General features: G+C 39.4%; 7 protein-coding genes, 1 long non-coding RNA gene and 1 pseudogene across 13 annotated transcripts; 8 read left to right on the forward strand and 1 right to left on the reverse strand.

Moving 5' to 3' along the window:
• The first annotated feature begins 4,452 nt into the window (after positions 1–4,452).
• Positions 4,453–8,429, forward strand: LOC103441435 (uncharacterized). Of its 2 annotated transcripts, none has more exons than XM_008380114.4 (2): positions 4,453–7,041; positions 8,173–8,429. In XM_008380114.4, the coding sequence occupies exon 1, from the start codon at positions 4,603–4,605 to the stop codon at positions 7,033–7,035; it is 2,433 nt and encodes an 810-aa protein (XP_008378336.1). In that variant the 5' UTR covers positions 4,453–4,602; the 3' UTR covers positions 7,036–7,041; positions 8,173–8,429. The 2 variants fall into 2 exon arrangements, with proteins under 2 accessions (XP_008378336.1, XP_028963963.1); XM_029108130.2 differs by lacking the exon at positions 8,173–8,429 and adding an exon at positions 7,809–8,141 and having other exon boundaries at positions 4,463–7,041.
• Positions 8,430–9,172: 743 nt separating this feature from the next.
• Positions 9,173–15,511, reverse strand: LOC103441436 (probable protein S-acyltransferase 19). The gene is made up of 9 exons (XM_008380116.4): positions 14,904–15,511; positions 14,245–14,358; positions 12,709–13,107; positions 12,375–12,443; positions 12,188–12,259; positions 11,974–12,102; positions 11,787–11,867; positions 11,491–11,691; positions 9,173–10,678 (listed from the first exon to the last, which is right to left on the reverse strand). Exons 1-9 carry the CDS (start codon positions 14,946–14,948, stop codon positions 9,491–9,493), a joined length of 2,298 nt encoding a protein of 765 aa, XP_008378338.1. The 5' UTR covers positions 14,949–15,511; the 3' UTR covers positions 9,173–9,490.
• Positions 15,512–18,530: 3,019 nt separating this feature from the next.
• Positions 18,531–24,257, forward strand: LOC103441437 (protein FAR-RED ELONGATED HYPOCOTYL 3). Of its 4 annotated transcripts, none has more exons than XM_008380119.4 (10): positions 18,531–19,004; positions 20,251–20,400; positions 20,523–22,739; positions 22,819–22,875; positions 23,125–23,193; positions 23,268–23,336; positions 23,427–23,495; positions 23,586–23,636; positions 23,725–23,821; positions 23,895–24,257. In XM_008380119.4, exons 2-9 carry the CDS (start codon positions 20,398–20,400, stop codon positions 23,779–23,781), a joined length of 2,592 nt encoding a protein of 863 aa, XP_008378341.1. In that variant the 5' UTR covers positions 18,531–19,004; positions 20,251–20,397; the 3' UTR covers positions 23,782–23,821; positions 23,895–24,257. The 4 variants fall into 4 exon arrangements, with proteins under 4 accessions (XP_008378341.1, XP_008378342.1, XP_017189419.1 ...); XM_008380120.4 differs by having other exon boundaries at positions 23,725–23,798; XM_017333930.3 differs by having other exon boundaries at positions 23,592–23,636.
• Positions 24,258–25,805: 1,548 nt separating this feature from the next.
• On the forward strand, positions 25,806–30,959 carry LOC103441438 (protein FAR-RED IMPAIRED RESPONSE 1). Of its 2 annotated transcripts, none has more exons than XM_008380121.4 (8): positions 25,806–26,249; positions 27,251–29,479; positions 29,578–29,634; positions 29,716–29,784; positions 29,876–29,944; positions 30,070–30,138; positions 30,240–30,287; positions 30,391–30,959. In XM_008380121.4, the coding sequence occupies exons 2-8, from the start codon at positions 27,329–27,331 to the stop codon at positions 30,445–30,447; spliced, it is 2,520 nt and encodes an 839-aa protein (XP_008378343.1). In that variant the 5' UTR covers positions 25,806–26,249; positions 27,251–27,328; the 3' UTR covers positions 30,448–30,959. The 2 variants fall into 2 exon arrangements, with proteins under 2 accessions (XP_008378343.1, XP_008378344.1); XM_008380122.4 differs by having other exon boundaries at positions 30,246–30,287.
• Positions 30,960–31,324: 365 nt separating this feature from the next.
• Positions 31,325–32,649, forward strand: LOC139188249 (uncharacterized). Its single transcript, XM_070805474.1, has 2 exons — positions 31,325–31,519; positions 31,754–32,649. Exon 2 carries the CDS (start codon positions 31,803–31,805, stop codon positions 32,271–32,273), a length of 471 nt encoding a protein of 156 aa, XP_070661575.1. The 5' UTR covers positions 31,325–31,519; positions 31,754–31,802; the 3' UTR covers positions 32,274–32,649.
• LOC139188248 (protein FAR1-RELATED SEQUENCE 2-like) lies at positions 32,335–35,521 on the forward strand (annotated as a pseudogene).
• A 10,030-nt stretch (positions 35,522–45,551) lies between these two features.
• On the forward strand, positions 45,552–46,374 carry LOC139188165 (uncharacterized). Its single transcript, XR_011571387.1, has 2 exons — positions 45,552–45,715; positions 46,137–46,374. It is a non-coding gene; the product is annotated as an uncharacterized lncRNA (long non-coding RNA).
• A 940-nt stretch (positions 46,375–47,314) lies between these two features.
• On the forward strand, positions 47,315–48,061 carry LOC103423036 (VQ motif-containing protein 22-like). The gene has a single exon (XM_008361106.2). The coding sequence runs from the start codon at positions 47,315–47,317 to the stop codon at positions 48,059–48,061; it is 747 nt and encodes a 248-aa protein (XP_008359328.1).
• An 18,499-nt stretch (positions 48,062–66,560) lies between these two features.
• LOC103441432 (probable pectinesterase 8) lies at positions 66,561–68,973 on the forward strand. Its single transcript, XM_008380111.4, has 5 exons — positions 66,561–66,990; positions 67,271–67,442; positions 67,545–67,751; positions 68,079–68,338; positions 68,681–68,973. The coding sequence occupies exons 1-5, from the start codon at positions 66,590–66,592 to the stop codon at positions 68,838–68,840; spliced, it is 1,200 nt and encodes a 399-aa protein (XP_008378333.3). The 5' UTR covers positions 66,561–66,589; the 3' UTR covers positions 68,841–68,973.
• Positions 68,974–69,979: the final 1,006 nt, after the last annotated feature.

A 69,979-nucleotide genomic window follows, 5' to 3' on the forward strand; every position in this document is an offset into this window, starting at 1 on the left:
TGAGTAGAAGAGACCCATATCTGTTGTCCCATGAAGGTATCGTAGAACATCTTTGACTCAATTCCAATGACGAATTGTTAGAGCAAAGCTATACCCGGCTAACAAGTTAACTGAAAAAGCTATATCTGGTCTAGTAAATTGTGCTAAATATAATAAAGCACCTATTGCGCTCAAATGTGGTACTTCTGAACTAAGGACCAGTTCATCATCTTCTTTTGGACGAAATTGATCTTTCTTAATGTCCAAAGAACGAACGACTATTGGGGTGCTAGCCTTATTGGATTGAATTGGCTTTGTGTGACCTCCACAACAACCCAGATGGCCCTGAGTTTGAGACTAGTACAGACAGACAAATAAGAAAAAGGAAGGAGGGATTATGGAATGGTGTTTCAAGCAACGTGTGAAAAAGAATTGGAAAGGTGGAATTTTGGTGTATGATGTTGAGACAAAAGGAGAAAAGGACAAAGGTTTCTGATGATGCATTGCACCATCTAAATAAAAATAAATAAATAAAAAAAGGGGCAATGGGGCCATTTTGGAATGGTGTGTAGCATCATGTGAAAAAAGGAATAAAAGCAAAGTTCTTGAATGGTGCACAGCACCATGTGAAAAAATGAATAAGAAAATAATAAAATAAAAAAAGGTAAAGGTTTTTGGATGGTTGGTGTTACACCATCTGAAAAGAAAGAAGAATTTTGCTTATTCATTTTTTTAGATGCTGTAACACCATCCATCCAAAAACCTTTACCTTTTTTTATTTTTTTATTTTCTTATTCATTTTTTCACATGGTGTTGTGCACCATTCAAGAATTTTGCTTTTATTCCTTTTTTCACATGATGCTACACACCATTCCAAAATAGCCCCATTTCCCTTTTTTTTTTAATTATTATTTAGATGGTGCAATGCATCATCAGAAACCTTTGTCCTTTTCTCCTTTTGTCTCAACATCATACACAAAAATTCCACATTTCCAATCCTTTTTCACACGGTGCTTGAAACACCATTCCATAATCTCTCCTTCCTTTTTCTTATTTGTCTGTCTGTACTAGTCTCAAACCCAGGGCCATCTGGGTTGTTGTGGAGGTCACACAAAGCCAATTCAATCCAATAAGGCTACCAGAAACTAACGTTGTTCTTGCATGGCCCAGAGAACATGGCGTCGCAAAGCAAGAACTTCCCTATAGGGACATAGATGACAGCGGAGTTGATGGAGGTATAAGAGAATGAGCCCTATGTGGAGTCAGTCCTGCCATCACCATCTCAGACAACCGAGTATTCATGGGAGTTCTCGAGATCTATCAAAAACGACGCGGTCTGGGTTTCCAAGTCTGATGAGATTTTTCTGGATCTTTGGAAACCAATTGTCAAGTACCAGTTTTCTCATCTCGTGACGACTTCAGGTCGTTGTAAATTTCAATTCTCACTGGAATTTGGTGGGGCGCTTCAGACGTAGTGGGAGAGATGAAAATGGACATACCTTTTATTCTGTGAGATTTTGGCTAGCAGAGGTGGGAGGTAGGTAATGCTTCACCGGATTTATGGCGTTATGCCTTCCACTGACATGAGAGCTTCTCGTGCTGATAAGGTGTTGTAAAATCGACAGTGTGTGTAGTGGAATAAAAGAAACAAACACAAAATTTACGAGGTTCCTCTACAGTCAGTGTGACTGGAGTACGTTCTCGGGGCAGCAGTGGTGCTTTTATTATAATTTTGAATAATAGGAGTACAAAGATAACTCTCTCTATTATCTCCTCTCCTTTTCTCTCTTCCTCTTCCTTCTTCTCTCTCTACCGTGAGTCACTTACCTATGTTTGGTGTGTGTTGCATTTATATAGAAAACATGAGTTGTAGGGAGTAAGCTTTGGCAGACAACGAAAGACAACATTTATTCCCACTTGTAGCTTAGTGGATTAGTGGCCAGCGTGGACATCCACCATATTTACAACATAAACAATATAATTAAACAAAAATTATATATGAGAGCATTAAACAACATTATCATGTGGATAATCTAAAATATAACCAAAGTTTAAAATCTTATCGAAACTGTTGAAATTTTCGTTGAAATATCAAAAAAAGTAAGAATCGATATGGAAAATGGGGTGAAATACAAACTTCATCATATATGAGCAAAATATAGGAAAATCAATGAAGATCGATGATATTTACCGATTCACTACAGAAATTTTTTCGAAACCAACTACATATTTCGAACTTTTGAATTTTTTTTGAGAAATTTTTCTTTAAATGCGACTAAATCTGAATGAGTTGATATACCAACCGTTGCAAGTTTCCATAATTTCCATCGAAGTAAATCCATATCAATATCAACATCGATATTTTCATAAATTTGTTGAGGTGGGAGATTCGAATGTGAAATCCTATCCAATACTAAGTGGCCATATTTTTTAATAATCGAACAATGTCATATCATAAACTCTCGTAAATCCTTTTCAAAACATAAAAACACTTGTAAATCATCCTTAATTTTGTCAAAGCCAATGGAACTTGCTGAAAATTATTTATCACACGTTGTATATTGGTACTTTAAAATTTTCATTTAACACTCCTCGTATTTTTCTTTCTAAATATAGAAAGTTTAGAGTGCTAAATGAAAATTTTGAAGTGCTAATAACAATTATCTTTCTATAAATCATTATATTTTGGGTTAAGCAAAGAAGATGGCAAAAGAATGGGAGGAATCTGCATTTGCCTTGGAATAGAATTGTAATTGTTGAAATGAATGCAACAAAATATTGTAAAATTAAATGAAACGCAAATGTTCTAATTATGTTGAGAATAAATTTGAGCACTGGTTCTAACACAATGGTCGAATTGCAGTCCTGGTCTACCAAAAATGATCAAATTGCAGTGTTGGTTTAAAAATAAAAAAATATTTGAAGTATTTGAATTAACTATTAGAATTTGTTTTCTTCAACACATACTGCATCACAAGTTCAAATCCTCCCTTCTCTAGTGTAACTTAGTGCGTAGAATATCGTTTTTTTTAATGAAAACTAAATGTATCCCAGATCAAACGGACAAAAATTATCAAGGATTTTGCTTACTCATATATTTTAAAAAATGTCTCATTTGAAAGTATTATAAAATGATTGAAAGCTCTTGATGAAAAATATTTTTAATTATCTTTATTAATTAATAAAACATTCATTGTCAGCCAAAATTCTATGAAATTAACAGTTTTGTAACATCCCACATTGTCCAGGGGAGTGATCCTTAGATGTATATTCTCATCCCTACCTAGCACGAGGCCTTTTGGGAGCTCACTGACTTCGGGTTCTGTAGGAACTCCGAAATTAAGCGAGGAGGATGCCAGAGCACTCCCAAGATGGGTGACCCATTGGAAAGTTGCTTGTGAGTTCCCAGAAACAAAATCGTGAGGGCGTGGTCGGGGCCCAAAGCGGACAATATTGTGCTACGGTAGTGGAGCTGGCTCGGGAAGTGATCCGCCCTGGGCCGGGATGTGACAATTGGTATCAGAGCCTAACCCTGGCCGTGATGTGCCGTCGAGGACGTCGGGCCCTAAGGGGGGTGGATTGTAAAATCCCACATCGCCCAAGAGAGTGATCCTTAAATGTATATTCTCATCCCTACCTAGCGCGAGGCTTTTTTTGGGCTCACTGGCTTCGGGTTCCGTAGGAACTTCGAAGTTAAGCGAGAAGGAGGCCAGAGCACTCCCAGGATGGGTGACCCACTGGGAAGTTGCTCGTGAGTTCCCAGAAACAAAACCGTAACGGCGTGGTCGGGGCCCAAAGCGGACAATATCGTGCTACAGTGGTGGAGCGGGGCCGGGAAGTGATCCGCCCCAGGCGGGGATTTGACAAGTTTAACCATCTAATTAAAACAAAACATGAATAAGAAATATGGGGTAGAAATGTAATTTCACATAACCAAATTTTGCTTTTTTTTTTCAAAACCTCATCTACATGTAATTCTAACATATCTCTAATTAAAATAAAATAAAATAAAAATTTCCTACTCGCACATTCTCTATTACTCTCTTCCTCTCTCCTTCTATTTCAAAAACAAAAATAAAAAAATTTCTCACACACTTTATGTGTGCCCATATGCTAGTAAAAAATAATTGAAGTGCATTTTGAAATAAGCTTGATTATGGTATACAACACTTCAAGTGTATTTTTAAAATTTAATTACATTTTTAATACGAACTATTTTCTAAAATATATATATTTTTAAATTCAGTTATTTTTAAATTACTTCCAAACACGAAAAAATGTTTACTCGTTTTGTTTTGGAAGGACAAAAGTCGTCCGAAAAATGGAAGGGTAAAAGAGTCACCTCGTCTGCCTTCCGAGAAATTTTTCAATATAATCAGTACACAGGATAATATAACACATATCATTATACAAATAATAAAATATATATTATAAAATATTAATAACTTAAAAAATAAAATTTTCCTTCATTTCGTATTAAAATAATTGGAGTACTTCCGTCGCAATTAAAAATTTCTCCTGCCTTTCGTCCGAGTCCCACTCCCACTTCACCATCTCTCTGTCGTCGTCTTCTTCTTCTTCTTCTTCTTCTTCTTCCACCCTCCACTGAACCAGAGCATCACCATGGCCACTGCTCCCGCTGAAAATCCCGATATAACCATGACCCAAATCGAAGAAGAAGAACCCCCTCAACAAGAAAGCCCTTATTCCGAACCACCACATTCCCAATCCACAACCCTATCCCTAGACCTCCCTCAAGACCAAGATATCCAACAAAACCCACCTCTCCAATCGCAGCCAAGCCCTAAAGGCAAATCCGATGAATTTCCCGCCCGATCTCCTCATGGCACCACCACCATTACCTTCTACCGCCGCGGGAAGAAGCGAAAGAAGTTGGGTTCGAAGCGGAAAGCCGCCGCTTCGGGGAACAGCAAGGCCCAGCAGAAGCTTCAGACCCAGAGAGAGGTCCTAAATCCAATTCCCTTCGTGCCCGCCAAAAATCTCGACTTTGAGAAGCACGAGAAGCTGTTGAAGCGGCTCAACCTGTGGGACTTTGTCCACGTCGAGTTTGATCGGAATCTTCGGGTTGATCTTCTCGCTGAGTTAATTTCCAGTTTCAACCCTACCCAGCGGGGCAGCTACGTCAATGGGTCAAAGGTTAAGGTCAACCGGGCCGACTTGGCCCGGGCCTTGAAGCTTCCTTCAAAACCGGTGAAGAAGGGTGGTGCTGTGGCAGCAGCGGATGGTGCTGAGGAGCCTCCTGCAGAGGCTGCTTCGGAGGAGTCCATAGCTTTTATCGAAGAATTGGTATCGAATTGGGTGCTTTTGCACGAGGATACATGGATGATGCCGAGCGAGGTGCTGAATTGGACTAAGGCAATCAAAGAGGGGCAGTTTGTGAAGGTGGATTGGGCCGGTTTGATTTGGTTCATGGTGGAGAAGGAGTTGGCTCAGGCCCCTAAATTGGTGGATTGTTACTATGCGTCGCATTTGCAGTGTTTGATAAAATCACAGCACGCGAGGTTCCTTATGGTGAAGGAACAAGAGACTCCTCAGTTTGATATTAATGCTGTTGATGTTGATGCGGTTGATGTCGATGCAAAAATGGAAGAAGAGGAGGAGGAAGAGGATGGTAGCGGGGGTGTAAAAATGGGTGGGGAGGATGATTTACATGGACGCGGCGGATTGGAAGAGCACAACATTGAATTATGCCTTGGCCAAGACAATGTGGATACAGATGACTTTAGGCAAGAGCAAGACAATGTGGATAGTATGGATGTTAGGCAAGAGCAAGGCATTGTGGATAGAGCTGATATTAGGCAGGACAATGTGGATAGAACTGATGTTGGGCAAGAAAACCTCGAGAAATCTGGTGTCGAGAAGGAGCAAGTTGGGGTTGAGGTTGTAATGGATTTTGAAGAATGTAAGGTGGAAGAGCCTGGCCAATGGTTTTTGGGTGGGCAGGGCAGTGCAAGTGAACCTGTTTTGCAGCGGTGTAATCTTGGTGGAGTTAATTTGGGTTGTGGGGAGAAGGGGAAAAAAGATATGGAGTTTTTTGAAGGAATAGATGAAGAAGGAAACGAAGAGGAAGTAGAAGAAGAAGAGGAGGAGGAGGAGGAGGAGGAGGAGCAGGAGGAGGGAGGTTTTCACCTTTCACTTAAGGATAGGCCTTTAGAGGGTTTGGCGTCGGGTAGTCTTATTCATCCAATGGAAGTAGCACATAACCCTCTTAGTTTAGATATGTCAATGGGTGATCAGTTTGCTGGGGAGTTTCTTTCTTCAAGGGACGATAGTCGAATGCATCCTGGTAGTTCCTCATTTTTTGGAAGTGGTGGTCTTGAGAGAGAGCTTGTCCATGAAAATGATAACTCTTCTCATCATCCTCTCAATGGTAATAAGCGGTTGAGGATGGGTGGCCCTTGGGATGGTAAGGTGTCAGGTGGTGACTTTGATTCGTGCGTGGAGCAAGTGCAGCACTGGATGGAAAAGGCTAAGATGGTGTATGCGCAGAAAGAACAAGTTTGCGAGCAATCGATGGTTGGCCAGCAGATGTTACTGGATGAGTTACAGCAAAGGGAGGAGGTGATTGGTCACTTGCAGAAGGCCAAGGCTGAAGAGCAGCATAAGAGAAAAATGGAGATGTATCGGCTTGAGCGTGAACTCCATGTAATGGGGAATCTCTTGGATGGCTACAGGAAGGCTTTAAAGGAAACACAAAAAGCATTTGCTGAATATAGAGCACGTTGTCCACAATCTGATGAGCCACTCTACAGGGATGTTCCTGGGTCTGGTGGTCTTGTTTTGAGCACCATGGAACTGGCAAAGCAACGCCTAAAGAAAGAAGAAGAGGAAAGGATGACTCGTCTGGTACTTGAAAAACAGATTAAGGACTTTGAAGCTGGGTGGATTAGCAAATTTGAACCACACCCGAAGAGTGTTGAATTACTGAGTAACAGGTTGCAAGATGTAGAGTTGGAAGTGAAACTTCTTATTGAACAGATTGCAAAACGGAGGATTGCAGAAATACCAGAATCTGCTCCAAATGAAAATGAATGATGCTTGGTGAGTCATCTGATTGGGCTTCCAGTACGCATGTTGTCTTAGTAAGTTATTTGATGCAACTAGGAGTCATGTTTTGATGCAGTCTCACTCCGTATAATCTGATTAATAAAGTATATAGCTTAACGTACTTCTGAGATCTTAGTATTCAAAATTTATTTGATTATCATGGTGACTGTATTGGGAATTAATTTTTCATAAATGATTTTCCGTAGTTCCCTGGCATCTGTATCTCTCTATGACACTATAACCTTATTGTACTTCGATTTATAAATTAAAGTAAAAAGAGTAGATTGAAACATGGCACACCTCTAACTTTCCATTCCTTCTACATCAACACAATCCCTGATGGAGATAAACACCAATACTTTTCATGCTGGATACGGAACTGTTTTAAGATCATATCAATCGGTGAAGGTTCAGGGGTGGGACAAGATGTTGTGGAGTGGAGAATTTCTTTACATGGAGAGAGATATGATGTCCACAACTCCTCTTGAGTAGCTTTTTATCTGGATATTTTCTATTCGGAAACTTTGTCTGTAGACTGTAGCTAACTTGATAAAAGAGAGGATGATTTAAGTGAAGTTGTGATCTATGTGCAAAAGGTTGCAGTATTGATTGTCATCGTTTGGTGCATGGTCCGCTGGCATGGGGTTGGTTGTGGCTTTTTCTTCCTGTGCTTGGAGATTGAAAATAAATTTTAGTTCAAGACAGATAAGGTTCATTGACGAATGTTTTTCAGTTCTTACATTCTCCTATTGCTTTGGCAGGCGTCGACAGTTAGAAGAAAACAAAGCTTGGGTCAATATGAATGTTTAGTATTTTAATAATCCAAGTGGAAATTATAGCTCTAGTAGTGGCGGTAGCCCTGGCCCTTGAACATTGATGCTGTTGATCATCTCGATAGAAAAGGTGGCATAATGTATCGTAATGTTTTATTGCCCAGAAAATTAGTGGTAGTTGTTCTGACTTACTGTCTAAACTAGAAACTGCCCTGAGTGATGATAAATGCTTAGCTGATGTCAATGTAAAATCATGACTTTACTTTCACGTTCGAATTCTGTAACAAGATTTTGAGGAAGCTATACCTGCTTAGTTTTTAATGACTTCATCACATGATGGATTTTTATTCAGGTTACAGTTCTGCAAACGTATGCTAGAAAGCCTGGTGCATCGTTTGACGGGATTTCGAGGCAATATACAAGGAAGATCAGTGTTTTTCGCAGTGTTTGTTGCTGACATTAGCCTCTTCCTTGACTGGTAGTCAGTCGGCTTTATATTGTAGGTCATGTACCAGCTCGTACTGGATCGGTAGTAAGTATATTTGAAGCTTTTGCACATCAGGATATGATTCTCAATGCCAATGAATGATAAACAAGCTGCTTAAGTTATCTTCGTTTCCGCATCATTTGTGTAAGATTAGAAGCATTTGTATTGGTCTTTTTATATCTATCCAGGACCCCATTTTGGCAGGGCCCTGGTCCTTGTAAAGGCCTTCCACCTGAGTTATGAGCCATTGAAATCGATCTATCTTGCCTGCCGGAAACCATAATATACACGATGATCATACTTGTGTCTTGCGAGTAGGATTCGCTTTTACTCTGTTTATCCATTGCGTTTATAATCCAGCATTGAACCGGCTTGATCTGCTGGACCGATGCCTTGTAAACTGTTAACGCAATATAATTTGTGGATAAACCGCGGGCTGATCCCTTCATGTTTTGTGTATAAAATTCCCTCAAAATATCGCAGAACACGGATAAAACCTTCCGATTATGTTAAATGGATAAAATTCCCTCAAAATATCCGAGAACATGAAGAACATCCTGACTGCAGTCGCTGCACTACGTCAGCCTTTCTCTGCATGCGCATACCAGTCCCATGCAAGCGTGCGTATCAGTGAGAGGCTGATGCATCTCACTGATACAGCGACTGCTCGCAGAAGTTCTCAAGCGCATGGCGCGTTTCATCAGAGGGGCTCTAGACCACACAGCATCGGTAAATTGAAGTCACAACCCGAGCGATGGTGAATGTCGGGAATTGTGTTGAGCAAATCAGTAAGACATGCAGAATATAGGGAGGTGGGGGGTCGGGATAAATCCTGAAAATATACATCTACATGCTCCATCTCAAATAGTGGGAAAGATACGATAATAAATTAAAATTCAGAGCATAAATGGAGCTCTGTAACATAAAATCTTTGCCTACAATGTCAAGAAAGTGCAAGAAACATTTCTACGATCGCCTCATTTACAAACCTCAGGTAGAGCCGGTGTGTTGAACCAGAATTTCATTGAAGAAACTGCTTGAACCCCATGCGAGAACTCTGTTAGCGACAATCTCAAGCAGCCAGGTTGCAAGGAACAAGGTTGGCTCGACTTTCATGCTCCTCCACTACACAATCCTGGCAAGGAGGAAGAGATTAACATGCACTTGTTTCAGTCGCTTAACACTATTTTGAACCAGGCCAAAAAGAAGAGTTGTTCTCAAAACCCCCCGGAATAAACACAGGAAGCTGGTTTGAGGTAGAATCACGTCTGAATCTGGATTCCCTAGGCAAGTTCAGCCCTGCCCTCTCTTGGCCCTCTCTTGAACCCAAATCCCTTTCATTTCTCAAATTATCCCTCACTGGTACACTCAAAAGCGGGCCACCAAAGAATATAGAATCCCCTGTGTACATCAGTTTCTCTGCTACTTGTGCTGGAGGCTTTGCTACAGAAGATGAAGGCACCTGTGGCGGAATAACTGGTCTTCTACTATGGCTTGCTTCTGCATTAGGATTTGAAAATCCTGTTTGTATGGATGACCGGTTTCGAGCTTCAGAAGCCGACACAGGAACTGAGACGTATCGCCCTGCTTCTTGGTCCCAAACAACAGATGTCCTTCGGACATCCCTGAAAAGAGAAGTAGGTGGAGCTGAAAGCAGCATTGAATCAGTAGTACTTCCCCTCTGCATAATTGGAGCTGAAAGTTGTAACGGATCAGCTGTACTTCCCCTCTGCATGATCCTTTCATCAAATCCCGTAGTACTTCCCCTCTGCATAATTGGAGCTGAAAGTTGTAACGGATCAGCTGTACTTCCCCTCTGCATGATCCTTTCATCAAATCCCATGCTGACATTAGGCAATGTTGCCTTGGCAGTTAATGGACGGTCAGGAACTAAGCTGGGGACTGAAGTGGCAGAGCTAAAACGTCCCACACCCAGAGCCTGTGGCAGAGGGCTAAGTGTGACTGCTTCTTGAACATGGGTCGGACTACTGAAGCTACTTACGCTTTGAGTCCCAGTTTCATACTCATCTCGGCTACCTTGACTTGGAGCATAGGAATTTCTTGACAACCTCAGATCATTCTTCATCTCTTTATTTGCCCCCGTATCAGTGCTTAAACTACTCCGCACACTCATATTGCCACTTGAACTGAGTTCAAGATCAGGTTTATCCAGTGGTCGTAGAACGGAGGATGATGCCCTGGCCTTGGCTGCTGCTCTCATGGCCTCAGTGGAATCCAATTTTGCAAGCTTCCAAGCACTAATGCGGACAGGCCTTTTAGGACCTTTTTGCTCTCTTTCTGTAGTTCCAGCTGCGTCTGGATCAATAGTTGATGGGACCATTCCAGGCTCCAAATGTGGTACAACTTCCTCCTAATGTAGCAAAGCTTGTGTCAAGTATAAAATATATATATAAAGTTTTTCTTCTTACATAGTGAACTTGAAAAATAAAAAATAAAAGTATCAAACTGAAGACTGGAAACGTAGTAGTGGGTCAATGCTGTAAACCCATTCTTATAAGCCACTAAAGGAGGACTGACAAATTATGGAGAAAGGAAGAAGATTTGAAAGGCTAGACAACGTCACAACGGTAAGACATTTTAGAAAAAGAGTTGTTCCTTACAAGATAAATGAAAATTGTTAATGGTACTATTTAAGTCATCATCTGGATCCAGATTATAAATCCTCATACTTGAAATTGGACATGAAAATTAACTTGTTTTATGTAAGTTCAAAAAGGGCCCTTGTTAGATCGCCACTACATTGATATAGAGAAATAGTAGGAAACAAAGGAGAAAAGACCAAAGTTTCGGAATTACAAAAATCTATGTGAAGAACCTTATAAAAAATGTCGACAAAAAACACAGCATGCTCAAACCTCAAACTATAATGACCTAGGCAAGTTATGAAAGACATTGCAGATTTAATTTACATCCCAAATTTTCTTGGCAAAGGTGAGAATAAAGGGGTTGCTGAAATAAAAGAACTTCAAAATGAGAAAGAGAGAATTTTAACCAATCGACAAAGCTCCAGCCCAATTCTATCTTAAGACTGGGGAGATGAGTAACTATGTTTTAGAAAATTAATCCAATGAGCAAGGATATTAGAAGTTTTTAAGTGGGCACACCAATATAAAACTGTTCCAATAAATGTAAACCAAGATAATAAAGTGAATACTAAAGTACCTGATAATCCACAAATACTCTGGGAGGGGTACACCATGCACCCTTGTATTGCAGACCTAAAGAACTTCCTCCACTCAAGCCAGTTGTAGCCGATCCTGTTGGGGAGTGCATGTAATTTTGGAAAGCCTCATCAACAGATGCTCCTCCAGGTGCCTCACTCATCGCTCGCATCGCCACAACATACTCATAGGTTGTAATACCCTAATTCAAATTCAAAACATAAGATTAATTCACTTAAGCCCCACTATGGCTAACTTTCGCATCATGAAAAATGAATTCAACGGAAAGGCACTGACCTTCCTAATAAGTATCATGTGGAAGAAGAACAGTTCGCAAAGTGGAACACATGCCAGCATAGAAACTGCAGTGCATAAAGCCTACAGAAATGAGAACCAACGTCAACAGAGGATTTCTTTACAATTGATACCAGAAAAATATTAGGAAGCTAACTTTAGTTTAAAGCATTTAAAATATAATACGTACCACAACCGTTGCAAATGGGGGACGTGTGAAACCATTTCCAAGTCTATCAATAATTTCTGCCTCCATGTTTGTCTTATTAACAAAGCAGCGCACCAGGACAGCAATACCAACTCCAGCTTCAATAACAAGCTGAACCGAAATGGGGGGAGACAGAGAGCATCTTAGTATCAAAGATTAAAAATGTATATAATAATTATCGGACTGCAATACCTACCCAAAGAAGACTGGTGGCCATCAAACATATAAAAGTCATGTAATTTTTGTGTCCGACGCAATTGTTAAGCCACTGCAGCCATGTATATATTGAGGTTACTTTAAGAGAGGATTTTAAAAAATGCCAACCAAAAACAAGTTGCAGAAGATCTGCCCATATGGAGCACTTGAAGCAACAAGAAAAATACCCGACAGTGGTGATCAAACCCATCCACGCATTTATCACAACTTCTACAGTGTTTGCTGAACTTGCGGACCTGCAACATGAAAAATATTCATGGGTAATAAAAAATAATATTTAAACAAGTCAACTGGCAATAATCTATTGAGGGGGAGTATGAGATCATAACTTTAAACCCTTCTGTAGCTTTTTCTTTGGAAACGAAGCAGATTCACAACTTCCCATACAATAATTTAGGAGTATGTAGCTTGATAAAGAAACACATGAGAAACTAAAAAGACTAGAACTGATGAATCTTTAAATTGAGAAATTATGATACTACGTTTGTAAAAATGCCATACCTCAGCATTGCACAATGTGCAGAACAAAGCATCTTCACCACCCTGATTCTCAGTTGCCCCTTCCTGTGGTTTGCGGCAATCTTCGTGTACAAACAACGCACAGCAAATTCCTCCAATGCAATTCCCAGCTGTGGGTTCTTCCGGAATATTTACAACCCCAAGTTCTCCTACTGACCCTTTCCTACTAGAGTTAGCTCCAGCCAAAGAACTTCTGGAAACTGATGATGGAGAAGAATGGCCTGTGGTGGCTTCATCGAACTTTCTCGGCAAGTCTTTTGCTGATAACCTGTGATTTGGATTGATACCATTTGGAACTCCGTTTCCAAACTTGGACATAATTCCAGGATCTGCAGGGTTTATTGCAGTACATCGAACATAAAGAATGAAGACGAGCAGTGCCTGCAAGGCCATGGAAAGATTATGGGAATAACATCAGGCATACAAGCGATTTCTATATAAAAGAAACGAAAAGAGTTGACATTCTGAATGAATGGCTCAAGAATTGGGCAAAAGGTTAGCGCATTACATAATGTGACTAGCATAGAGAATCAATTTTGGAAGAAACTCTGAAGTCTACAAACTCTATCTAGTTTGGCCCCATCAAATTACTTATCTTTGAAAAAAAAAGTAATCAAATTTGCACCACATATTCGAAAACCTTATAAAGAACGAGCTCTCATCTCCATTGCCAACATCTAGAATAAGAATGATGAAACTTCTCGGAAGCTGACAGGACTCAATCCCATAATACTCAGGTTGGGGACTGAAGGCTAGCTTTTGATTAGTACATAATGTGGATCAGATCACGGAATACATTCAAAAGCAAAGACTAACAGCATTTTTTCCTCCATTGTTTTCCCGACAGACATATCTATAAAGACAATGCATGCGTATAAGATAATGAAATTGTTGGAAAATTTAATATTATTTTTATTATATTAAATTAATTAATTGAATGGAAATTAGAAGTTAAGCCTTTTTGTAGAAATATGTGTCTATCCTAATGAAGAGTTAGCTTTTGACTCTTCATGAATGGTCACATGTTTTCCAAAGATATAACTCAAATTCTATAAATAGGGAAACCCTATAAACATAGAATAATTTTTTCATCATACATATATTCATATATATAGTGCACAAATATTAGAGAGTCCGAGTCCATATGAGAGAGTATTCAACACAATCGTGGTTGATGGAGCCTAGTGATTTGGAGTGCTACTATTACAAGGACATGGTTGTTGTATATTGGGAGACAAGTGCTGATCAACGATGAGCACCGTAGTAGGACGTAAACTTGTCTTAAGGACAAAGTGTCCAACTCTTGTCTCGACTATATTTTCAGGTTTTTCTAATCCATCAGGTTATGTTCATTCAATATTGGTTACTCAAGTGCATGCATTACTTGATATATAATTGTATGAATTATTTCTTAATTTTCTATGTGACTTAATATAGCAATTAGACCCAATTTTTCTAACAAAACTTTACAAACAACGAAAATGCTTAATGTACATCACATCAAATCATTTCACTTACCACAGGAGAGTAACCACCAATCAAAACATATTCCCAGATACGGCCTCCAAGGAAGGGAGCAAAGAAAGCATAGAAGGCAACCACTAACAAGCAGAATACAGTAATAGCGCCAACCTGCCAAAATTAAACAACACAGTTTATTTGATAATTCGATGAACTAGTCAGTAAGAAAGCACAACAAATGAAACAAGAAAATGTAATTCAGCGTCCAGAAAACGGGTAGATACAAGGACAAGAAGGAAAATTAACAAATTCCACCAAGCTAGGTTCAAGTCTATCAAACATAAACTCGAGCATTCGAGCTTTTCTTTCTGTTTTCGCTTAGTTGGGAACCAACCGGTAAAATTTCATCCCAATATTCCTAACCACAAAGTAAAACCGTACCTCAGGGACCTAACTAACAGTTAGAGCAATAATGTTAGCCAAAAAGATTTGATCTTTTACACAAATTGACAAATCAAAACCCACATTCAGAAATAAAGATCAGATTTTTATTTTCTTGACAAGGCGATATCCTAAACTACTCTAATTCACGGGGAGGGCGCACACTCCCCTGGCCAACCGCCCTAAACCGCGTATGGAGAACCGGGATCCGATAAAGTTCAGCCTTTCTGGGCATAACCCACATCAGCAAGTGGTTTAAGAAGAAATATAAATACCTGGAAGGTGTGAGCAGGCAGTTGCCATCCATGTTTTCTCACCATAACTGCCCAATTCAGAGCAAACCCACCAAAACCCTAGCTACTACTCCCAAACCCTAGCTACCACTCCCGAACCAGAGAGTGGAGGAGGACTTTTTTTTTTTGGTCAATAGAGGAGGACTAGAAACACAAGAAAAATAAGAGGGAGAGAGAGTGTGTGTTTCCCTCTCTGTAACCCAAAACCCAAAAATAAAATACAATTTTGGAGAACCCCAAAAGGAAATAAAGAAAACTTGGTCTCCTCTAAATTGCCATAGCCCCACAGATAATGCAAATGTTAACCAAAAAACCAAAAGAAAAAATGGTTCAAATCGTTTTGAGAAAAAGGGAAAAAGAAAACCCAGTTGTGGAAATGGAAGGCGGAGGAGGAGGATGAGATTCTGTTGAAAAATGGGTCAAAGAGAAAGAGTGAGAAAAGGAGTAGAACTTGGAATTTGCTGCTGAGGAATTAGCAGATAAAAATGCCAAAAACTAAAATACAGAAAAAGGAGGGGCGTTGACAGATTGAATCCTCAACCATTTTGTGAAGATGTATGTGTAATATCTGTATTAGGTATGCTTTTGGTAGCAAAATATGGTGTTTTGGTGCGTTATATGTGGGTGGACCCCACCACACATACTTTTCTCTCTCATCTCTTCTTCTCCTTTGTCCCTCTCCTCAACTTTACTCTTTATTTCATGTTTTTGTTAGTTTTCTTGGCATATTTTACTAGTGATTTTATTTCTTTAATTGTCTTTTAATCACTTTAACGAAGCATCAATTAAATATTTATTCCAATATTATAAGGAACTTCTTTGATTGGGCTTGGCTTATGATGACACCTTGCATGCGAGTAAATTTCACAATGGTAAAAATTGGAAGGTGTGGATTTTAAAAATGTTGGTACGAGAATTATAATTAAGTATGAGGTAATAGTAAGTTCATAGAGAATCATACTTTGAGAGAGTTTTCTTAACATTCCTTTATTTTTTATCACCCCTCTCGATTGTTCAATTATCGGAAAGAGTAATGCTAGGAAGATCCAATTTTTTAAATCAAATGATGTGCCACCAATAAGAAACAAGAACGTTAATCGACACTTAATTAATAATCCAATAATCTACAACCACATCATTTAGCTTGTAAATTTGGGTTAAAAAATTTGGTCTACCTAGTACTACTCTTATTGAAAATTGTTAGGCCTCGCACGGTTTGTAATTTATTAGGCTAATTATTTCTTTGTTTAGTTCTTGCTTTGCCCATAGTCCCATATTGTAAGCAAGAGAAATGCTAAAAAGACTTTCTGAGTCCTAAAAACTCTCCGTGAGCTCATGTTTTCTATAAATGATTGTTTTCCCTACAATATATTTGAGTCGTATGAGACAAAGTATTGAGTGGCCTTGGATTACGATGACAGTCTTCTTAATTTTACCAAGATCCATAAAGCAAAAACCTAAACCCCATACAAGCATCCTGAGGACCTAAACCCAAGAAATATAAACCAACTTGTCTCCCTCTCGTCGATCTCCACCGAAGACAAACTCTTGTACAAGTTTCAAGGAAAATTTCCTTTCTCTCTAAACATGTTTATCCATCTTCATCCAAAGCTTTAGAACTCAATTCTTTGAAGCTTTGAACATCTTCTACGCTACGTACCGTCCAAATAGCGTACATAGCATGCACGTACTTTCCGTTGTAATACAAAACCTGATTGAAATTTACGATCATTGTTACTTAAGCGAATACATCAAAGCATATGCCAAGTATGAGTTTAAGGTGTTGGTCGCAATAAACTTTTATACCAGAACGAAAAATTTACAACGACTTCTAGCTAGACATAGGTTGCTTCTTGATCATTTAAAAGAGTTTATGCAAGTTGTGCTGCATTTTACAGGTTGGTAAACTTGCAACTATAGTTTTGCAGAAAAACTTGAACGCAACAGCTCGTCGGATTCAAATTTATGCAAGTTGTTCTTATTTTTCTGCAGATACAGTTTTGTCTGTGCAGTACTATTGGGAAGATATTTGGCACTCTCTTTACAGAACGGTGTATTTTTGTGTCATTGTTTACAATGGGTTTTTTATTAGTGCTTCTGGTGTACCTTAGTTAAAGACTTACTTGGGGATCAAAGAAGGAACTGTCAAGCTTTCCTAATGTTTATGTAGATAAATAATAAGATGACTCTCAAAGTGAGATTTTTTACTATCTTACAGTTTAACATTAATTCTCGTTTCACTTTTGAGAAACACTCTTTTAACATTTATCTTCTATATAATGGGATGGTGGAGCCTTTCTGCTTTGATGAAGGGTGTGCAAGTTTTCTATTCTGTTAGGAATTGTGTCTACATTTGTGTCCCTCCTTTTCCTCATCATTTCTACGTCTACATTTATAATTTTGTCAATTTTCTAGGTTTTGAGTAAGAGACTGCTAAGTTGTTTGGGAAATAAACGGTGAAGATTGACTTTAAATTTGACTATAAGAAATCGAACGGTGAAGATTGTTTAAAAAATCAAACTACTAAGTAGGCTGGACTACAGAAGACAAAACCCTTAAATAAGTGGGAAATTTAGAGAGGAATGTTCAAAATTGTACTTTCAAATTTAATTCGCTCACATTGGAATTTGAAAAATATACAGATCGAGAATTGGACTTTGGCATTCATTGGCAACCCCATACTCCTCAACAAAAAAGTGTGGCTGAAAATGAAATGCAGCATTCATGAACATGTATGGCAAGAACTAGAAGTATGTTGAAAAACAATAACTTAACTCCCAATGAATTCTAAGTCAGAGTTTAGTTTTGGGAACCCTAAAAATGATTTCATGAAGACTAGGTCTGTGGGAAAAATCATTGAGAACCCTAACTCGTATGCAAATGTATGAGTTAGCATGTCAGAGTTGGAGCATGACTTGGGTATTTTTCCGACTCATTTCCCTCTAATGTAACAATAGAAAACAACTATCGTTGTCAACACACCTGCTCATGAATGATGAGTTGATTATAAATTAGTGTTACTTATTGTGTGACTTAGTTTAACTTCTCATCCCCCTAATATCGTTGCATCAATAATAGTACAAGTCGTACTTAAAATATTAAGTAAATCAACATGAAAAATGTCACACCAAACAAAAAGTTCCAAAGTCTTGAATTGGGAGGATTTATTATGGATATTATGAATGCGAATCACATGATGCATAATTTTATGTGTTATAATAGCAAAAGTAGACGATATAATAGTTACATTTAATTTTTTTAATTTGTATTAATAAAAAAAATCAGAATTATAATTTAAATAAAATTATAACGTTACGTAAATATAGTCATAGTAGATTGAAAAATTACTTTGAAGTTCCCTAATAAACAAAAATGTGAGAGATTCCGAGTTCGATGCTTCGAGCTAGTGAGTCTGCTCGACTATAGCCACAGGCAGAGTAAAATTCTCTATAACCTCTTCGGATTTCAAAGAGGTAGAGAACCGTAACTTGTCACAAATTATCCCACTTTTTGGAAAAAAAAAAATGAAAGAAAAATCACTTTGAAGTATGAAGGTTTGAAGTTTGAAACAAAATGAAATAAATTTGTGATAAATAGTCAAAAGAACACGTAAAGTAAATGGGGAGAGAGTAAATGGGGAGAGAGAGAGAGAGAGAGAGACAGCTGACGAGTGACTTTATTGGGCGGGCAGCCACGCGTGACACGCGCACAGTCAGCCAATAACGTATGCGTGAAAAGGGGACCCACACCCGCAGATTAGCTCGCTCGGTGGTCGCACAATTACATCAACAGCACGAGGGGCCGGCACGCGCGACGCGTGTGGCCGCGAGGCTTCGGGTCATAAATAAAAGGGAAAAAATGGCAGCGAGTGGGAGAAGGTGAGAGTCAGATTGAATTGGGATCGATTTTGAAACCCTAAAACGGGAACAAATTGGGGGCAAAATTAAAGGACCTTCGTAATTGGCCACTCGCTCCTCCCCCTCGCGTGTGCGATCATCTTCCTTCGCAGTCGCAGATCGAAGCTCCCTCCTCCTCCTCCTCCTCCTTCCTCCATATGTAATACGCAGAGAGAGAAGGGCAGAGGTATTGTAAAATCTCTCTCTCTCCTCTGTCCCCCCCTCTCTTTCTCTATCTAGCCCCCTCTCTAGAATCAATTAAATGTTATTAAAGTCTCTCCTTTTGATTGCTTTTCTGTTGAATTTAGTGTTTTGTAATCTGGGATTTTTGTATTGATTGTAAAGTTTTATTTTTTTTATGTGGGTGATTGGTGGGTTTGAAAAATGAGGAGTTGCTATCAATTAGTTAATTTGTTTGAGTTAGCAGCTTGTTAAATTCAGCTGAGCTTATAAATTTCATTACTTGGGAATTCTTTGTTTGTGGAACAGGCTAGTTTAGTTGGGTTTTCAGGTGGACTTGCACTGTTGCACATTTTGGAGCTTGAGTAGTATTATTAGCATGTAAAGTATGATTTTTCGATTCCGAGTTATTTCGGTTTTAAAACCCATGACTTGTGAGTTTAATCAGGTTTCGTTTGTATTGTGTGTGTTTGTTGCACTTCAAGTTTAGCAGTTGTTCTCATCTGTTGCCAAGTGTAGCTGAAACTCTGTTATTTGTGTCAAAACACTACCACATATGTGGTAGAATTGAACACTCTATTGCTCCTATTTAGAGCATTGTAGAATGTTTCTTGACGTTTAGGCGGTGGATTTTTTGTTTTTGTTTTTGTTTGAGTTAGTTTTGAGTAGATATTTAACATCGGAATTGGTATTAGATTGTGATGTTGATATATACATGTTTGCCAGTTTTTGAGGTTGATATACATGTTTGTGATCCGTGATGAATTTTTATTTCATAGATAAATGAGAGCCCCACTGCTTCTCATTTTCAAGTTTTGTTTTCTGAGAGGCATTCTGGTGAGTTTAGAACAACACCTTATGCCTCCAAGAAGGTGCCTTACCACTCTGTTTCTGGTATATTAGGTTAAATACTTCACTTTGGTGGTCTTGAATACCTCAGTGACTAGGATATGGTATTAATAAGGATACCGATGCTAGACCCTCTAAATACGTAAATACCTGTGTTGAACAGAAAATACACAGTTCTGAATATTATTTTTTGGAACTAATAGTTCGTTTGGTGGTGATTAAAAACATTTTCTGGGCACAATTGCTCTATCTTTGATAATCACCTAAACCTCTTAAAGCATCATGATTTTAACATGTGATAGTGGTTCAATTAGTTATTTCGTTGAAATTTCCGGTCATGAGTATTAATGCGCATGGTTTTATTTCTTTTTAATAAATTAATTTCTTATTTTTTCCTGCCAAAGGTTTATTTATATAGCTTATAAGATACCATGGGAGGTGATACTGGTCCCTTATGTTGGAAGAAGAGGATGGCATCATCTTGGTCACATTGACAAGGCTAGACAATCCAGTTGGAGCTGTTTGTTAATTTTGTGCTTTGAACTTCCAAAATGGTTTGTAACTCTTTTTCTTACTTTAATTAGGAATCTGAATTTTTGTTTACTATTATGTTCAGAGTTTGTAAATTGAATCATTATTTGATTTTCTGGCAACTGTTGTCTTTTCTTGGTTTCAGATGTTTTCTGATAGCAACCAGTTAAAACTAAATAACCTCACCATGGACATAGATCTACGGCTACCTTCTGGTGAGCATGGCAAAGAAGATGAAGAGCCGCATGAAATTGATAACTTATTGGAACATGAAGAAAAAGTGCATAATGGAGATATAGCGAGTGAAAACATTGAGGATGTTAGAGATGAAGTACGCGCTGAAGATGGTGGGGATTTGAATTATCCTACACCAGATATGGTAGTGTTTAAAGAGGATACGAATCTTGAGCCGCTTTTTGGTATGGAATTTGAATCACATGGTGAAGCATACTCCTTTTATCAGGAGTATGCTCGGTCTATGGGGTTCAACACTGCAATCCAAAATAGCCGCCGTTCAAAGACATCGAGAGAATTTATTGATGCAAAATTTGCTTGTTCTAGATATGGAACCAAGCGTGAGTATGACAAGTCGTATAATAGACCACGTGCCAGACAGAACAAGCAAGATCCAGAAAATCCGACTGGTCGGCGATCATGTTCAAAGACAGACTGCAAAGCTTCAATGCATGTGAAGAGAAGACCAGATGGTAAATGGGTTATACATAATTTTGTGAAGGAGCATAACCACGAGCTTTTACCAGCTCAAGCAGTCAGTGAACAGACAAGAAAAATGTACGCTGCAATGGCTAGACAATTTGCTGAATACAAAAATGTGGTTGGTCTAAAAAGTGATCCCAAAAATCCTTTCGATAAAGGTAGGAATTTGGCATTAGAGGCAGGAGATTTGAAGATTTTGCTTGAGTTTTTCACGCAGATGCAGAGTATGAATTCCAACTTCTTCTATGCTGTAGATCTGGGAGAAGACCAACGGCTGAAAAGTTTGTTTTGGGTTGATGCCAAAAGTAGGCATGACTACATCCATTTCATTGATGTAGTGTCTTTTGATACTACCTACGTTAGGAACAAACATAAGATGCCTCTTGCTTTATTTGTTGGAGTGAATCAACACTATCAGTTCGTGCTGCTAGGATGTGCTTTGGTATCAGATGAAAGTACATCAACTTTTTCTTGGCTAATGCAGACGTGGTTGAAAGCTATGGGTGGACAAGCTCCAAAAGTAATAATCACGGACCATGACAAGTCGATAAAATCAGTTGTTGTGGAGGTCTTTCCAAATGCTTATCATTGTTTTTGTTTGTGGCATATTTTGGGGAAGGTTTCTGAAAATCTTGGCCATGTGATTAAACAGCATGAAAGTTTTATGGCGGAATTTGAAAAGTGCATCCACAGGTCATCTACAAATGAAGAGTTTGAAAAAAGATGGTGGGAAATTCTTGAGAATTTTGAACTGAAAGAGGATGGATGGACTCAGTTGTTGTATGAAGATCGAAAACAGTGGGTACCAACATACATGAGGGATGTTTGTTTGGCTGGGATGTCTGCAGGTCAGCGATCTGATAGTGTGAACTCCTTTTTTGACAAGTATGTGCATAAGAAGACCACTGTTCAAGAGTTCCTGAAACAGTATGAAGCAATCCTACAGGATAGGTATGATGAAGAAGCCAAAGCAGATTATGATACATGGAACAAACCGCCAACTTTGAGATCTCCTTCACCTTTGGAGAAGAGCGTCTCAGGGCTGTACACACATGCAGTATTCAAGAAAATTCAAGGTGAGGTTTTAGGTGCAGTTGCTTGTCACCCTAAACGGGAAAGACAAGATGAGACGGGCACCATTTTCAAAGTGCAAGATTTTGAAAAGAATGAAGATTTCATTGTAACATGGAATGAAATGAAGACAGAGGTTTCTTGTGTATGCTGCTTATTTGAATATAAAGGTTATCTTTGTAGACATGCATTGATTGTTCTTCAAATATGTGGCCTATCTGCAATCCCATCTCATTATGTATTAAAACGTTGGACAAAAGATGCAAAGAACCGGCATTTGGTGGGAGAAGATTCCGACATTGTACCGTCCAGGGTGCAAAAGTTTAATGATTTATGTCAACGGGCAATGAAAGTGATCGAGGAAGGAACTCTATCTCAGGAGAGCTACAGTGTTGCATGCCGTGCACTAGAAGAAGCTTTTGGAAATTGTGTGAGTGTAAATAATTCTAGTAAGAGTCTGTTAGAAGCTGGCACATCAGTCACTCATGGCCTGCTTTGCATTGAAGACGATAACCAAAATAGAAGTATGAGCAGCAAAACAAACAAGAAAAAGAATCCAACGAAGAAAAGAAAGGTTTGTTCTTGATAGTGACTAAATTATAATGCTCTTTGTAACAGTTTTATTTAAAGGTAACATTATAATCATATTGCAGGTGAACTCTGAGCCAGAGGTTATGGCTGTTGGGGCACAAGACAGCTTGCAACCAATGGTTTGTCTTCTTCTATTTAATTTTTTTAGCTTTTTTGAAAAGAAAATATTTGTTTGAGATGATTTGCTTCAAATTGGTGTCCTAATCTGGGATACACATTGTGGTTTGAAACAATATTATGAATCTGGTCACACAAGATTGGTGTGCTTACGTCTATCTGGTATTGCATGTGGGGGAATAGTGTTTAAAATTGTTGGACAAACTTATTCGACTATTGTAATATTTTGTAATTAGAATCTTATTTTGTAGGAGAAATTGAACTCAAGAGCAGTAACACTTGATGGCTATTATGCTGCCCAACCGAATGTGCAAGGAATGGTATTACCATATCTTGTACCAGTAACAAATTGTCTGATACAACTTATTCATATACGGTGCCTCCTTTTTGTCAGGTACAATTGAATCTAATGGCACCTACGCGGGATAACTACTATGGGAATCAACAGACCATTCAGGGGCTTGTAAGTCATAATTATTAGAATGAGTAAAAAAGGACCAGCGATATTGCAAACTACGTGAATATAACTGAGACCTGGTTTTCATACTTTCAGGGACAACTGAATTCTATAGCTCCAAGCCATGATGGTTATTACAGTGCGCAGCAAAGCATGCATGGGCTGGTACAGTACCCTATCATGATAATGAAAATATTTAGCCTCTGACCATGTTCAATTGGTTGCATTTTATATTTTGCGGCATTGTGCTTGCAGGGACAGATGGATTTTTTCAGAACACCAACTGGTTACGCTTATGGAATTCGGGTTAGTTTGCTAGACATGGTACTAATTGACTTTCCTACATCATGCATCTTGTTTAATTTAGCTTACAGTTGTTTTTTCCTTGTGCCAGGATGACCCCAACGTAAGAACTGCTCCATTGCATGAAGATGCATCCAGACATGCTTAAGGAACACACTGCTCAGTGTAGGCATCTTGCATTTAAAATGGTAAATATTTTTTTGCTGTTAGCTGAAGTTTAACTTGAAACACAGTGGAACTGATTCGAAAATTATTCCGTAGGTAAAGAGAGATCCTTTGAAGATAAATCTTGTTGTAAAGAAAAGTGAAATGTCTCATACCTTGTGGACGGAAGGATCACGATGGACAGCTTCCTCATTTGGTACCTGTAAAATAAGACAGTAGAGTAGGCTGTTGTTAATTATTTCGTCTGCGATGTTTTCGGAAGTAGGAAAGAAATTTGAGCAGGGTCATATCTTCTGTAAAGGATGTTGTATTATTGTACCTCTGATTGCCTATCCTCAATAGGGATAGTTGAAATCAGGTTTACTTGTGAGCCCATTGCATAAGCAATTTTTTTTTACTTTCAAAATGGAAGACAATCGAGAAATGACAGGTTTACTAGTGTCGTTCATGAGATTTGAATTCAGGACTTTCATTACTAGTATCGTTCACGATGATTGAAGTATATATGGATGATTGTTAACCGTCAGGGATGGCGATTCTTCGCGACCAATTTTCCCCTTTGCACTTCTCCCTCTTAACTTTTATGCTTTAGTCGTTGAAGAAAAGGCTCCGCATACGAGCCCGTAAAATTTTTTATCTTGAAAAGAAGCACTTGAAGGCCAATATTCAAAAATACACTATTTTGACTTATTAAGTGCTTCTTCGAATCATACTTGGTTTTTAGTTAAATAAGTTATAGAAACTAAAAATTTATATTCCAATGATACTCTCTAATTTAGGGAGCCATAATAAGTATGAACCAATAGAATAAAGTGCTTATTTAAAATGTTGTTCAAAAAATGCCTGAATTCCGTTTTCACTTTGTAGATTTAGAAAATTCTAGAGAGTGTTGTACTAAGAGCATGATAGGGAGTGTGACTGAAGATAAATTTTTTCAAATCCTCTCTAAGTTTTAGTTAGGAGGTATTTAGAGAGCGCATTTGATTATCTAATTAGAACATAACAAGTGGGCAGTCGAGGTTTTTTTTTTTTCTTTGATTGGATTTTAAAAATATTATTGTGCAAAATTCATAATTGTCATGGTCTTTTCACCAAATTACATAATCCAAAGGAGCGAGTAGGCAAATACCAAAAGAAAAAGTGCAAAATTGCAAAATTGGAGCAGAATCACTACCCTAATTGATGTAGTCACCGTGTTACAAATGTCAATTAATTGTTCAAAGTTACGGAACTGGATCATCTCCTGAGCTCAGGATGGAAATCCTCATGAGCAGCTCATTCGGACCGTTGAAATTTAATCCAACGGTTCCAAACAAGGGTACCTCTAAAATTTATAATAATTGCAGCCGTTGGATCAAGTTTGAACGGTCCGGATGGACTGTTCATGAGGATTCCTATCCTGAACTTAGGAGAGGATCCAGTTCCCAAAGTTACTATCACGTATTCAAAGTTACTAACACGACATATTTACAATTGCATACAAAACTCAAGTAATAATAATTACACTCTTTTTTTTCCCACCAAATGCCATATTTGTTCACAACTTTAGATCTAATAACATTATTATTTGACCTATAAGAGTTATTTATCTAGCGGTTAGGTCCTCGGTTTACTCTCAAGTGGTCTAAGGTTCGACTCTCTTTCATGGTATTCATCTAACAAATGCTGATGTTTCTCGCTCTCCAAATTTTGTGGGGTCAAATGGCAAGCCTAGTGATTAGTGGGTTAAACGACAAGCTTAGTGATTAGTCGGGTCAAAGACTCAGATACACTAATTTGGAAAGAAAAAACATTCAATTATTTGGAAAGAAACTATCATAATCGTATTGAAGTAGGAATTCAGATCCTCGTCCGATTCTTTTGGTAAGGATCTCGGGGAATCGTGTTGTTTATTGTACATCGTGCTGTCAGAAATTATTTTAAATATTTTTATTTAAAAGTAAACATAAGCAGTACTTGACAAAAACTGATATCATGATATACAATTCACGAATCTCCAAGATCCTCGTCAAAAGAATTCAGAGAGGATCCTGTTGGTTGAATTAGGTAAAGTTTTTAGCTCGTTGTTGATAATTCAAAGAATTCAGAGAGGATCCTGTTGGTTGAATTAGGTAAAGTTTTTAGCTCGTTGTTGATGATTCAAACTAATCACGCGCCACGCGTGTGTCTCGGAACCAGATATAATTCACCCGTATATATCATATGAAATGAAACTGTCCAGAAAAGAAACATCTTGACGCGCCGAGAAGGAAGAGCGACAGAAACGAAGATTAGAGCGTGTGAACAAAGCGAGTGGAATTCGCCAGTTTCCTGCCAGATCCCCGTTTGCTTCGGCGAGTGAGCGTGTGAAGATCCAACCCCAGAAGCTTTCCCAAATTCGACCCGCTTCTCGCCCACTCGCGGAATTCCCCACTCGCCGTTCCGTTCTTCTTCTCTGATTCTGCACTTGAGGTCTCTCTCTCAATCTCTCTCCTTCTCTCCCTGAATCACTTACTGAAACTTGTTGATTTTCCTGGGTAAAATTCGTGTTGTTTTGTGTTTGGCTGCTGAGAAAGTAACGGGGAAAAACGAAACAGGAGTTACTAATTTTGGTTTATGATGTTTTTTATTTTCTTTCTAAGCTTATTTTTCAGAGGCTAGAAAAATATGTTAAAGCATAATAAAGGTCTAGACTTTAGAATTTTCTTTCCATTTCAGCAGCTTTCTCAGCTGCCAAACAGAGGGTAAAAAGAAAAGATCATAACTTTCTTATTTGGCATTAATTAGTCACAGATCCACAATGTGGATGGAATCATGGAATAGCTATTACTGTTTAAGTGATAGAATGTATTGTACATACTGTAGTGAATAACAGTAAATTAAACTGCAGCGGGATTGTTGTTACTGTCACAGATAATGAGCATGCCTCGTGTTTATTTTTTTTATTCGAGCGATATTCTAGTCTAGTTAAACTATGGGGGTGGGGGAGGAGATTCAAACTCGGGTGCTCGCCGCTCTATTTAATAAGTACTAGTTTTTTTTCGAGCGATATTTTATTTGCTTGTTATGTTTCATTTTGATTAATAAGTACTAGTTTTGGGTACCAAAGTGAAATATATTGACAATTGCTGATTGAGTTTGAACTGGCTTAACTACGATTTATATGTACTCGGTAAGAGTCTAAGAGAGGGGCATTTTGGGTGCCAAAGTGGTGTATTTTGCACTTGGCGAGGTTTTTTATTTATTTATTTTTTTTTTCTCACAATCATGCGTGTTTTACATCACTAACGAAGAGTGCAAAATAGAATGACTGAGAGTTCTCGAGTGTTCACACGGTCCAGGAACTTTTTTTGTTAGGTTTGCTGGCCAAGTTGGTTAGAATTTTGCTAATGACAGAGATGATCTCTGAGTATCTTTTAACACCCTGAACAGGACTTGTATTTCTTGTCACTTATTGTACCTTTTTTCTTTAGGGGTTATTATGATGGTCTGTTGGAACAATCGGTGTTTCTTCACAGAAATCGATAGCAAACTACTTGTAGCTAGACATCATGGATAGAAATCAAAATTCGGGTGAAACAGTGGTGGATGGTCCAGAAAAGATGAGTGTTGGTGCAGTAAATGAAAATATGAATATGGTTGCTGTTGCGGAAGAAGTGCAGAATAGAGGTGGCGGGGTCATTACTTCTCCTGAGAAGGATGTTCAAGTGTTTGAGGGTGAAGCAGATTTTGAACCTTGTAATGGCATTGAATTTGAATCGCACGAGGCAGCATACTCATTTTATCAAGAATATGCCAAGTCTATGGGATTCACCACTTCAATCAAAAACAGCCGGCGCTCAAAGAAATCAAAGGAATTTATTGATGCCAAATTTGCATGTTCAAGATATGGAGTCACTCCAGAATCAGATAGTGGGACTAGTCGTCGACCAACTGTGAAAAAGACAGATTGCAAAGCCAGCATGCATGTGAAGAGAAGGGCAGATGGAAAGTGGATTATTCATGAATTCATAAAGGAGCATAATCATGAGCTTTTACCTGCTCTGGCATATCATTTTCGGATTCATAGGAATGTAAAGTTAGCTGAAAAGAATAATGTTGACATTTTGCATGCAGTTAGTGAACGGACAAGAAAGATGTATGTTGAAATGTCTAGACACTCTGGTGGGTACCAAAGTACTGGGTTTCCTCGGGCTGACACAAACTATCAGTTTGATAAGTGCCGGGACTTGAGTCTAGATTTGGGAGATGCTCAGGTAATGCTTGAATACTTTAAGCGTATCCAGAAGGAGAATCCTAACTTCTTCTATGCTATAGATTTGAATGAAGAGCGACGTCTGAGAAATTTGTTTTGGGTTGATGCAAAAAGTCGGAGTGATTACAAGAGTTTTAATGATGTTGTCTCTTTTGATACTTCTTATATCAAAATAAACGATAAGTTGCCAATTGCTCCTTTTGTTGGGGTGAACAACCACTTTCAGTCAATGTTGCTTGGTTGTGCATTGGTTGCTGATGATACAAAATCAACATTTGTATGGTTGTTGAAGACATGGCTTAGAGCAATGGGTGGGCAAGGTCCTAAAGTGATTATCACTGATCAAGACCAAACCCTGAAGGCAGCGATTGGCGAAGTCTTTCCAGATGCACGTCACTGCTTTTCACTTTGGAGTGTACTGGAAAAGATCCCTGAAACTCTTGCTCATGTAATCAAACGGCACGACAATTTCTTGTCTAAGTTTAACGAATGCATTTTCAAGTCCTCGACAGATGAACAGTTTGTCTTTAGATGGTGGGAGATGGTTAACAGTTTTGAACTTCAAGATGATGAATGGATCCGATTGCTGTATGATGATCGTAATAGATGGGTGCCTACTTATATAGGAGATACTTTTTTAGCTGGAATGTGCACACCTCAGCGTTCTGAAAGTATGAACTCTTTCTTCGATAAATACATACACAGGAAAATTAGTCTGAGAGAATTTGTGAAACAGTATGGAACAATTCTGCAAAATAGGTATGAAGAGGAATCAATTGCAGATTTTGATACATGGCACAAACAGCCTGCATTAAAATCTCCTTCGCCTTGGGAAAAACAAATGTCAACAGTTTACACGCATGCAGTATTCAAAAAGTTCCAAGTTGAGGTTTTGGGCGTAGTTGGCTGCCAGCCAAAGAAAGAACATGAAGATGGACCAACTACTACATTCAGAGTTCAAGACTGTGAAAAGGATGAATATTTCATGGTAGCCTGGAACGAAACGAAGTCAGAGGTTTCTTGTTCCTGTCATTTGTTTGAGTACAAAGGTTTCCTTTGTAGACACACACTGATTGTTCTCCAAATGTGTGGCCTCTCAAGTATCCCATCTCATTATATTTTGAAGAGGTGGACAAAAGATGCAAAGATTAGGCAATCAATGGTTGAAGAAACAGAGCGAGTACAGACTAGGGTGCAACGCTACAATGATTTATGCAAGCGAGCCATCGAGTTGAGCGAAGAAGGATCATCATCTGAAGAAACTTATAATATTGCTCTCCGCACACTGGTTGAAGCTTTGAAGAATTGTGTGAATGTGAATAACTCTAATGGTACTGTCATAGAGTTCAGTGGTACTGTTCATGGTATTCGTGAAGCGGAAGAAGAGAATCAAGGAAGCCCTGCAGCAAAAGCAATTAGGAAGAGAAATACAAATAGGAAAAGAAAGGTATGTTCTGAAGTTGATGGTTGATGGCTTTACTTTAACCAGTTAGCTTGAGTCAAATGTAATAAGAACGTTTATTGAAGTATGTTTCTATTTTGCAGGTGCCGGCAAAGCAAGATGGTGTACTTGTTGAATCACAAGACAGCTTGCAGCAAATGGTTTGTCCATTCTTTATGTTATTTTTTTATTTTTTAAATGATTGATTTTGCATATGTTAATCTGGACTTTTATGCTTGTAGGATAACTTAAGCTCAGACGGTATAGCACTTAATGGATATTATGGTGCCCAACAGAATGTGCACGGACTGGTATTGCACTCTTTTCTCGTATCGTTTATTTTAATTTCTCACATGCATCTTTCTTATATCATTTGTGAAATTTCGTAACTGGTGCCTGCAGGTACAGTTAAACTTGATGGAGCCACCTCATGACAGTTACTATGTTAACCAGCAGAGTATGCAAGGGCTGGTAAGTCGAAATAATGTCAGGACCTTAATATGTTAAGATTTCCTTTGCAGCCATACAGACACGATATTATATTTCTACATAATAGTTGTATGAATTTGATTTAATTGGGTTTATATAACTTGTAGGGACAACTGAATTCAATAGCACCCAACCATGATGGTTTCTTCGGGGCTCAGCAAAGCATTCATGGGATGGTACAGTATTTTCATATTCGTTTGAATCACTTCTTAGAGAAATTTTGCCGTGTGTGCATATTCATGCAACAATTTTCTCAAAACCTGCTCTAATCATGTAGGGACAGTTGGACTTCAGACCATCAAGTAGTTTCAGTTACAGCTTGCAGGTTTGTTTTCAATTTACGGGATGTTTGTTTGTTTATATCCTGAAGAAACTGCACTGGTATTATCTATGGTTTTACTTTATTGGGTTTTGTAACTCTAATGCAGGATGATCCGCATCTGAGATCTTCGCAGTTGCATGACGATGCTTCAAGACATTCCTAAGGAAGAAACACGTGCCATATAGCTGTATAGCCCTCGGAGTTGGTTAACGTTGTACTTAAACTTGTTTGGTAATCAGAAACTAAACCCTGAAGTGGTTCCAGATCCCTCTTTTGGCCTCGGCTCTCTTTCTGCCTCTTGAGGTGCAGTGTTTAAGCCGAAAGTTTACTTCCATAGATGACGTAATATGAAGGGGCTGTGCTGAGGTCTGAGATGACATTTGCCACTTCATTCATCGTAACTTAGCATCGCACTGTACCAAAATAGAAATACAATGTAATGTCAGGTGTATTTTAGATTTGTTCGGCGGATCGGTATCTCGAATGTACTAATCAATGCCTAGTTAGTGAAGATATTGAGGTTCATGGGCTTGAAGTCTGTAAAAGTATATTGTGCAACGCAAAGCAGGTCGTAACTTCATCCTCCTGAGTCGCCCGTCCGCCGCCGTGTAGAGGCAGACAGGTTCATGTAAATTTCTGTGAGGTAAATGGATGGCAAAGTACAGTTTGAAGTTATGTTTCTTCTTTTATCTGATTTCAAATGTACGTTTTACATGCATTTGCGAGGGTATTCTTGATGAATTAACGTTATGTGTATTAAGTAACATATTTATGATAAATCGCGTATATTTGAATGACTCGAAGAATAATTTTTTGTAAAAGCAATTTTTAAATGAAAATAAAGAAATTAAACGGTTCTGATCGCCATGTGAATTTCTCCAATGATTCAAGTATTATCCCTCAGAAAATTTTGGCAAATAAAACTCACCCAAAAATTAAAAATTTATACCCGATTACCCGGGAACTTGAACCCGACTTACAACCGGACTTGAACCTCTCTCTCTGTGTTTCAGTCCGCGCGTGGTGGTAGCGTGAAAACTAACTTGCGCAGGTGCAAGCACTTCCCTTTCATTTACGTGACATTGATTTCTCGCCTTTCTGCTTGGACTCACGACCTGTTTGGTTCCTGGGAAAGTTGAGTAAAAACAGAAAGAAAAGCTTAAGTCTTGCAATTTCTCATAACCGAGTGGAGATGTTTTAGTTGCTGCTGCTGCTGAGCTCCCAAAAACAAATGGGTAATCACCAATTCCCTTTCTTTTGTCACCTTTTTACTTTCTGCTTATTTTCCTTCGTGCATCCTACAAAATTAGTAAGCAAAGAGCACACTTCACTTTGAACTTTGAATTTTGCAGTACTTTACAATTTTGAATTTTGTAGGTTTTTTTTTTAATTTTTTAATTTAGATTTTTAACAATTTTTCATATTTATTTCTTAATTTTGAAGCTGTTATTATTGGTTTTTTGTATCAGGTAATTCAATGAAACGAGCTTTTGTGTTGTGTAAGCTTTGTTTGATTGTATGGAGAGAGATCTTGAACTGCTCTCATGTGAGCAGGACCAGTTAGCCATTAGGTCAGATAAAGATGTTAACATTGTAGATGTCACTGATGAGATAAATGTCGATGCAGAGCCAAGTTCGCCGATAGCGAGTGATCGTGTTAAGGAAGTTGATGGATTTAGTGCAGAAGTAAGTGTTATGTCAGATAAAGATGTCAACGTTGTAGATGCCCCATATGAGATTATTGTTGAGGTGAATGTTAGTTCTCAGACAACGGGTGGTCATTTTAAGGAAGTTGATGGGTTGAATGCAGAACAAAGTGTTGTGTCAGATAGAGATGTTGACATTGTAGATGTAAACGATGAGATAAATGTTGACAAGGAGCATGTTAGTTCTCCGACGAGTGATCGTGTTAAGGAAGTTGATGGATTGAATGCAGACAAAAGTGTTGAGTCAGATAAAGATGTTGACATTGTAGATATCACAGGTTAGGTAAATGTTGCGGAGGAGAATGTTAGTTCTCTGATAACGAGTGATCGTGTTATGGAAGCTGATGGGTTTGAATGCAGAACAATGTGTTTCTAGTTTGAATGATCAAAGTGATCTGAACAATGTCGGGGTCGATTCCCTTGATAAGGGGAAGGGGGTAGTTGAGGAGCCCGAAAATGGTTTGGAGTTTGAGTCTAAGGAAGAAGCTTACTCTTACTACAGGGAGTATGCCTGGTCTGTGGGATTTGGCATCATAATTAAAGTCAGTCGGCGCTCAAAAAAATCTGGAAAGTTCATTGATATAAAAATTGCATGCTCTAGATTTGGAAGCAAGCGTGAGTCGGGAACAACTGTCAATCCAAGAACCATGTGGCACAAAGACAGATTGCAAAGCTAGGTTGCATAAAAAGAGGAGAGAAGGTGAAAAATGGGTAGTACATAGTTTTGTAAAGGAGCACAACCATGAGATATGCCCAGATGATTTCATTTATGCTACCAGCGGGAGGAACAAGAAACCTGCTACCGTTGTTCCTCAAAAGACGGGTCTGCAGTTGGCTTTAGATGAGGAAGATGTAAGAGTAATGTTTGAACATTTTATGTCTATGCAGGATGAGGATCCCAACTTCTTCTATGCAATAGATTTTGACCACGAGAAGCGATTGAGAAGTGTATTTTGGGTTGATTCAAAATGTAAGCATGATTATAGCAGCTTCTGTGACGTAGTCTTCTTTGACACTTATTATGTTAGTAACAATTATAAAATTCCTTTTGTTCCTATTGTTGGAGTTAATCATCACTGTCTGTACATTTTGCTTGGATGTGCATTGATCGGAGAAGAGACTACATCGGCTTTCATTTGGTTAAAGCAGACATGGCTTAGAGCAGTGGGTGGCCAGGCTCCAGGAGTGGTTATCACTGATCAAGAAAAATACTTGGAAGAAGCAGTAGAAGATGTGTTTACTGATGCGCGCCATTGTTTTTGCTTATGGCATGTATTGACCAGGATTCCTGAAAATGTGGGTTCCATAAATGGGAAAGAAACATTTATTGAAAAATTCAGCAAATGCATTTACCAGTCTTGGACAGTTGAGCAATTTGAAAACAAAATGGTCGAAACTGGTTGATAGATTTGAACTAAGGGAAAATGAGTGGGTTCATTCATTGTATGAAGATCGTAAAAAGTGGGCACCAACTTATATGCAGGATTTGTTTTTGGTTGGACTGTCAACAAAGGAGCGATCTGGAAGCAAAACTTCATTCTTTGATGGGTACATTTCTCAAGAAGCTACATTTAAGGATTTTGTTGAGCAGTACAAGGCTTTTTGTAAAGATAGTTATGACATGAAGCCGGCGCTTCTCTTAAAACACAGGATAAACAACCTGGATTAAGATCTTTCTCACCTTTTGAGAAACAAATGTCAACTATCTATACCAATGCTGTATTTAAACAATTTGAGGACGAGGTTTTGGGACTAGCTTCTTGTCATTTGAAGAAAGAAGGTGAAATGAAGCATCTGTAATCTATTGGGTCGCAGATTTGGAAGAACGCCAGAATTTCATCGTGTCTTGGAATGAAGCAGACCAAAAAGTATGTTGTTTATGTCATTCATTTGAATGCAGACGTTTTCACTACTTCAATGTCAATAATTCTGTAAGAAGTGTTTCGGAACCCAGCGTGTCAGCTAATCATGGTTTTAATGACGTTGAAGTAGTGAATCCCAGCAGCAGTGTGGCCAAGTTGTCGAATAGAAAGAAAACATACAAAAAAAGAAAGGTTGGTTAAGGCTTGATCTTTGGCATGTAGATCTCGCTACAACTTTTTTTTGGGTCATCCTAATTGATGTGTGCCCTAAAGCGGATTTTACATGTATTGTAGGTACAAACTGAACTGGATGGCACCGTTATCAGGTTGCAAAGACAGCTGCCAGCAGATGGTTTGTCTCATGATCCTTTTTGTTCGGAAACTCTCCCTCATCTATTCTTTGTTTTCGCCTTTAATATATTACGATTCACTTCACTATGTTTTTTAAATGTAGGAACTGATGAAGTCCAGAGCACATGAGATTGATAATTGTCATGTTCCTCAGCAAGAATCTGAACGGGTAATATGAAACAGCTATGTTATCCCAGAATAATGCAATAAGAGTATGGCAACCGAGGGGCGACCCATGTAGGACCAAAACCTTTATTGACCTTGATGTTTCGAAAACAGAATGCAAACATTTTCTTTTGATTTCATTTAGGGACATGTTCATTCGTTACCAACAAGTATTTGTCACCTAGGGACCCAACAGAGCATGCAAGGAATGGTACTGGATTTTTCGTACATGGCATGCTATCAAGCAGTACGATTCATCACATTCAAATACTAAAGTAGCAGTATGTTGTTTTTGGCTTTGTTTTAGTCGCAGCTACAACCCAAGTTCCAGAGCACCGAACGTGCATGGCTATTTTGAGATTAGGGGCACACCCAACGCCAGATACGGTGGGCATCTGAATAGCCTAATTGGACTTCTGTTTCCTATTTGACATTGGATTTTCTTTTCTGAGCTTAATGCTCTTTGGCTGAAGATGGGTGGTGCTTGAAGAGTGAAAGTAACCAAATTCACTTCTTTGAAAGTTGAGATTAATGAGAGTTGGGGAGGAAGGATGCAACAGAGAAGAACCAACCATGGCCATCAGGCAAATAGTGAGGTGCAGTTCTTGAGTTGGAGCAGTGGGATTCGGCTTGGGATATTATTACTTGGGATTAATAGTCGTGGTGATAGGGCAGTTGCAAGATAACCCTGTGGTGAAAAAACGAGGATTTAAGCCCGTGTGATAAAGTCTGTTAGAATTTATGCTCAAAATTGAAAATTCCATCAATTTTCTATTAATTATTAGCACGTGCTAATAATTAGCAGAAAATTGACAAAATTTTCAATGTTGGGCATAAATCTTAACAGACTTTACCACAAGGGCTTAAATTCTAGTTTTTTTAACCACATGAACTATCTTTCAACTACCCTATGAGACTATTAATCCAATTAAGCCTATTTTTATGCATGCACAACACTGGAATGTTGGAAGCATGGCATAATTTACAAGTGGAGGTGTTAAGATTTAGTAAAAAAATGGAAATAGTGGGTTCTTTGGGTGGTTTGCTTTTGTGTCACACTCCTTTGCTGCCCACTAAAATCAGTGAAGCACTGTTATCCAGAGCCTAACCAAACAATGAGTCAATAAATAAATGGTTGTGTGCAGCTTGTCCACTTTCTGTATGCTTCGGTGGAGAGACAGTTTGGTAAAACTATCTCATTACGGCCAATTTTTACATGAGATCGGATCAGATTAAAATAAAAGAGGTCATATCTCATGCTTAGGTGTACTCTACAACTGATGTGACAATGTTTTACATGAGATCGGATGGAACCCAAATAAAAGAGGTTGTAGTTCAAGCTGAGAGATATTCTACAAATGACGTGATCGAATGCTCTGCCCAAAATTTTAAATCTTCTGTGAGGGAGAAATTAAACCATCCACCTTCTACTAGCCCACAGCCATTTGTAAATACTAAACAGTTTACTTGGACCTTTTTCTGTTGTATGTGGCTAATGGCCCAGGCTGATATTATGTATGAACCGAAACATAAGTCAGAAACCCAAAGGGTTTTGGAGCCTTGGCCTAGGAGGCTTCTAATTGCAAGCATCAACTTATTCAACAGGGATGGCTTTCTGGACTCTGGTGCATGTATCTTACAACAAAACTCACATGCATCAATAATTATGGGTTAAGTTATGTGTGCGTGCGACCGACGCAAGGACTGTTGTAAGTGCACTCTCTTGTCTGCGCGACCGACGCAAGGACTTCTCGTTCAACAATAGTTGGATGAGAATGTTTTTGCTTTTGCATGTTGATCAGACCCAACATCTTCCATTTTTACCTGCTACAGAGTGCCGACGATATTATGAACAAGATATACGAGCCAAGGGTGGAGAAAAGTGGAGAGATCAGGTTAGTAAATTACTGAATTATCTCAGGGATCATAACCAATGTTCACATACACATTGAGCTATTAAGAACTTCAAATAGACATATAATTATGATTTATACATATATGTGTAAATATTTAGGACTCTATTTAGACATTTGAAGAAGTGAATACTAGTCAAAAGGAACGTGGGGAAAACGGACATCATCTGTTTGAAATTTCATATCACTCTATTCACTATCATGGATTTATATTCTTAAATCTTAATTAATTGTTTCTATATTCCGCCTAACATGTCCTTCTTTGACTCTCCTCTCTCTCTCTCGCTCTCTCTCCTTCTGGTGATTAGGCTTGAGGGGCTACATTTTTATCTGCTTGTGAGGCTGATTGATGAAGAAAGACTTGGACTTTTACTTAAAAGGAATAGGAAGAAAAGAGATGATAATTACCACTTTATATTTTGGACGTGTCACTTGGTCTGGAGAATAGAGGTTTTGTTAGGTTACTTTAATATCTATACTAGCAGATGAGCACACACTCTCTCTGTGTGAACAATTTCATTTTATTTTTTGTTTTTTTATTAAGGAGTGTGATTAGTTTTTAAAATTTAAAATATGAAAAAATGATGGTGTGACAATTTCTCTTAATAAGTGCATATTTTAGTGTCAAAAGTGAGGGTAAAATAGGAAAAATAGGGATATGATTGTCATTTTCTCAAAAGATACAAAATTACTATTTTTCCATCCTTATGTAAGTATTGTGTATCAAAAGTGAGGGCAAAATAGGGAAGAAATGGAAAAAAGATACAAAATTACTATTTTGCCCTCCTTACGTAAGTATTGTGTATAAAAGTGAGGGCAAAATTGGAAAAAATTGGGAAAAAGTTGACAAGGTGGGTTCTCTTAATAATAGTATAGATAATGTCTATATATAGCTAACAGGATCCTCTCCGGATCCTTTTGGTGAGGATCCTGAAGATACGTGAATTGTGTCATTTCATCGTATATCGTGTGATCAGTTTCTGTTAAGTATTGTTTATGTTTATTTTTAAATAAAATATTTAAAATAATTTCTAACCACGTAATGTATGATAAACGGACACGATTCATAGATTCTCGGGATCCTTACAAAGAGGATCCGGCGAGGATTTGGACCCTCTATATAGGAGCCAAAATATTGTGGAGTAGCATTATCTTCCCTCCTATTACCATCCCCTTCCATCCCCTCATCTCATACTTTTTTTGTCTTATTCTCTATATAAAAAATTCAAAACAAGATGTGACGTGGCGTAATCGCAACCGTTTAAATAGGAGGGGATGGAAAGAGAGAGAGATTAGGAGGGGAGAAAATTCTACTCCAAACATTGTTCATCCAACACATGTCGGCTTGGTTTGAACAGAATAATAGTCATTGGAATGATGAGAAGAAGAAAACTCGACATAAACAAAAGAACATTCAAAGTAGAAAAGTCTACATCCATAAACATAGGAGGAAATTGGAAAACCAATCAACGACGACTTTGGTTTGTTTATCTTTCTGGGTGGTTCATATTCTTAGTTCAAAAAATGATTGTTTCAGGACATGAGACACAAAGCCAATGCATAGAACTATATAGTTTGGTCTTGAACTCCTGGAAAATTCAGAATTTTATATCGCCTTTTAAAGTGGAAAGTCTACAGCCAGCCATGGATGAATCAGATGGCTCCAATCAGCTCAAAAAAGTAAGAAAATTATCAAATGACAAGAGAAAGATGAAACACTGTTTTTCCTATTGTTTGGAGTTAATGCCATTCTGAATAATTTCCTATCTTTGGTAGATAAACATAATTACCTTTTTTCATTAAAAGTAAGAAGGCCTACATATATATACATATACACACACATATATATATATATATACAGAGAGCTTAAGGGAAGGGATCTCCATTTTTTGAAAAAAATGGGGATTAGGTGTGGGGCCCACTTCACATCTAATTTCAACGATCCGAACTGTCTATTTTGTTAGTCTCGATTCATAGATCATCCTTGCAAAATATTAGCTAAATTGGAAATGTTTAAGACATCTAATTGGGTTCAAGGAAATGAACGAATACTTTGTTATATAAGAAAATATGAAATTTGATATTGATAATTAAATAGGCAAATGGTTTCGGATTGAATTGAATTTTTGCAAGGATGATCTATGAATTGAGACTAACAAAATAGACGGTTCGGATCGTTGAAATTAGATGTAAAGTGGACCCCACACCTAATCCCCATTTTTTTCAAAAAAATGGGGATCCCTCCCCTTAAGCTCTCTGTATATATATATCTATATGTTTTCTTTTGTTAAACGATCAATACTAATTTATTAGATATGGAGAGATTTAGTGCAAGGTTTCTCCTTTCACCCTCACATCTTCACACGTCCCTCACCTGCGTGGAAAACACAAATTAGATGATGTGGAGTATGTGTGATCGTTAGGCTTCACACTTGGGCCAACCTATTATATTATTGTGAAGAAAGTTGTGGCTCTAACATAAAACTAAGTGGCAATATCGAGAGTAGTTCAACCTTATAAGTCCTTGCAAGGCGTTTCTCCTTTCATCGATGTAGAACTCTTTTACATTCACATCCTCACAAAAATTACACTGATTCCTGTCAAATCTTTGATTGTTAGTAAGAGAAAAATGAAAATGATACCCATTCTTTACGAATTCATTCCTCCTAAATAAACATGCCTGAAATTGTACGTCTCCACCACTTATGCTTATTAGGTTTATGATCTGGATTTATCTCAACAATAATATAAAGGATTTGGCCAAAATGTGACCTAGAGTTTCGTTGGTTTCTGCTCAACAGCTCGACTTTTATTCAGCCAACAGAAAAAGAGTCAAATAATGGGACAGATTGTTTCTTAATGCTTGAACTATCCAGGAACATGTATCTGCATTTTTTTAGCACAATATATAAAAAGGTACACTATTATTAGAACTAAGTTCTATCAACTAGAAACTAGAAAGCACCGGAATACCTCATGCATATGCTTCAAAAGGAAATAATGAACAAAGAAAAATGCTATTAAAAGAAATTAGGTTTCCATCCTTTTTTTTTCCTACTCTATTGATTAAAACTTTATTCTTTTTCAATTTTTGATCAAGGTCCTTGGATTTAATAAACATCATTAATTATTTCAAAAATAAAATATTTACACGTCAAGATAATTAAATTTTATTTTTAAAAATATTCATTTAGTGTTAGAACCGTTACATTTGGTATATTTATATTTATGGCTAAACTTTTTATCATATATTTATATTTCTAGTTTGTACCCATTTTTTAATTTGCAACCTTTTTTTTTTAAATTGTACCAATTTTCTTTTAAATTTTAATTTGTACCCATAATTAGTTTCTGTTTATCCCTTATTTTTTAAACTTTTATTTGTACTCATAATTTTTTTAACCTTTTATTCATACCCATAATTTATTTATAATGTACCCATTTTTCTTTACAAATGTACCACTTTCTTATATGCAAAATGTATCCTTTTTTTTTTGTAAGCACCATTTTTATGTAAAATGTACCCATTTTTTAATGTAAAATCTATTTATTTTTTTACTCTAAAATGTACCATTGTTTTTTTATATATAAAATGTACCCATTGTTTTTTTATATAAAATGTACCCATTTTTTTTATATAAAACGTGCCCCTTTTTGTATTAAATGTATTGATTCGGTATGTAAAATGTAGCCAAATTTTATTACATACATGTACTCATGTTTTATAAAAATAAAATAAAATCCCATTTTTTTATAATCTAGAATGCACCCATAAGCAATTATTATTATTATTATTATTATTATCAAAACCCATAAGCAATCTTGAATAATTGAATTGGTAGTGTAAATGAAAGCTAAAAAACGGTTGAGTATTTATTGGTATTATTACATCTCTTTTATTATTATGTCATTTATGTGGCAGGAGAGAGATTTCAATCAAAAACCTAAAATGCATAAGATTTGAGTTTATAACAGTTAGAAATCAAGGATCGCAACTTAACTATCCCAAAACATAATTACGGAGGGATTTTGGAAGCTGGAAAGTGCTTAGTTGTTTCATTGCGGCTGCAAAGACGTCTTCCAGGTGTCACAAGTGAGGTCACCTACCTCCTCCTCCTCCTCCACCACCACCGGTCCACCACCAGTCACTTTCTGACGTGGCCACCACCGTGCTGACTCAACCATTATCATGCTGGCGTTCGTCTGCCTATGTTTTGCTTCCAGGAAACCATGCACACAGTAGACGCCACTGTTCTCACTAATATGCTCTTAGAGATTAGTCCTTACTAAAGATAATTTTTAGAAAATAACCTAAGCGGTTTTTAGTATCTAAAAAAGATCCTTTATTTAAATGCACCATGATATGTCACCTATACAAATACCAAAGTTTTTAGCACTATTTACATGTCTGCCATCTTAAATGTTAGAACTGTAACCTCAACTTTTTTGTTATCGGATTCGCAACAGTAACATTGAGAGATTTAGACAGCCCAACCTACATGCTCCACTCAGAAAGCCTCAACATACAAGCTTCAACAAAAGAAAATTCAAAGAACTTAGCGAAGAAGGCTTTGGTGCATTTAACACAATACGTTGAAATGAAGGAAAACTTATTTATTGATATCCCCGATAAGCTACAAATATGTACATATACATGAGTCAAAATAAACAAACAAGATGGAGCCTTCACAAAGGTTGCTTAGGAGAAGTCTCAGCAGTCGGTAGAGCCCCAGAAAGAGAAGGCATCGGAGGGGGATCATTCGGAGCCTCAGTACTGGACAGAACCCTAGAAGGAGGAGGCATCAGAGGTTGATCATTTGGAGCTTCATTACGCGGTACAGCCCCAGAAGACGAAGGCAATAAATGCCTTTGGAACAAACCCACAAATCTCTGATGATCAAGTAAAACCTGACCATCAGTTTCCTTCATCTGGTCAAGCTTCCTCTTCATGTTTGTAGCATAGTCATGTGCGAGCCGGTGCAACTGTTTATTCTCATGCTTGAGCCCTCTAATCTCCTGTTTGAGACTCATCACTTCGGCCGCCAATGATTCAACTTGGCGGGTTCGAGCAAATAGGCGTTGGGCCATATTAGACACAGAACCTGCACACTGAACACTGAGAGCCAGTGAATCCTTAACAGCTAACTCATCAGACCGTTTGGAAAGTAGTCTGTTATCTTTGGGAGTGAGAAGGTTCCTGGCCACCACCGCAGCGGTCATATCATTCTTCATCACGGAATCCCCAACGGTAAGAGGACCAGTAGGGGAGACGAAGGATGGGCGCCATATGTTGTCTGGAGAAGGCGGGACTGCCTCTTCAACAAGGTTCAAGTCAAAACGACGGTCGGAGGGGCCAGACATTTTCAAAGGTATTGAAGAGAGAAGAGGTCGGACAAATCAAGATCTTAGAAGTGCAAGAATGGAGCTTCTACTGGTGGAGATTCAAGTGTGCTTTGGAACTTAATGCCAGCCCCTATAAAAAGCTGCACTCGACGGAGCTTCAGACATCGAAGAGGCGCCTGCTCAGAAATCGAAGAGGCGTTTGCTTTCTCAAAAGCTGGGCTGCTTAGAGACCACGAGGGTTGATCTCATAAATCGAAGAGGTGTTTGCTTTCTCAAAAGTTGGGCTGCTCAAAGACCACGAAAGCCGATCTCAGAAATCGAAGAGGCGCTCGCTTCCTCAAAAGCTGGGCTCCTCAGAGACCACGAGGGCCGATCTCAGAAATCGAAGAGGCACCTACTTTTCCAGCCTTGTCAGCACCTGTCACACGCACACTCAGCTTTGCGGAAATTATGGGTATTCTGTCGAAGACTTCTGGGGAAGTAGAAAACACATGAATCTTACTGTCCAATCACCCACTTCCCACACGCAGCAATAGCTCATGGGTACCACAGATAACTTTGCCAAAGTTCTCTGCCAAAGTTGAGCACGTGAAGCTTGCAGCTCCCACTACATCGCTCTGACCAAGAAGGGTAAAAGAATAGCAAAGAAACTGCACTAACAAAGTTTAGACCCATAAATTTTGAAGGTCTAGCTACCATATTATTACCCACAAGGGTAAAGGAACAGTACCACTGTTGGATAATTGGAAAGTCCCTGTGTGCCAACCTCTGTGCCTCGTGGCAAGGTAGACTAGCAAACATGCCCAACCTTTACTCACATTCGAGAAAACACTCCCAATAAGATTGCTTGCTCCAAAATCGAAGAGGCACCGTCCTCCGAATCTCGAGAGCCAGACTCCCAACATGACTACTTTCTCAAAAATCGAAGAGAGGGTAAAGGAACAGTACCATTGCTGGATAATTGGAAAGTCCCTGTGTGTCAACCTCTGTGCTTCGTGGCAAGGTAGACTAGCAAACATGCCCAACCTTTACTCACATTCGAGAAAACACTCCCAACAAGATTGCTTGCTCCAAAATCGAAGAGGCACCGCCCTCCGAATCTCGAGAGCCAGACTCCCAACATGATTACTTTCTCAAAAATCGAAGAGACACTGCTCCCCGAATCTCGAGAGCCAGACCCCCATCATGATTGCTTTCTCAAAAATCGAAGAGGCATCGTTCTCCGAATCAATCGAAGAGGCGCTCGCTTTCTCAAAAGCTGGGCTGCTCAGAGACCACGAGGGCCGATCTCAGAAATCGAAGAGGCACCTTCTTTTCTAGCCTTGTCAGCACCTGTCACACGCACACTCAGCTTTGCGGAAATTATGGGCATTCTGTCGAAGACTTCTGGTGAAGTAGAAAGCACATGAATCTTACTGTTCAATCACCCACTTCCCACACGCAACAATAGCTCATGGGTACCACAGATAACTTTGTCAAAGTCTCTGCCAAAGTTGAGCACGTGAAGCTTGCAGCTCCCACTACATCGCTCTGACCAAGAAAGGTAAAAGAATAGCAAAGAAAGCACTAACAAAGTTTAGACACATAAATTTTGAAGGTCTAGCTACCATATTATTACCCACAAGGGTAAAGGAACAGTACCACTGCTGGATAATTGGAAAGTCCCTGTGTGTCAACCTCCGTGCTTCGTGGCAAGGTAGACTAGCAAACATGCCCAACCTTTACTCACATCCGAGAAAACACTCCCAACAAGATTGCTTACTCCAAAATCGAAGAGGCACCGCCTTCCGAATCTCGAGAGCCAGACTCCCAACATGATTACTTTCTCAAAAATCGAAGAGACACTGCTCCCCGAATCTCGAGAGCCAGACCCCCACCATGATTGCTTTCTCAAAAATCGAAGAAGCATTGTTCTCCGAATCTCGAGAGCCAGATACCACATACCACTTTTTCAAAGTGCTCTGACAGAGTTAAAACATGTGAAGCTGGCAGCTCCCACTACCGTGCTATGACCAAGCAGGGTAAAGGAATAGCATTACTACTTGTTGTTAGGGAGACTCCTATATATGTCGACCTCCATCCCCAACGGACAGGTAGACCTGCAAAAATGCTCAACCCTTCCTCACATCTGAGAGGGCACTCCCAACGAAGCCTTTCGAAATATTCAGCTTTCTTTCCCCCCGATAATACCTCTGCAAACAAGCTATACTAGAGCAAGAATATCTCATATCATCAGGGTTAAAAGCAAGAGTATCCCATATCATGCTTTTTCCCTGTCTTTTCCTTTGGCCTTGCTTTTACCTGCAAGACAAGGAGAAAGAGAGCAATCAGTCAGCACTTGAAATCAAGCTCCCAGCCAGGAACTGACAGCCTGGAACCCCTTACCTGATTACTTACCTGGCATTGCTCTCGAGTACTCATCTTCAACATCTTATATTGCCAGGGAAGATACCGCATCTGCTTGAGGAACAGATAGGGCAAGTGCGAAGGATACAAGGAAGCATGTGGAGACAAGCGTAACAGCACACGTGCCGATCCATCCATTACTCTGTCAAAAGCAAAAGTATCCCATATCAGCAGGGTCGAACGTACTCTAAATTTGATGGACTTGTTTTGACCCTCAAATTCTTCAGTCGGCCTTATACTCTGGAGGAAACCAGAAAACCCTCCAGCTCAGTTCAAGAATAAGCCTGTGGAAAGTTACTTCTTCAAAAGCAAAAGTATCCCATATCATCTCTTCTCATTTTTCTTCTCTTTATCCTTCATGCTGCTGCAAGATGGGGAGAAGGTGAACAATCAGCCGGAGCTCTGATTGCTTACCTTGTCTGTCACCTCTTTCAGCAAATCCCCTAGCTCGGCGACTTGGGGGACTCCTACTACATGGTTTGTATCGCGCTTGACCAAGCCTGAAACTACAAGTAAGCTTCAAGTGAAATTGATACATTACCTTGTGCATCTCCACCAGTTAAAGATACCACCCCTGGATGGAGGAAGAGTACTTCCAGAGAAGCTGCCACATCTACCTATGAGACAGATAAGGCAAGTCAAGATGATACCACACTCCGATACTTAGAAGTTTCGTGATTACGAGATCATTCTCCCACAATATTTCCTAATGTCATTTGTACTCTAATGTCATTTGTACTAAATCATTCACTTGTACTCACTAAAGGAGAGCTTGAACCTATGTACTTGTGTAAACCCTTCACAATTAATGAGAACTCTTCTATTCCGTGGACGTAGCCAATCTGGGTGAACCACGTACATCTTGTGTTTGCTTTCCTATCTCTATCCATTTATATACTTATCCACACTAATGACCGGAGCAATTTAGCGAAGATCACAAAAAGCGACCGTTTTCGCTACCTAGGATCTATCTTACAAGAGAACGGAGAATTAGATGGAGATCTCAACCATAGAACACGAGCTGGATGGATGAAGTGTAAGAGTGCATCCAGCATGTTGTGTGACCGTCGTAGGCCACTGAAGCTCAAGGGAAAATTTTATAAGACGGCAATAAGGCCAGCGATGTTGTATGGCACAGAATGTTGGGCGGTGAAACATCAACACGTACACAAAATGGGTGTAGCAGAGATGAGGATGCTTCGTGGGATGTGTGGGCACACGAGAAAGGATAAGATTGAGAATGAGGATATCCGAGGTAAAGTAGGAGTAGCCGAAATTGAAGGAAAGATGAGAGAAAATCGGTTCCGGTGATTTGGACATGTGCAAAGAAGGCCGACTGACGCTCCGGTTCGAAGATGTGACTACGGGACAGAGGTTCAGGGCCGAAGGGGTAGAGGAAGACCTAGGAAAACTTTGGAAGAGACTCTAAGAAAAGGCTTAGAGTACTTGGATCTAACGGAGGACATGACACAAAACCGAGCGCAATGGCGTTCTAGGATTCATATAGCCGACCCCACTTAGTGGGAAAAGGCTTTGTTGTTGTTGTTGTTGTTGCTGTCTACTCTCACACCCGTGTATTTCAGTTGTTGTAACTCTCTGGACGCTTGCTGCACGAAAATCTGTTTGAAGCTACGATTGTTCGGCTTTCCCGATTTGCTGCCTTCGTCGGAACCCACGAATCCCTTGTAAGCTACTACTTGTACTCTTCTTTTTGTCGTGTATGCTATATGATGTGGAAAATGCGTTTAGTTGTCACAATCAACACGCACGGGTGTGATACTTGTATAGGTTTTACAATGCACACCATGTGTTTGTTGAAAGGCCTCTATGGAGATTTTGTATATGTTGGTTCTTGTTGCATTCGGTACTCTTTAAGGGTTGCAATGGGCAGTTAGGTACGGTCGGTTAGATCCTCTCCAATCGGTACAGTCGGTTAGGTTCCCTTCATTCGGTACGTTCATTTAGGTACCCTTCATTAGGTACGATTCGATGAGGGTATGGCTTGAAGGCTTTGCTGGCCGTGCAATCCCATCCTCTATTTTTTGTTAGACGGTGACTCAATTCATTAGGCTTTGCTGACTGAATTTCTAAACCCTTGGGTTGCAGCATTACACAATGACTGAATTTCTAAAGCGAAATCAAAGCCATACTTCGGTAGGTACGGTCGATTAGGTCCTCTCAATTCGGTACGTTCAGGTAGGTCCCTTTCATTAGGTATGGTTCAATGAGGGTATTAATCATGTGAACCCCAACACAAATTTGATCAAAGTTAAATCCATGCTTCAACTATTTGAAAAAAAGTTAAATTGAAACATTTGAGAGAAATAAAGAACAACATTTTACAGTTTTCAAAACTTACCCCAACTGGTCAGAATTCGTCGGAATTGGTGCTGAAAACCCGAACGAAATATAGTCTAGTATGCACGAATCACCAGTGAATAGCACAACAATTGCTTCACTTTGATTTGGACCCAAGAGTTTATATAAGAAAATTCTAAAAATCAGGATGATTAATATGAATTGATAATGAGACAATCCAACCTGATTTTTGGGATCAATATATAGAAAGGAAAGCGTGAACATCACCATCAGCAGAGAAAAAGGGAAAAACTTCATTGAAGCCGGAGATGGAGAGATGAATCGTAACCAATGCATAGTCGACGGAGAGATGAATCGTAATGTGCAGAGACGCGAGGAATCCTCCACCACAAAACGTTTCACCACTTATCTAAACCTAAGGGCAATATAGGTAAACTAAAAATATAATAAATTTGTAGAAAAATAATTAAATATGACATGGACTATATAATCTGACGTGGAAATCAGTCAAAGGACTATTTTAAGTTTTTAATTTTGAATACGGTATTATTGAAAAGTTAATCTTATTTTGGGATTAAATTGAAGTTTCCTATTTATACAATTACCTTCCATTTAAACCTAAAAGCTAAGCTATTTTTCATTTGCCAAACATCTTTTATTTTTCCTGCCCACAGCCACCACCCTCACGTGACATATACCAAATCTCTCCCAAATCAACGGTCACGATCATCCCATTAAAGTCTTCCTTTGACCCCATTCCCACCTTTGATAAATATAGCTTACCCACCCTCTCATTCCTTCCCTCTATAACCCTAAACTCAAATTTGTTTTCCCGAATTTCTCTCTCTCTCTCTCTCTCTCTCTCTCTCTCTCTCTCTCTCTCTCACATTCCTTCCCCCTAACCCTAAACTCAAATTTGTTTTTCCTCATTTCTCTCTCTCTCTCTCTCTCTCGACAATTCGATAATGAGTAGTAGTACCGGAACCATGTCCAATAACCCTAATGATCAGTGGCTCCAATTCTACACCCAAAACCTCAATTCTTCTACTCCTGCTTCAATGTTTTGCCATGATCAAGTCTCTGATGCCACCAACGTCACCACGACCACTACAACTTCATCTTTACCGGGTCATGCCGGTTCAGGTCACCCGAGCTCCAGCACCAACAACAGCTTGAGCCCGGATCAAGGCCGAGTTTCGAAGCCGGCTCGGAAAAGGTCTAGAGCCTCAAGAAGAACTCCCACCACGCTACTCAACACGGACACTACCAACTTTCGTGCCATGGTGCAGCAATTCACTGGGGGTCCTACTACGGCGTCGTTTCCCGCTGGTGCGTCGAATCTTAGCTTTGGCCTCGGCCCCACCAGGCCACAGAGCTTTGTGGTGCCTCCCGGGGCGGCGGGGTACCATCCTCTACAACCTCAGCAGCAACAACTCTTACAACAACAACAACAGCAACAATACCAACAGCGTCAGAGCCAGCAATACTTGTTTTCGCTGAACAACAACAACGACAACGTTAACGGTGGAGATCGTGGGTTTCTTGAGAGATTGTCATCAAGAGTGGGACCCACAAACATGGTGATGGGACTGTCGTCCGATCATGATCATCATGAGTTTCTGAGGGAGGGTGCTGCATCTCAAGTGCCTTCTTCTGCTAGGCCGCCCAGTTCTAATACTTCTGCCAATGAGAACAGGAGTTACATGTTTTGAGCAAATTGAGGGGACTTAAAGCAGAAAAGTTAGGTAGAGTGACTTATCTTAGGGACAAAATTCTTGACCAATGTATATATATATATATATAAGATCTCCATTTTTTTTGAAAAAATGGGGACACGCTCCCACTGTTAGATTGACTTTAATGAAATTATGTGATTGAGATTAAAATACAGGCTACACAATCTCAACCACACAATTTCATTAAAGTTAAATCCAACGGTGGAGAGCGTGTCCCCATTTTTTTGAAAAAATGGAGATCCCTCCCCATTAAGCAATTCCTATATATATATATATATATATATATATATATATATATATGAAAACATATATATTTATCTTTTATCTTTTTCAGCGGACTCGATACCAAATGTCTTATTTTCATATTCAATGTTGTTAATTGTTCAATTCTTAATATTTTTTTTTTAAAATTTTGTAATTTGATTAAGGATGCTCTAACTAGTTTTAGCTTGTTTCTTTTGCTTGCGTCAAGTTGCTGACATAAAATGCAAAGCGCCTGCGAGTGATTGGTTGTTTCAGTTGTGAGATTCAATATTTAGGGTCGAAACGTTTCTAGATAGTTGAAGTACAAAACTGTACAAGACTAATAGCCACTTAGTACTACGGTCTAATGGTATTACTCTTCACTTGTAAGTGAGAGGTCTTAGGTTCGATTCTCGCCAAAGGCGAATTTGAATCACATTATTGTTATAGCCTATTGTGGTGCTTAGCCTAACCCTCTATACAATTAGCTATTAATTCAGTGATACTTTTCTATAATAGGTTATGAGTTTGAATTTTCACTGTCATTTTATTTATTAATTTCATTAGATTGGATACTATATGTCAATAATTTAAAGAGACGGTCAAGTAGCCCACAACTAATAAATGACATTGATAATCTCCCAATTTGCATCTTATCACCTATATACTAGCACATAATGTGTTAGGGGTTTAAAACGAAAGATCTATGTGCAGTTAGGAGTAGAATCATTCATTATATATAGTATTTTATTTTGTCAATTAATTTTTCGACATGATATATTCTTGTTCAACATTACATATATATATATGTATGTATATATATACACTACGTATATATCAATCATTCTTTTTGGACATACTATAATTGTTGAATTTTCCAAGTTGACAGGCCGATGGTCCCACTCCAATAACACAGATACTGTCTCCAATTTGGTAATTACCACCTGCCCAATCCGTCAGGTGTGGGGTTTTATCACAAAAGGTCTTGGTGTTAGTTAGAGTAGGATAATCCTATTTAAATTGCTTTTCTCTTTTCCCTCTAGTTGGTGTGGGATTCAACACGCCCCAACACGTGAGACCCCATTTTTGTGGGTCACACGTGAAGATTCACACATCGGCAACCACGTGGAGCCAAGTCGGGACTCACCCATCATGCGGCCGGGGTCAACGGGAATCCACCCATCACGTGGCACTCTTGGCCTACGTGGAGCCATGTCGGGACTCACCCATCGCACGGGGCCAAATGGGACCCCCCCAATCATGTGGCAGTACGAGCCTGTTCCCAGGCTCTGATACCATGTTCAATTTTCCAGGTTGACGGGCCGAGGGCCCCACTCTAACAACACCAATACTATCCTAAACTTGGTAATTACCACATGCCCAATCCGTCAGGTGTGGAGTTTTTATCACAAAGACCTCTGTGTTAGTTAGAGTGAGGTAATCCTATTTAAATTACTTTTCTCCTTTCCCTCTAGCCGATGTGGGAATGACATTGTTGTTTTTTATTTACAAATGATAGGATAATCTACAGTAAACTCATCTAAATTACGAGGAAGGGAAATCGAACACGAGACTCAGATGTAAAGGTGAATGTTCTTAACCAATTGAGTTACGTACAAACCACTTGCTACAATACATTCTTGTTAAACACTACATATATACTATATGAATAACTATACCATATGAACGCACCCTCTCTTAATTATGACCTAAAGTAATAACGTATACTTTGATATTATTTTGTTTATATGAATAGTACTAGAAGACCACATTTTGGTACCGCATTAATATATCATATAATATGACAAGTGATGTGTACCGCGCCATGTTAATTTTTGATTTTATCACACTGAACTTCTTAATTGACGCGGTATGTATGGGTAAGAGATCCTTAATGACAAAGAATATTCAACAGCTTTAATATATATATATATATATATATATAGTCCTTCAAAGCTCACCTAACACACTAGCTAGCTGGTAACAAATCTAAACCGCTAGCATTTTGTCCTTCAAAGCTTATATATACATATAAACACAAAGCTCGCCTAACACACTAGCTAGCTGGTAACAAATCTAAACCGCTAGCATTTTTAATTTGTTCAAAAAACAAAGGCGGCGATGGGGCGCCGTCGGAGGATGAAATGCAATTATGCAAGAGTCCCATCACTTCCATGCATAGAAATATAATAACATCCAAATAGCCCAAAAGTTATGACCAAAATAATTATTCTTAATTAATAGATATATAATAACATCCACATAGCCCAAAAGTTATGACCAAAATAATTATTCTTAATTAATTTTCTTGTTTTCACGTTTCCAGAAATAAAATTAGTACTGGGAAAAAGAATTTGCACATGGTGATCAAGAAACAAGGAATGTGTTTAAGAATTTTAAAATTTCACTAAATGCATGGGTGATCGAGAATTGAAGAATGTGTTTAAGAAACTATAATTACTAAAATAACGAAAAGTGTATAATACGTGAAAAATACGAGGTATAACTTTGCTAAAAAAATTAAAGAGGAAATTGTAGCAATGGTCTCTCAACTTTAACTTAATTGAAGTAATGGTCCATCAACTAAAAATTCATGATCATTGGTCCCTTAACTCATCAAAACGTGAATTTATGGTCATTTTTTGTCAACTCCGTTAGAACTTCTGTCAAAATGAGTTATGTGTCACACACGTGAGGTTGAATTAAGGGGCAAATATGGAAAACCAAATGAGAAAAATTGGAGGAGCAGTCCCTCAATTTTAACCCAATTGGATTAGTAGTCCCTTAACTTTAACTCAATTAGAGCAATGGTCCCTCAACTTTAACCTAGTTATAGTAATGGTCATTCCAATATGACTCATTTTGACGAAATTTTGAACGAGTTGACGAAAAGGACCATAGCTGCACATTTTGATGAGTTAAGGGACCAATGGTTATGACTTTTTAATTGAGGGGCAATTGTTTCAATTGGGTTGAAGTTAAGAAACCATTGCTACAATTTTCTCAAAATTGAAATATTCGGCTTGACATTGTTTAAAATACTTTTTTTTAAATATGTTAAAAATATAAATAAAAAAACATAAATTTATATGCTTTATAAAAAAAATGTGTCAAAATAACGCGTAATAAACCTGAAAATACGTGTATAGTACTTTATATGTGTCAAAAAATGTGACAAACTCAGGACCACTTCTATTGATTTCAAATCCCAGTGATTAAAGCAATGAGTTATGCAAATCTCAGGAACTATTTTAGTTAAAAATCCTTAAAAGAAAGAAAAGAGCACTGTAATCTGCAAAATCTTTTCTTCTTTCAAAAAGCGGGAACGGGAGTGGCGCATCCGGCGCTTCTTGAGTTGAGAGCGACTGTTGTTTTTGAGAGAGAAATGGAGAGGGAAGAGGGGGTGAATGCGAGCTCATCAAGGGACCCAATTGGCGTAAAAGGCAAGAAATTGTAAACTTTTACGAAGTCAAATATATGCCCTAATCTTTGCTTATTTGAATTTAAGTGGGTGCCTTCTGATTCACCAAAGATTACATTAATCTTTGATTGGTTTATCTTAGTTTCATTCGTCCCGGGAGCATCATTAGCACAACCTCAACTTTCAAACTTGTTCTACTTGTTCTTGAGGCCATGTCAAACACGTGGATTTGTATAATATTGATTATCCACTCTGACTTCGTGGTATGTTATGAGAAATATTAAAGTTTGATTATATATATTGAGATCACTTTCAACGGTGGGGTTAAAGAATTTTTTACCGAATGAGTTAGCTTAAAGATTTAAATCTTTATAAACAAGGAAACTTGATACTGTATTTTTCACACTATCAGCAAGCTTAAGAAATTTTTCACAAGGTGAGCCAAGAATTTTCGTTATTAAATTGTTGACCCTAAAAACTACCAAACCTACGTGGCGCGCAAGCCGAGTAATCTATAAGCTCAATATGTCCTTCGGTTGAATGCGGGGCGTGCCAACTCGTTGGTCGAGCTCGGCCGAGGAGTAAAATTTGTTGATGTTGTGTTGGGTGCGCGGCTGACTTCTGCGTCTTGCTATTGCGACCGAGGAAGAAACACATCTTGGCCTCTTGTGACCTTCTCGAACCTGAAGACAAGGCTACTATTCTTACGAAGTTCACGAATCGTCATCGTTGGATTCGGTCACAGTGATGGTATTCGTCAGAGTAAACTCACGCCGAATCGACACCAAAGTGTAAGGCCACAAATACTCAAAGCGGATATAAGTCTTAATAGTGAACGTGGTTCGACCGTCTGAATGCCGAACTCTAAATCCCACTTAAGAGTATCCAATCATAAAATAACTCGGCGTGCAATGCATCGAGCTCAGTAAGCTGTAACACCTCACTTCGTCGAGAAGGCTAATGAGATGACCTCGATCAATAAGGATTCAGAAACCCTTCTCGACCGAGACTTGGATAGGTAACCAACTGCCCTCGTCGCAGTGCTGTTGATGCCAATGGAAGATGCTGCGAGATTGGCTGATTCTACGGCGACAGAGCTATCTATGCTGACTGAAGATATCACCGGTTGCTTTCACAGTGCTGTTGATGCCAATGGAAGATGTGTCAGCGAAAAGAGAATAAAAAATCTCAAAGTTGTTGAGAGAGTTTGCACAGGGCAGGTGTGTTTTGAATTAGAGAGGCTTGAACAATGCATAACTTCCTCTATTTATAGCATCAAATACCCACTAAGTAAAGTTAATCCGAGTAGTTAAACCTGTTGGAAATATGCCCTAAAGCCAATCATGTGATGATACTTTACGGACATTTCACATGTTAAACTAATCTAGTTTTACATATAAAGGGCAAAGATTATTGTTTGAGCCGTCTCATATAAATGTTATATGCTTAAACGATAAAGTCCAAGGAATATGTGATTGGGAGAATGCAATCTAATGAAGTTAGATTAATGAGACCATTCTTTCGTAGACATATCCTAAATGTTCCTGATCATAGGATTGCCAATTGGGCATTGACAGTCCGTTAAGATCGGTACGTACTGTGTCTTCTCTCAGGGAGAGTGACTAGTCTCGAGTCAATGGTGTGTGTGACATCAAGACAAGTACGTAGGTGCTCAATAGAGAATGAGTTCACTGAACGTGATCAACGAAGAGTTCTTATATTCCATGTCACATGAGAACTCATGGTTGGGATAATGCAAAGTAGTCCTTTGACCTGAGGCATCACAGTTGTCTTGTGGTTAAGTTCTTGATCTTTGATTATGTCTAATTCACCCCCTCGGGGTGTCACAGCATCGTTGGGGTTAAGCCACTTAGTCATGGAGACAAGTGAATGCGCAACAAGGGATCTCTAACCTTCAAACAGTTGAGGGAGAATACTCTATGATATGATTTGGAATCTCTGGCCAGAGTATGAATGAGATTAGGGAATGCGTTCCAAATCACATTCAAGGAAATCATATAAGCAAACGATTCACATTGGATAGTAGACATGAGTAAATAAACTATCATACCAAACAATGTGGTCAAGAGTATTAGATTAGAGAAGGACCGTATTGCATTTGTAATCCTGAACTGAATAGGTTCTCCACCTCTTCTGATTAGCTTGGGTAACCATGATATGCTGCTAGGTGTCACTCATGGTTTGTGGAAGCCCTAAACGTGTGTAATCACTAAAGGGAGAATTGAAAATAGTTTCAATTCACAATCGATGTAAAATGGTTTTAATCGCCCACTACCTCGCTAAAAGGAACCTAATGGATCGCACACCATAAAAGGTAGAGATTGAAGATTAAACGGAAATGAGTAAGAATGATTAAATGGTTTAATCATTTATTTATGGCAAGGATTAATTAATATGTTAATTAATCAAACGAATTAGTTCGTTAAAGACTTCGGGATAGTTTTGGACCTTAAGGCCCAATGGGCTTCGAACGTCAAGCCCATTAACTTAAGTTGTATGACAATTTAATGAATAAAGATTCATTAAAGCCCAAAAGCCCATAAATCCCTATATGGCCGGCCATGAAGATGAATTAGGGTTGTTTGGTTATTTAGGTCACTTAAAGAAGTGACTATATAAATGACTTTATAACTAAATATTCATTAAAAGTGATTAAGGGTTTATTTTGGGGGAAAATTGGTGAGAATTGTCTCTCCATTTTCTCTCTAAAGAGGCCAACACCTTGGAGGGTACATCTAGCAATCCTACTACTCCAAGGTCACTCATTTCTTCTACAATCAAACCTTGGTGAAGAGACTTAGAGGTTCCCTATTTTGGGAACTTGGAGAAACCTATTTTTCCATCCAAATCCATGGATCTAAGAAGCAAGGAATGAAGGCCCTATCTCTTTGGGTGATTAGCCTTTGCTTATGCAAAGAGGAATCTACAAAGGTAATAATTTCAACTCACTTTGTTTTGAGTTGATTATTGGTTCACCAATCTACTAGGCTTTGAATTTCATGGTAATGTTTTGTTTTTGAGTGCATGCAAGCATGATTCCGCCTTTAATTGTTAATTGCATGCTATATGATGTTGCTCAAATGAACATGTTTTTCAAAATAAAACCTTCAAAACCCTACTCGGATTAGGACTTCTTCTTCTAGTCAAACACCATCTCGAGCACTCCTACTCCCATCAGGATTTTGAACCTAACCTTTCTATCAGGCCGTATTCAAAATGTTTCTTGACCTCCTCATCTCACCGGGACTCCTTATCACATCAGGATTTCTGTTAAATGCAGAATTTCCACGCCTCTTCCTTATCCAGGCCGTTATTTTTCTCAATGGGGCTCGATCGACTCTAATTAAGCGGCCCATGAACAAGACGACCCCTAACAATAAATCCTTTTGGGCCGAGAATGATTCCACACTCGGCCCAAACCAATATTTTGGGCCTAAACATTGGCCCCTCGCTTATGAGGTTTTCGACCTAAATTCTCTGGTTGAGCTCCGACCTTGAAGAAGTGAAACTAATACTTAGAATCCAAATACTCTGTTTCCAAGGCGCATTTATGGAGCACGATTGCACGATCTTGATCCTGCTGAACAATCCACCACGTGGCATCATTTAACACGGCTAACCCCTAATAGTGCCGTTTAAAGCGTGCGGCTCACTGAACCGTCTTACCATTATGACCTTGTTGCTGAAACAACCATGCCACCTTGATTCGCAAACCATTCAACATCGTGCAGACGCCAAAACATCTTTCACCATAAATCTCGCCGCCACATGCAATTGTGCGCCCCCCAAAACACGAAACCCTCGGTCTTCTTAACTGGATTCTCTGAATGTTCGTAATGATTAGCGAATTCTTCGGTCGATTTTACCATTCATTTTGAATTTCAAACGATTGCCCTTCCTTCCACAATTCTAAAAATACCGAAATTCCCTCATTTATACTTTACAGTTTCAAATTCTCTGAAATTTCTTGCCATCGCTCTCTAGTGATTCCCTTTCTTCTAGATTTTCGTCTTCAAATCCCCAACCCAGAAAACGCTTCTCGTGTCACATCTTCAACCCACTTACAATGGCCTCCTTCATCTCCAAGCTTTCCAAGGAATGTGACCAATGCCAGAAAATTATTGATCGAAGTTCGATCAAAACCATATGTTTTGAAAGTGACATAAGCACCCCTCATCAAATCCTTGGTCCTCCCTTCAAAGTGGCGGTACCACCAACCATTATTGAACTTCTCAATGAGCACTGCCTATCACCCTTGCTGCAAGGGTTTGAATGGTCGAAATAGGACCTAGCAAGGCCTCAAGGTTCATGGCCCTCGACCACCACAACCTGGGCAGCCTGGGTCATACGAATGGAAAAACTTTTCAGCGAGCAATGGAAAGCCCTAGGCATCTACGACCCCATTCACCTATCATCCATGGAAGTCGTCCTGGACAATGAGCTCCTCCTAGCAGCCTTATGTTTCTGGTGTTCGGCCACCAACACCATGGTCCTCCCTCTCGGCCCTATTGGTCCCACCATCCTTGACATTACTGCTATCTTGGGGACTTCCCCGACTGGAATCCCAATCGACGCCGCCCTTTTCGGGTACTTGTCGAACCTTGACCTGAAGGCGCTTTTCGACAAACGGACCCTTGAAACGCTGAATGGTGAAGGCCAAACACCCTAAAAAAAAAGGTTCACAAACTTCACAAGAATTTCTTCAACTATAACACCCTCTATCTCCATTTTACCGGCCGAGAAGAAGAGGCTCTGCGAGAAGGGGAACATGAGGCTTTCCTCTTTTATTGGTATAACAAATTTATCTGTTGTACCAAATCCAACAAGTGTATGGTCGAGAACATGCCAGTGGCTAAAGCCCTAGCTAGCGGTCATACTCTGGCCATTAGCCCGACCATTCTCGCACATCTCCTACGCTGCTTGGCCGAGACGACTCTAGATAAGGTTGACCCGCACCAGAATGGTCACCTCTGGGTCTTCCAACTCTGGCTGCAGGTCTACTTCACCCCTCTTCGGCCAACGATTGCTGATTTCTCACCACGGAAGCGCTCGACCTTCAGCTGGCTTCTCGGCCAACACCCATTCACCAAGCTGAAGAGGTGTTCAAATACTTTTTCGCTCACGACGACCTTTCTAACGATGAGCTCCTGATTTGTCGTTGTCGAGAATACCCTTCGTCGATCAGGCTTCCTACATTAGCGTGGGGCGCGAATGAAGATGGTGACCTTCATCAATCTTGGGGGTCTTTCGTGCTTACCTGCGACCTACCTCTCGGATGTGATAGTCGTCGAGCGGGTTGGGAAGTGTATCATCCCAACTTCCTCGTTCGGCAGCTTGGCTACCTCCAAGGTTGCCCGGTCCTCATTCTCTCATCACAGGTTGCACGTTCCTCATTCTCTCCTCACGATCCGTCCTAAGCCACAGACGTGAACCTGGTTCCTCAGAGAATGAGTACAATGACGCCAAAAATGAGTTCCAGGAGTGATGCCAAAAACTCCGCATTCGACCGGTCATTCCAGAATCTCTTAGCACCGATACCTTCTACGATTGGTAGGAAGAATACACTCATAGCTTCTTCAGCGCACTGGTCGAAGATGCCATTAACAAGATCTTCGGCGATCGTCCCTACAAGTCTCCTGCTCCCCAACCTAAAGAGGCTACCCATGGTATATAGCTTCCTTTATATATTTAGATATATATATATATCCTTATTGTTATTGACTTGGCTTTCAATTCTCAGGCAGCCGAGCGTCGAAAAAGGTAGAAGCCGTGGCTGCAATTGCAGCCATGAAAAAGGCAATCCCCTCTTCCAAGCCGAGCAAACGACCCCAACAGGAGGCTGAGACGGTCACCGCAGTCCCTCGTCCTACAAAACGCGTCAAGAAATTGGCAAACAAAGGGCAACAAGAAATTCATGTCATCTTTAGCCAAACGACGAGAACAGCCACTCCCGATGCTTCTCCTTCCACCCCCGTCACAAACATCTCGACGGTCGTGCAACCGGCTCCGACAGGTCAGGCGCCTAAAGCTCGTCTTGACCCTCCAGTCGTGACCGGGCCAAAGACTGCTCCACTGGTCGAGCCAGCGACTCATCCGCCACTGGTCGAACCAACCATTTCTCCACTGGTTGAGAAAATGACAGCTCTGGAGCCAACCGTTGCCCCTGCCTTGGAGAAATTGACTTCGGTGGCGAAGAAAACACCCTCCAAGATTCCAAGACAATCAGCGATCATCTTGGAGGTATAATTGTGTGGTTGGTAATTTTCTTTTTCAGTTGATGTTAGAATTTCTAACAAACTTTATTCCAGGATGACGAGAGTGACGAAATTCCGTTGGAAAGTCATCATCAACCAACCAATTTACCTCCTGCGGTTGAAACGATCAGCCATGTTGATCCCCATGCGGCCGATCGTGGAAAGGGTCTTGCCGTTGAAACTGAAGCAATGGCGGAGACACCAATTCATCCACAGGATCAAAACCTAGGCATCCCTCCCCAGGAAGCCACTTCTGCCTACGTAAGCACCCTTATTATTGTTCTCTTAATCACTCTCCTGCCTAAATTCTAAACCAGAAAAATATTAAATGTCAGGTGCCTGCGTTTTCATTTCACCAAAAATTTTATGCGCCAATGGGCGTTATCTATATCTCTTGGTCACCTCAATGGCCGTTAAATGTAGATAACCTTTATCGGTCGCGTGAATTGAGAAGTAGCTTAAAACATTGGGCTCGGCCATTGAGCTCTCTGGGTTTGAGCAACGAACCAGCAGACATGGCCGAAGTCTCTTCTCGGCAGGTCTATCATTTCCCCATTCTTATTTTCTGAAGATTTGGCTTATTCTGACAACTCCTTTTCATGCAGCCTTTATGAAAGGTCGAATTTGACGCCCTTCTCTCGACCACTTCGGGGGTGACTGGCCCTTTGGCGACCAAAGTCGGGCCTTCCTCGACAGCCGACGAATGCAACGTGTTTGTTAAGCTAAAATAACTTTTTTCTCTTTCAGTTTCACAAATTCTTGAACGCAAGGGTTTCGACTTCATGGGTGAGTGTCTTAATGCTCTCGCCGTTGAAGGTCTCTTGAGTACTGAAGCCATCACTCAAGCGTCTTCTACCCTGGTGAGAACCCGAGAGTTTTTTTGCCATTTTTAAAAAAGCTCTTCACGCCGAAGCTGTCCTAAAGGCTACGACTGCTGCTCGAGACGCCCTTCGCCCAAAAATTGAAGCCTTGAAGTCGAAGAAAGAGAAACTGGTTGACATCGACCGTCAAATTGCCGAACTCCAAACTCAAAGGTCGGTAATTGCTTCTGATCTTACGAAAGACTTTGAGTTGGGCGGTAAATCTTGTTTAACCGACTACGCGGCTAAAGTCAAGGAAGTCGAGCAGCTAAAGATGGACAAGCGGAATCGGCAAGCTGAAATCAGAATGGGCGAAGTGAGATGGCTGGAGTTGAAGGCTGTTCTTGAAACTCTTCTCCCTTCTTCGCCCTGAATTTATTTGAATGTAACCTGATCGACTTACTCAATCTGTGTATTCTTTTATCAATCTAATGAAATGAATTTCTATTCCCACATTTCCTATGTGACCAGATAGTACTTCTTTAAAAACTTCCCATTGATTGGTAATCTGTGAAATAAACTGGTCCGGTCTCTAAGATGATATGCGCCTTTACCGAAAACCTTATGTATGACGAACGATCCTTCCCAATTTGGCGACCATTTGCCGAACCTGGGGTCTTTAATTCCTACGGGCAACACCATTTGCCAAACTAATTCTCATTCGCCAAATGTTTTCTGTCTAACATTTTGATTATAGGCTCGCTCGGCAATCTGTTTCTGTGCTACCAGCAGGTTATAAGCGTCAAGTCGCGCTTCTTCTAAATCTTCTAACTCCTGTCTCATAGACTGATTATATTCGGTGCTGCACATACTACTTTGTTCAATCATTCGCAACAAATTTATGCTTAACTCGACTGGTAACATTGGATCGTGTCCATAGGTTAGTGCATACGGGGTTGTCCCGGTCACCGATCGGAGTGATGTTTGATATGCCCATAAAGCCTCATTCAACTTTAAATGCCACATGCCAGGCCTTTGCTTTATTATTTTCTTGAGAATACCGATCAACACTTTGTTACTCGTCTTGGCCTGTCCATTTGCTTGTAGGTAATACGGTGTAGACTATTCAAGCTGAATTTTTAAACTTGCCGTATATTCTTTAAACCTCTCGGCTGTAAAAATTATGCCATTGTCTGTTATCATCGTTTATGGTATGCCGAATCTGGTCACGATGTGTTCTTCCACAAAGTCGCAAACATCTTGAGACGTTAACTCGGCATACGATTTCGCTTCAACCCACTTAGTGAAGTAGTCGGTTGTTACCAGTGTCCATGCATGCTTGGCAGCCCCAGAAAATGGTGTGATTTGCCGATTACGTCCATAGCCTATCCTCTAAACGGCCATGGTTTAGTGACCGAGTGTAATGACTCAGCCGAGACCTTTTGTATATAACCATAAATCTGACACTGTATGCACCCTCGTGCGAACTCGATACAATCTTTTAATATATTTGGCTAAAAGTAGCCGTGCCGTCGAAGCAGCCATCGTATTTTATGTTCGGACTGATGAGCTCCACAAATCCCTTCATGGACCTCTGTGATTGCCTGAGCAACCTCTTGAGGGCTGAGGCATAGCAGTAATAAACCATCCTCACCTTTTTGGTATAATTCGTTTTGATATACGACATAGTTTGTGGCATGAACTCTTGTCTTGCGATCGTGTTTGCCATTGGGGTTGTCAAGATACCGCATAATGGGCCTTCGCCAGTCATCTGGTATTACCTCGATGACACAAACATCTATAGGGTCTTGTCGGTCTAACAACGAAGGTAAATACATGACTCTTGTGAAATCAACATGTGTTGCCTCCTCGGCGACCACATTGCCGTCCAAGGAACTTGGTTGGTGTGTAGTCAACTAAAATTCGGCAAGGAAGACATGGACCATGCTGATTTCCATATTTTCAAGGACCGAAGGGCCCATTGGATCCTAGTCATCATCTTTCGGAGTGGGGGGACTATATCATTGTGTGTTGGAGCATTAGCAGCCAATTCGCCGTGTGTCTTAGCATATTCAGGCGCTTGTGTCACACAATCCGACGTTGTATCCTATTGATTGTCGTCTTCAGACTTGCATGCATCTGGCGTCAGATTCTAGTCCTGCCGTATTCGGCGAGCTCGTTCTTCATAGGTGATTTGGGCGTTCCTAGTGTCCAGGTAAGCGTCGAGACGTGCCACCTATTTTGTCTCATCGGTCGTTAAACCGAACAAGAAGATAGTCGAAAAGACTTCGAAGTGATATCGAAGGTATTGAAGATCGTCGAGAGAAAAATAGAGCTCGGCTGTGTCAATGTCCGTGTATGGATCGACCTCGAAGCCGAGTACCTAGCCTCTCGAATGTGCTGGAATCTGGCTTTCATCGCCGGATCGATGGTTTTTTGGATGATCTGCTCAGTATCGGGGCAAGTTGATGCCAAGTCAAGAGCTTCTTAGCAAGCCTTGGGCAACCCATATAAATCATTGGCGGAATATGTCTTGTGAAATTCTTTCATATATTCTAATGATTCGCCAAGGAATGGGGGATGCAAATTCCGTCAAATTTTGATTAGAGGTTCTTTCAACGGTAAATGAGGTAGTTGGCTTTCGGCCTCTTTATGAAATTGCTCGAAACGAGCTTTTATTTCGCCGGGCCGAAGAAGAAGCTTAATGCGCTTCTCGGCTACTTCAATGGTAGTTTCGAAGTCTCGATTAGTTTCCTTCTGCCCTTGTAATTCAGCCATGATTGTTGGGGTTGGCCGATCATCTCCGCTTCTTGTCGTTTCTTTCAGCTGCCATTTAGTGACCGAGACAGGCTGGGCAGCTTGTCGTCGAGCCAAACAATCTATACTCTGACGTCGACGTTTCTGGGATTTGGACAGCGCGGTATACATGCCGGTAGGAGAATTGTAGATGTACCAACGTTGATCACGTGGTTCAGGTGGCCTGAAGGTTTTTAGATTTACTGATGAGTTTGAACTACTGGAATTGCGAGAATAATAGTCCTCGTTGTAAAACGGTGTGTCAAAATCAAGGCACCGTCTGACCGATGTAGGTCCGTCTGTCTGTTTTCTTAGGCTGAGCCTATTGAATACTTTATGGCGCTGGCCTTCACTAGGTTCATTTGAAGGTTTTGCTGCAATTACCAATTGGTGTTGTGATGTTGGCATCTGCATCGGAGACAGTTTCCCCTTGGGATCGGTCAATACAACGCGTGCCTTACAATTGCTACACAGAACTATCAGCCTGCTATTCCCATATTCACTAGAATCTGACATGGACTCGACTATGGCAGGTCCTGAGAGTTCGGTGGGTGGTGCATTAGAAAACAAGTCGATCTTGAGTCGAGGTTGGGAATCTTTCTTTAGGATCTGTGGTACCACTAGCCCATCATATTCTTCGTTGTTGTAGTTCGATATTGGTTCGACTATGGCTGGTCATGATAGCTCGGTAGGTGGCGCATTGGAAAATAGATCTATCTTGAGTCGAGGCTGGGAGCTTTGTTTTCGGATGTGCTGTACTAGGGTAAATTTGACCTTCTTTTTTCGTTTGCTTTTGGGCAAGCGGGCATCTACCATGCCTACTGTCGCTGAAGGGAATGGATCCGTATCAACCGTCATGCGTTTTTCAGGAAACTTTAGCTTTCCTTTGTCAATCCAACTTTGGATATCATCACGAAATACGACACAATTGTTTGTGGCATGCTTGGTCGAGTTATGATATTTACAATATGTCTTTCCTTTAAGCTCTTCGGCCGTGGGAATATTATGCCCTGGCCGAAGCTTGATGATTTTTACAGATAGCAATTGATCAAAAATCGCCTCAGCCTTTGTAATATCAAGGGTGTAAACTTTTGAAGTCTTCGCTGTTCCTTCCGTGGTTGAGCGAATTTTGGCATCCTTGGAATTAATTTGAGTCAACGCCTTGCAAATGTATGGTTTATCTACTACTGTCTCGGCCGCGTCCACGCTGATGTATTGAGACTTTTCGCATTCGGTCGCTGCATAACTAACTGTGGGATTTTTGTATATCGTCCCACGAGATGGGGATTTCGAGATCTTCTCTTCTCGGAGTAAATAATCATATTGCTCGACATGCTAGGCTAGTTCATACATATCTCGAAAGTTTGCCCCCAAGAACTTCTTTTTGTATTCCACATCGAGGCCATTCAGAGCGAGTCTGACAAATTCGACTTTGGGTAGAGGCACTCGGCACCAATTCCTGGTCGATTTGAATCTGGTAAGATAATCCATTGGTGACTCATCAGATGCTTAAGCCATCCTTGCTAATGAAGAAACTGACATTTCTATCCCTGGCCGATAAAACTGCTTGTGAAATTTCTCGACCAACTCCTCCCAACTTTGGTGGAATTAGGAGGGAGGTTAATATACTAAGCAAATGCTGAGCCGGTCAACGAAAAGTTGAACAACCGTAGCTTATGAAAGTCACTATTAACATCTCCGCATTGCGCAGTAAAACGAGCCACAAGTTCCAACGAAGACAGGGACGATTCACCGGTAAAAAGGCTAAAATATGGGATTTTGAAACCTTTAGGGTATTCGAACTGTTCCACATAAGTTGGATATGGATGGATAAATTTAGGGAACTTTGGCCATTTTTTTCATGGCCGAATCGATCATCTGTTGAACCTTGGTCATATCGATGGGTGTGGCTTCTACTCTATGGTCGGGTCTACCTGACCTACTATTCGATCCTCCTCATTTTTCAGAGTCAATTGGCTTGAGCCGAGCATGGATTGACTTGGCCTGTACAATTGGTGACAGATTATTTCTTGGTGGCAAGTGCTGGAAAAGATCGAAAGACCTGCCGTCGCTGACCTTACTAACTAGTATTTCGAGCAATCTGGTTTGTGTCTCACTGGTACTGCGTATCAAGTCATGCAGTTTATCGATTTCTCGACTAAGCGTCTGTTCAACCGTCCGAGACTGCTCGTCAAGTCGTTTACGAAGAAACGATCTTGTTGGTGGATCAGATCCTTCACCACTATCTTCGTCATAATCCTCCACTATCCCTTCATTGAGAATGCATGTGTTTCTGTTAGGGACTTCTAGACTGCGAAGCTGACCGCCGAGATTAATTTCCCTTTCTCGACGAGTCGCGCTTATGGACTCAGGTATCACGGCGTTAAGGGGATTCTGTGCCTGTGGCACACTTTGGCCTATGTTCTGAATTGGCAAATCAGTTGTTGATTTTCCCATTGCTGTTTTCTTTTTTACTGATCGCATTTCAATTGGCATGAACTTCGTAGTTTAGCACTAGGTCCCACTGGGCGTGCTAAAATGTTGACCCTAAAAACTACCAAGCCTACGTGGCGCGCAGGTCGAGTAATCTATAAGCTTACTACGTCATTCGGTTGAATGCGGGGCGTGCCAACTCGTTGGCTGAGCTCGACCGAGGAGTAAAATTTGTTGATGTTATGTTGGGTGCGCGGCTGACTTCTGCGTCTTGCGATTACGACCGAGGAAGGAACACGTCTCGGCCTCTTGGGTTTTCGAACCTGAAGACAAGGCTACTATTCTTACGAAGTTCACGAATCGTCGTTATTGGATTCAGTCACAATGATGGTATTCGTCATAGTAAACTCACGCCGAATTGACACCAAAGTGTAAGGGCACAAATACTCAAAGCGGATATAAGTCTTAATAGTGAACATGGTTCGGCCATCTGAATGCCGAACTCTAAATCCCACTTGAAAGTATCCAATCATAAAATAACTCGACGTGCAATGCACCGAGCTCAGTAAGCTGTAACACCTCACTTCGCCGAGAAGGCTAATGAGATGACCTCGATCAATAAGGATTCGGAAACCCTTCTCGACCGAGACTTGGATAGGTAACCAACCGCCCTCGTCGCAGTGCTGTTGATGTCAAAGGAAGATGCTGCGAGATCGGCTGATTCTACGGCGACAGAGCTATCTATGCCGACTGAAGATATCACTGGTTGCTTTCACAGTGCTGTTGATGCCAACGGAAGATGTGTCAGCGAAAAGAGAATAAAAAATATCAAAGTTGTTGAGAGAGTTTGCGCAGGGCAGTTGTGTGTTGAATTTGAGAGGCTTGAACAATGCACAACCTCTTCTATTTATAGCATCAAATACCCCCTAAGTAAAGTTAATCCGAGTAGTTAAACCCTACTCGGATTAGGACTTCTTCTTCTAGTCAAACACCATCTCGAGCACTCATACTCCTATCAGGATTTTGAACCTAATCTTTCTGTCAGGCTGTATTCAAAATGTGTCTCGACCTCCTCATCTCACCGGGACTCCTTATCACTTCAGGATTTCTGTTAAACGCAGAATTTCCACGCCTCTTCCTTATCCAGACCGCTCTTTTTCTCAATGGGGCTCGACTGACTCTAATTAAGTGGCCCATGAACAAGACAACCCTTAACAATAAATCCTTCCGGGCCGAGAATGATTCCACACTCGGCCCAAACCAATATTTTGGGCCTAAACATAAACAAATGCACATGTTAAAATTCAAACAAATCCAAAATTGTACATGTACAAGAAGCGATGAGATAAAGGATGTAAAAAAAAAAATAGATGGTTTGTAAATTGTATTATATAAGTTTATATAATTAATCGAGAGAATTTGGATCAGTGACTCAATATCTAGTGGGCTACATTCGAAAATTAATAAAAATTACATGGAAATTTTTATATAGCTAGGGTAGCCCTTAACGTGGCTCCTCTAGTGATCACATCTTCAATAAACATTATCTACATTAGGGTGAGGGTGAGCTAGCAATAATGTGAGTCAAATTCACCTTTAGCGATAATCGAACATAAGTCTTCTCATTTACAAGTGACGAGGAATACCATTAGATCGTAGTACTAAGTGACTCTTTTTTTCTTCTTCTTAAAAGACTAATATATGTACCATTTTAATTAATCCTAGTACAATTTTATCAGTTGGAGTCTGACGCAGTTTAGGGCTGACTCCGACTAGAGACTTACTATTATGCACTCCGCAATGAGACTCGAAGGTCGAAATCCAAGTTGTTTTGTAACAAATTTAAAAAGTTTACTTGGCACCCGTGATCTATGAATCATAGACTATGATCGTATTGGGGCTAACTCGAATTACTGCATGCCATAATGAAGCTTTATAAGAGTAGAATTTGCATTCCCGTAATGCAAATTGCGCATCTAGCAGACACTGAATGGCAAGGTTTAAGATTAGGGTTTTTTTGGTAGATGGGTTTAAGATTAGTGTTTTTTTGGTTGATGGGTTTAAGATTAGTGTTGTTTTGGTTGATGGGTTTAAGATTAGGTGAGCGCAGTTATATATATGTTTCTACTAGAGCATATATAAAGACCCCTGTACTTATTACACTTAGTACATCGGTCCGTGTTTCTGACACACTGAAAAATCTCTCGAAGTTTAACTAGAGTTTTGAATTTTTTTTTCTTTTTGCTCCATAATAATGTTGTTTTAATTAATTACTAAGTGTATTTGTGACCAAATAATAATATATGCCTTGCCACATTCTAAATTGTATCCAGACTAATTGTTTTTGTTTGGGGGAAAAAGAAGTTTGGTAGCTAAGGGTTGGAAATGTATTCCCCTAAGATACACAGGGACAGGGTGATTTGCAAGACATTCCATCAATGCTTTTACTTCAAGTGCATACATGTGTCTAGTTATATATCCATCCATTAAATTCAAATCCTATCCATCTTCCCCCTCCATAATTCAATCAGAAAAAATGAGTCTCAAAACCACATTCCTAACATATTTTTTTGCCATTTTTGCAATTTTATTGGCATCTCGAAGTCTCATAAGTATTCCAAAATCGTCATCCCTCAAATACTTTGTCAACCTAAGTGATCTCACCACCTCATCCTCAGTGCCCAATATTATTTCTTTTCTCATCCCACAAAGCATATTTGCTAGGCATCACAAAAAACATGAGGATGGGGGAAAAATAGGATCCATTTGTGATGATTTTCCACGTGGTTTTCCTCCTCCAGACACCAACACAACCTCCTACCTTTGTGTTGATCGAAATGGGTGTTGCAATTTCACATTGGTTCAAGCAGCTGTTGATGCAGTTCCAACTCCTAGCCCGAAGAGAACAATAATTTGGATTAATAAGGGCATTTACTAGTAAGTTAATTAATTAGCTTTTCAATTCCTTGATTTCCAACTCTTTTTCAAATTTTTAATACTTAGTTAGTTTTGTCTTCTCATGATTGATATTAATGAGAAACATGCAAAAGAATCAAACTATAGAAAAAATCCCTTTGCACAAACTTAGCGTTTGAGCAAGGGGCCAAACATACGTTGCCGCCTCAGATTTTTTAAGTGTTTCACGGACCTTTATATGATGAACTCTTGATTTTTTATTTAGAGTTTGATCATTTATTTTTGTCCACAATGTAATTAGTGAGAAAGTCACGGTTCCAAAAACCAAACCAAATATAACATTTCAAGGACAAGGGTATGAAACGACCGCAATATCATGGAACGACACAGCCAATTCAGCGCATGGCACATTTTACAGTGGCTCAGTTCAAGTTTTTGCTGACAACTTTGTTGCCAAGAACATAAGCTTCATGGTGAGCAACACAGTGTACAAATTGCATCAATCCATTAATTTTATGATTTATTATTTGTTTAATACAGATATTAACATGTCCAAATGGAAATTATGAAACAAGAATGTGGCTCCAATTCCGAAGCCTGGAGATGTGGGAGCTCAAGCTGTAGCGATTAGAATATCAGGAGACCAAGCAGCATTCTTGGGTTGTGGGTTCTTTGGAGCTCAAGACACCCTTCACGATGATAGGGGCCGCCATTACTTCAAGGATTGCTATATCCAGGGCTCCATTGATTTCATCTTTGGCAATGGAAGGTCATTGTATGAGGTAATCCTTCTCATTTCTGATATGCAATTTTTTTAATCCTGTAATTGCGTGAGAAAATGCTTTGCGGGATTCCTCTTTACCAGTTTGGCACATATAGAAATAATTCATTAAAATCACAAAACAAAGTTCTTTGCACGACCAGACTATGATGCTATTTCATGGCAAAGAGTCATGTATTTTCCTTAACCTAATAATACATGAACTAATAATACCGATAATGTACCAAGTACTTTTTTTCATACATAACATATAAGTAAATTTTTTGTGATGAACTGATACATAAAACTACTAAATTAACCAGTGTGCTTCCTGAACTGCTTGACACAGAATTGCCAATTGATTTCGATGTCAAACCCAGTACCCCTAGGAACAAAGAACATAAACGGTGCGGTTACAGCGCACGGCAGAGCTTCCAAGGATGACAACACTGGCTATGCATTTGTCAACTGCTTTATTGGAGGGACTGGAAGAGTATGGCTGGGTCGAGCATGGAGGCCTTTCTCTCGAGTGATTTTTGCCAGCACTACGATGACTGACATTATAGCTCCTGAAGGGTGGAATGACTTCAATGATCCAACAAGAGACCAGTACGTAAACATTACTACAAGAATTTTGATAGCCATTTTAGATCAAAAACTCAAAACCGACATTTTATTTGGTAACTGTTTTTAAGTGTTTTTTTAATTTATTTTTACAAACGATAGCATTAGTAGGTTAAATTATTAGTTGTTGGGAGGGGGGGGAGATCGGTGGAGATCGAACTTGCATCAGAATGCATAAGCATGATTATTTTCCACCACTGGTAAAATGCCATTTGCACACGGTTTTCAAAAGACCCCTCAATTAATCAATATTCATTTTAAAAGTTGATTGATTAATCACAAAATTAATCTAATTGAAGTATTAATCATTTGTTTAAATGCATGCAGGACTATATTCTATGGAGAATACAATTGCTCAGGTGCAGGAGCAAATATGAGCTTGCGTGCGCCTTATGTACAGAAGCTCAATGACACACAAGCTTCTCTTTTCCTTAATGTGTCTTTCATTGATGGGGGAGATTGGCTGCAATCCATTATTAATTATTAATCAATTAAGTAGACTCTCTTTTGAGTCTCTTTCTTATCTCTTCCAAGTGTAACATTGTGATTAATTGTTCATGCTCTCATCAATGTACATGACAACATTAAATCAAATAGGAACATGATTCATTGATTTGCAATCCTCAACGTATAAAGACACTCCATCGTTAGGTCTCAAAATGCATCAATTGAATTTGAAAAGCTAAAAGAGAATGGTCTAGTACATCAATTGTTATAATACAAGTGATTGATACTTCAAAAAACTGTCAACCACTTATATTATGATACTTAGTGTACCGAACAGTGTTCCTAGCTCACTTAAAAATTACTCCACATATAGACTACTTCAATGTCACCATTCAATCAACATAAGTTTGGTACTATTCAAGGCCTCGGGTAGAAGCGTAGGAGGAAGTCGAATACAGACCTCATATGTGAGGTAAATATTCTTAATTATTTAAGCTACAAATTCATTATAAAGAGTTTTAACGAAAAGTTCACGGTACTGTTCACTTTAATAAAAAACTACATTTTTATACTAAAAAATCAAACCTGGTACTATTTATTTTACCCTTTATTTTACCCTTATCATTAAAACTCAAAGTTTTCAAGTCTTTTTCATTAATTTTCTTTTCATTATAAAGGTATCATGTTCTTTTTATATCATTTGCTTTTATATTGTTATAATAAGAGGGTATCGTGTCAGTATTTTAACATATAATATGAGGTCATGGTATAGACATCACATGATCGGGGGCACGTGGCCTTCTCAAATTCTTTTAAGAGAAAATATTTATACTAGTCTTGCACAAAATTTACAAATTTCTTTTTAAATTCTTAAATGTTCCCTCTTAATCAGATAAAAGGTTACAGACCAACATAAAAGAAAGTAAAATAAACCAAATACATTGGGGAGAAACATATACATAAAAATCCAGCTCAATTAAATAAACTAAAATGAGAACCCAAATTCCTAAATTCTAATTGCAGAAAGCAGCGTCCGCCGTCATCACTGCCATGAAAGCCTTGCCAGCAGCTATCGAAGTAGCAACGCAATAGAAAACGATCAAATGGTGAAAATGAACAAAACATCATGCACAAAAGTACCAAACCCGCAACAAGAAGCACACCATATCCAGATTTCTT

This window comes from Malus domestica, chromosome 09, assembly GCF_042453785.1.
Source record: "Malus domestica chromosome 09, GDT2T_hap1".
NCBI lineage: Eukaryota > Viridiplantae > Streptophyta > Magnoliopsida > Rosales > Rosaceae > Malus > Malus domestica.

Bases quoted from the DNA above. Each gene is read 5' to 3' on its own strand.
- LOC103441435 (XM_008380114.4), top strand. From the start codon at position 4,603: ATGGCCACTGCTCCCGCTGAAAATCCCGATATAACCATGACCCAAATC.
- LOC103441436 (XM_008380116.4), bottom strand. From the start codon at position 14,948: ATGGTGAGAAAACATGGATGGCAACTGCCTGCTCACACCTTCCAG. The intron at 12,444-12,708 runs GTATGGCATTTT...TTCATGTTGCAG, and splicing joins GCACATTGTGCAATGCTGAG to GTCCGCAAGTTCAGCAAACA. The intron at 10,679-11,490 runs GTACTTTAGTAT...TTGCTACATTAG, and splicing joins GAGTATTTGTGGATTATCAG to GAGGAAGTTGTACCACATTT.
- LOC103441437 (XM_008380119.4), top strand. The intron at 22,740-22,818 runs GTTTGTTCTTGA...ATCATATTGCAG, and splicing joins ATCCAACGAAGAAAAGAAAG to GTGAACTCTGAGCCAGAGGT. The intron at 23,496-23,585 runs GTACAGTACCCT...TTGTGCTTGCAG, and splicing joins AGCAAAGCATGCATGGGCTG to GGACAGATGGATTTTTTCAG.
- LOC103441438 (XM_008380121.4), top strand. From the start codon at position 27,329: ATGGATAGAAATCAAAATTCGGGTGAAACAGTGGTGGATGGTCCAGAA. The intron at 29,635-29,715 runs GTTTGTCCATTC...TTATGCTTGTAG, and splicing joins AAGACAGCTTGCAGCAAATG to GATAACTTAAGCTCAGACGG. The intron at 29,945-30,069 runs GTAAGTCGAAAT...TATAACTTGTAG, and splicing joins AGCAGAGTATGCAAGGGCTG to GGACAACTGAATTCAATAGC.
- LOC139188249 (XM_070805474.1), top strand. From the start codon at position 31,803: ATGGAGAGAGATCTTGAACTGCTCTCATGTGAGCAGGACCAGTTAGCC.
- LOC103423036 (XM_008361106.2), top strand. From the start codon at position 47,315: ATGAGTAGTAGTACCGGAACCATGTCCAATAACCCTAATGATCAGTGG.
- LOC103441432 (XM_008380111.4), top strand. From the start codon at position 66,590: ATGAGTCTCAAAACCACATTCCTAACATATTTTTTTGCCATTTTTGCA. The intron at 66,991-67,270 runs GTAAGTTAATTA...CAATGTAATTAG, and splicing joins ATTAATAAGGGCATTTACTA to TGAGAAAGTCACGGTTCCAA. The intron at 67,443-67,544 runs GTGAGCAACACA...TTATGAAACAAG, and splicing joins CCAAGAACATAAGCTTCATG to AATGTGGCTCCAATTCCGAA.